Genomic DNA, 71,112 nt, shown 5'->3' with positions numbered 1-71,112 from the left:
GTACTTATCCAGACTTCGATAACTGTGTTTAACCGACGTATTGAAAATTGGAGTCGTCGGTTAAACCGGTGTATAGACTTTGTTCTGATTTTGTCTTTTCTGATTTGAGTCTTGAATGAAATCCAAATATTCTTGAGATATAAGTTGAAAACCATTTATTTGAACTTCTAGGAACTTGAGTGACCAAAGTGTGCATCCATTTTTAATTGACCATGTCCATGCTCAAGTTACTTAGCCTTAACCCCTCTTAATAGTGCGACCTCTACAAAACTATAAAACCTATACTAATCTAAGTGTCCTTCTCAACCTTGTGACACTTAGAACTAGAAAGATCCTTAGTCTTGTTATATACTTGAGTTGAATACCGAGATCGCCTTTTTGAATAATGAAATTGAGGGGCCTCTTTAACATATGATCCAATGAGCGATAATATTTCATTAAGCTGCACAAACTCATTAGTCACAATAATGGTTGTCATTAATCACTGAAACAAACCTAGAGGGCCAAGATGCTTACAGCGGCTGCTGCGGGCGCCTCCCTCCTTCCAGCGCGCGGGCCTAGTATTGCGGCGGCGGGACCAGAAAGGGAAAGGAAATGTCTGACCTGGGGATTGCGTGCTGGTGGAAAGGGGCGGGCGCGGGGGGTCGCGCGGTCCCAAAGCGCGCGACAGGTCGCGCGATAACGCGCTCCAATCGTAATTCCATCATCCGATCGAAGGATGCATGAGCAGGCCGGAGAAGCATGCTCGCCTATACTCTTTTTTTTTGCGGGTGCATATACTCTATTTTTTTATATGTGCAAACCATATCTCTATTTTTTTCTTTCTTTATTTTCTTCTACTTTTTATTTCCCTTCATATTTTCTTTTTTCAAGTTCTACTCCCTCCGTTCCAAATTGTAAGTTGTTTGACTTTTTCTACTTCACGTTTAACCACCTATTTTATTTAAATTTTGTGTAAAATATCACTTCTTTTATTGTGGCTTACTTTATCAATACAAGTTCTTCAAAAAAAATTAAATTTAACTATGTTTGCTCAAATTTTTGAATAAAACAAGTGGTCACACTTGAGGTTAAAAAAGTCAAATGACTTATAATTTGGAACAGAGAGAATACTAGAGATGTTCCTTCTCTGCTTAAAACTGTATTCCTTTTTCACTGTCCTAATCATTCTTCTTTTTTTAGTTCTACTATGGATATTCCTTTTTCTCTTCTTTTTTTATGTTTTATTTTTCTTTTCTATCTATTTTCTATTTCTCTTTGTTTCTCGTGTTGTTTTATTCTCTTTCACATTCCTTTCCTTTGAATTTTATCTTTCTTTACTCATTTTCTTACTAATCCATTGTATCTGTTTAATTTATTCATTTATTCTCTTTTTATTTTATGTTTTTATTTTCTATTTACTTTCTTATTATGATTATTTCTCTTTCCTATTTCCCCGTTCCATTTTTAATTTCCTTTCTTTTTTAATCCTTTCGTATCAATTTATTTATTCTCTCTCTTTCTTTCTTTTCTAAATATATAACTCTTGTACAGAATCTTTATTTCAGTTTATAATTTAGTATTTTGATAATTTATATATTGCAGTGGCGAGATATATTGCAGACTGTTCCGATCCCTAGCCTTTGAGTGAAGGGGCTTCTCCTTGTTCCGGGAGCCAAAGCTTAGAGGCTTCCGAGGACTTTGTCTATAGTTTCTCTTTTCTCTATGGGCCTCTATGTCAGTTGGTTGGGCCGTCTGCATGTGCTCTGCATATGTATTGTATTTGTTCTTGTTAGTACTTTTTTTCTTACTTCTTTGATAAATGTACAATGTTGATAAAAAAAAAAGAACACCTATATTTACATGATGCATCTGCTTCCTAGCTAATATATATATATATATATATATATATATATATATATATATATATATATATATATATATATATATATATATATATATATATATATATATATATATATATATATACTGAAATCGTAGAACACCTGCTTGCCCGAGAGCTTGCTCAAAACTAGTCCTGATTAGGATATACCATCATTCCATATATACTTTGGTCTTGATACAGGGCACATACCTATATGGTTGGTGGTACCATCTATGTAATCACACAGCTACCACCCACCACATTATATTGTATCAACTCGCTAAATTTTGTACCATGTTAGTTGCTAAATTAGGGGGGTGGGTATAGAAGGTTTGAAGAGAAAGGAAAGGATTTGCACATATACTAAGTCTTGTTTTTCAACCGCAACAAAATCAATCGCGGTTAGTTATTGCTGGAACCTAGCTGACGCCACCGGTGGCCAGCTGTTTCGGTGAGTGTGATTCAGGGACGCATTGTTGAAACTTGAAAGGATAATTTTTTGGTGTTTTCATAGAATATGGGTTCGTTGCCGATTGCTTCATTTTGAATGGGAGAAGAATTATCCCCCACATGGCCGCCAGCAGCGCCCATTATTTTTGGAGCGATCGCCTCAGCGAGTCCAGGAGCACGTAATGCATCTTGCGTCATGATCCAGTTGGCTACTTGTAGTGAATAGGAAAAAAAAACATCATGTCGTCATTGACATGCATGGATTGCCGGCCGGTTGGTCATTATGCTCTTTAAGACTTCAAGAGGAGCGTGGACAAGGCTGTGCTTCTTCTGCCGGGCTCTGCTGTAAGTCCTCTCTCTCCTAGTATGTGTAATGTGTTTCTCTCATAACAGCGCAGTCTTGATATCATTTGCTAGCAGCAAGTAGTCTCTCTGCGATCAATTTAATTGCAGCACTCTTTTCGGTCCTCATTTCCGGTTCTGATATTTTACTGTACTTCTTACAGACAATACTTTTCAGCTGTCTGATTGGAGCATATGGAATCAGCAGAAGCAGCGTGGGTACCTTGGGATTCTCAGTTGACCCAATGGAACATGCTGGAACTAAGTGACTGCTTTCAGATGGCCAACAGGACCGTGGAACCAGCAGCAGTATGCACTCCCGGCCTCCCTGTGGAATACTATCAGTATATGGCCACTGAGATATTTGGTAGCTTCCTCCAAACATCTAACCCTACCATCTCTAGTAGCGGAGGGCAGATGATTCAGTATGCAGCAGGCACACAAAATGTTCCGATTGAGAAAGCCGCAGCACAAGAGTTCGAGGAAGCGGCACGGGAGTTCAAGGTCGATATGGACTTGATGAGAGTGAGGATCCACAGGTACCCTCCAAGCCTTCGAGCGTTCGACGAATGGTACACCGTCCCGAGGATGGTGGCCATCGGCCCCTACCACCACGTTCGGCTCCGAGACCAGCCCAAGCAGGTGGAGAAGGCGAAGCATGTGGCTGCCCATCACTGCATCAGAGAATCGGGCCACTCAATTCAGGAGGTGTACGGTGCGGTCGTCTCTGCCGCGCACGATGCCCGCCGCCTCTACGACAAGGACGTGATGGCAGGTATCGGCGACGGCGACTTCCTACCCATGATGTTCTACGATGCCTGCTTCTTGGTGCAGTACATGCTCTGGTGCACCCATGGCATCGTCGACATGGATGCGTCGTTGCGCAGCTTCTTCGACTTCAACCGCAAGGTCCTCCGCCATGACCTCATGCTGTTTGAGAACCAGCTCCCCTGGAGGGTGGTCGAGACCGTCATGAGGTTCAGGCCCGTGAACTTGGTAGACTTCATTGCTGATTGGAGATACTATCTGCAAGACCGCAAGGTTCTCCAAGAGAAACCTGTCGTCTTGGATGATAGCTTCGAGCCGCCACATCTCCTTGGCCTGCTCCGCTTCTACATGGTCGGAAGAAGCAGGTCCAAGCGACGCACTGGAGCAAAGCTAGAATCGATATCAGTTTCTGCTAGTGCCGTCGAGCTTGCCGAGATCGGCATCACACTCACTGCAGCCAAGGACACCATAGAGCTCATTCACATGGGCGTCAACATGAGAGGGAATGAGGGATCCTCTCCGCCGAGCTCTCCCTGGTGCCACTATCCCTGGACGATGAGCGTGCGAGCTTCCTCCTCAACATGGTGGCCCTCGAGCTCTGCACGACCTCAAATTTCCTAGCTGCTGAAGATGAAGACTCTGCCGTGTGCTCGTACCTCCTCCTCCTCTCCATGCTGGTGCACAGGGAGGAGGACGTGGAAGAGCTGCGAACGAGGCATCTCCTGCAAGGAGGAGCAGGGCTCATCAACAAGGACGCGCTTGACTTCTTCACCATGTTTCAGAGCCTGCCCCTGCGTGGATCCTGCTACGTCCGGGTCATGGTGGAAATCGAGAAGTACAAGATCAACATGCGGATGTGGACCAAGGTGCACACGTTCTTCTACAGGAACAAGAAAACCATCCTCACCGTCTTCTCCATCATTGGTGTACTTGTTAGCATCTTAGGGACGCTCATGTCTCTCAAGTCCCGTTCTAAGCTTTAACTGCCACTAGCTGCTCTTGTGATGCATGCATGTCAAATGTTTGTTCCAAATTCTAACTTATTCTTCGTATATATTCTCTAGAGTTTTGTGATGAGTTGTGACATTATTATTGCCTATCTGTCTCTCTTGCTCGTGGAATTGCAGACTACGGGGTCGATTTGTTACTCGATCGGTTTCAAGCCCCTGGTGGTATAACGTGATGGAATGTAGTACCACACCGAGGCACCAACCAGATGAGTACGCATAAGCTAATTTGCAAACATTAGATACTAGTAATTTGGCACAGCAGAGTAGGTGGATCGAGTGAGACAGATCACTTCTGCAGAAATACAAGTCCTTGCCGCCCATCCATACTGTTAGAAAAAAAAAACAGTACGAATAAAATGTCCTGCAAGTAGTATATATGTTCATATACAGATAACTTCATATGAGTCTAGTGTGAGGCCAAAAAACAGGCAAATATACAAGGAATGTTCGGATAGATGCATATATATGCCCAGCCTGGCCATGTACCACTAAGAGCATCTTCAAAAGCCTTAGCCCAATCGAACTAGCTAATAAATTCCCATTTAGCTATCCATTTAGCTAAAATTTCCTCTCTATATTGTGATACTCTCCAACAGACTGGCTATCCATTTGTCCATTTAGCAGCAGCAGCAGCTCGCATGACCACGAGGAAGAACGCAGCGGCAACATTTGTCGACATGGCCACCAGCGCCCGCTGTGGCAACTTCGCGTTCCTCGTCAAACGAGCTGCGAAAGCAGAGAGTTAGCGAGAGCACCATGATCCACGCGACGACAGGGTTGCATGTTGGTAGTTTGTGGGCTTTGGTTCAAAGTTGGGAAGGGGCTCCCCGGAGAGATCGAGGTCGGTTGTTTTGGGCAACCATGTTGCGGATTCATCGGATTGGGTAGAGGATTGAGGAAGGAGGCCATGGAGCTGCTATCGCCACGAGGAATTGGATTAATTGGGCCTAGTATACCACGTTGCGGATATAGCCATGGCGCTCGTAGTGAACCTGTTGAATTGTTTAATCTAGGCCTGTTCCGGGCGAACGTGCCACATTTACGTCCAAGCACCGGGTCATACTAGGATGTGTCGTGGCCGGAGGAATTGGATTAATTTTTTTCTTCTCATTTTATTTTATGCTCGTGATGTCCAATTTTTGTTTGCAAATATTACCAATTTCATATGTCATTTTTAAATTTTTGTTTGTGAAAAATAATCATTTATTCTTTTTTTTCAAGTATTTTGTTCTCAGTGGTCAAAATTAATCTTCTTAATAAAAAAATGTTTTTAAAAAGTATTACAAATACAGTCAAGTGTGATCTTATCGTGACAAACATAATGGATCTTGGTTTGAACTATATTGAAATCTCAGAACACCAGCTGCCCGAGAGGTTGCTCAAAACTAGTCCAAATTGGTCTATTTTAATTTGTGTTAATACATATGCACGTACCCACATGGTTTGGTGGTGCCATCTATAGCTCTGTACACTAGATGTAGAGGTACACCAACCACGTTGTATCATACGTATCAACTCATATTACAACTTGCACAAGTTGTTGTTTAATTGGGTGGGTGTGGGAAGGGAAAGATTTTCAGGCGAGAGCAGTTGTACCTATGCATTAGGCTGATGGACATGGAGGTAACCAATCTTGTGTATATACGGGTAGCTTGCAAACGGCAACACAGTTGCCAGAACAAGCCATAGAGAATCAGAAGGTTAAGATGGATCCACATTACATTTTGCTGCCAATGGCATTCAGAGAATAATTGTAAGAAAAAGTCCAATTTACTCCCTTCAAGTATACCTAAAGTCTAAATAATCCTCTAAACTATAACTTGGTTCAATTTACCCCCTATGTCATTTAGTTCATTTTACTAACATGTTTACCTTTTTTTTAAAAAAAATATGATGTATTTTTTTATAACATCTGTTATAGTGTGTACTATCATCTCGTAAAATTTCAACTTAAAACTTCACCTATGCAGAGAGAAATGAAAAGGACAAATTGTATTAGAGAGTAATTTGAACAAAAGAGCATAGTCTGGGGTAAAATGAACCAAACATAGTTAGGGAGTTATCCGGACATTGACTATAGTTGGGGGAATAATTTAGAATTTTTGCTAATTAATTGTAGTTACCGAGGGAAGTAACAGTTGGAAGTAACTAACATAGTAAAAACTCAAATACATGCAGTAGATGATCAATGGACAACCTTGAGCGACTTGAGCGTCCCAGCGATACCTACAACTGCAGCAATGGCGGAAATGGCGGCGACGATCGTTTTCAAGTTCCTGTAAACGAAGGCGTGCACTTTGGTCCTCGTCCTCCGCTCCGACTTGTAGCTCTCGATCTCCTCCATGGTGCGCACGTAGCGCGACCCGAGGCGCAGCCCCTGCAGGCTGGCCAGGAACTCGAGCGCCTCCCTGTTGGTGAGCCCTCCTCCTCCCTGCAGGATCCGCCGCCGCCGGAGCTCGTGCACGTCCTCCTCCCTGTCCACGATCATGCCCAGCAGCAGCAGGTACGAGCACACGGCGGAGTCCTCGTCGTCGGCGTCGTGGAAGCTCGGCGTCGTGCGCAGCTCGAGCGCCGCCATGTTGACGAGCAGGCTCGCGCGCGTGTCGTCCAGCGACAGCGGCGCCAGCGAGAGCTCCGCGAAGAGGCTCCCCTTCTCCCTGACGCCCATGTGGATGAGCTGGGTGGTCCTGCTGGGCGCGAGCGCGACGCCGATCTCGGCGAGCTCGATGGTGCTGACGGAGAACGAGATCGCCTCGATTTCCGGCAGCGCCGGCAGCTTGGCGTGGCTCCTCCCGACGATGTAGAACCGGAGGAGGCCGAGGAGGTGCGGCGGCTCGCCGTAGCCGCCCTCGTCCAGGACGAACGGCTCCTCGCCGGAGTCGTCCACCTTGCGGTCCTGCAGGCAGCCTCGCAGCGACGCGACGAACTCCGCCACGGGGACCGGCCGGAACATCATGACGGCCTCGACCACCCGCCATGGGAGCTGATTCTCGAGCTGCGTGATGTCGCGGAACACGTCGTTGTCGTTGGCGTCGAAGAAGCTCCGCAGCGCCGGGTCCATCTGCGCGGGGCCGGCGCGGGTGCAGGTGAGCATGTACTGGACCAGGAAGCAGGCGTCGTAGAACATCATGGGGAGGAGGTCGCCGTCGCCGACGCCGGCCACCGCGTCCGCGTCGTAGAGGCCCCGGGTGCCGCAGGCGGCGTGGGCCACCGCGTCGTACATCTCCTGGACCGGGCGGCCGGACTCCCGGATGCAGTGGTAGGCGGCGACGTGCTTCACCTTCTCCGCCGGCGTGAGGTGGGCGCGGCCGTGGTGGTAGGGGCCGATGGCCACCGTCGTCGGGACGGTGTAGCGCTCGCCGAGAGCTCGGATGGTCGCCGGGTACCTGTGGATCTTGAGCCGCATCAAGTCCACGCCAGCCTTGTAGTCGGACGCTGCTTTCTCGAAGGCATGGATCGGATCGACATGGATCTTCAGGACCATGTTCTGCAGATCAACCTCAAGCTGATCTTGTGCTGCTGCTTCTTTCTCGATCGGATCAGGATCATTCAGCTGTGTGTCTGCTGCTGCTGCTGTATGATCAACCAGGTGCCCTCCGGTGGAGCTAGCAGGGACAAATGTTTGGAGGCAGCAGCTGGATATCTCAGTGGCCGGATACTGATACTCCACAGGGAGGCCATGAGTCCATACTAGTGCTTGTTCCATGCTCCAATTGGCAGCCAGCTGAGAGTCCCAAGGTAGCCATGATGCATCTGGCTCCATGATCCAATAGGACAGCTGAAACTAACTGATGCAGGAAGAACTATTACTGTAAAAACACATGACACGAAAAAAAAGTAAGACCTTAAAGAAAAACACAAGAAATGAAGAGAGTGAGAAATTGAAGAGCTAGAAATAGATCAAATTAAAGTAATGGCTATTGGCTTGTAGTGCGTGAGACCGAAGATAGAAGAGACAGGAGAGGAAGACATACATCTGGACAGAAGAGAAGCACGACGGCCTTGCCTTGGCGACGCTCCTCTCATAGAGCGCACTTCTTTCTATTCACTCTAAGCAAATTGCCACGTAAGCATGTGCGTTAAGCATACTAAACCCAGTCGCACACTATATATAGGATGAACCATGTGTCTGAGCTGTCAAAAATTGGTATATATCTCAAGCCATGTTAGTTGGGATCTCAAAAATTGTGTACTACAAGTCTACAACAAACCAATGTATAAAAACCTATTGGTATCATCGGTTTCTTTATACCATCTTCTCCACAACTGACGTTACTGAACCTTACTATTTTTACGTTTGCTTGAGTATCGTTGGTTCCAAGTCAACCAAACCCAAATAATTTTATTCAGATCAACCCACATAAAGACAACAAGACAGATGTGACCTTATAACTCCAAAAGATTAAGAGCAACATACTTTCACTCAACTCCCGGAGCACGTTGTGCGTTTCCTGTTGCGCTTAACAGAGGATGCATCTCACATGCCCAAAGATAGGCTATCCCTTGAGCTCAATATCAAAAAATGGTTACATGCCCTGTCAAGCTTGTGCATCCACATAATTTCTGTATCATCAAGATCATCATCAATCTATCATTACTGGTGCGCACACAACGCACAATATTATCCAAAACACCTTAAGAATGCACTATTTAGCCTTTTGCAATAATATCCCATACTGATCCGCTGGGAAAGCCAGCAAGCTGACCATACAGGTATCACCAAGAAACTCTGACAGAAACAGTAATAGGAAAACCAGATACATAACAAGCGAACCCAAACATATAAAGCTGGAGGCTGACGATTCGACCTACTTTTCACCATCTATTCTTACAATGTTCATTCAAAGCCAGGTTTGGCTGATATGAGAAACCGTTCATCTATGTTGCGATTAAACAAACAAGTAGCAAAAGGACTAACTAGTAGTGACTACAGATATAGGTTGAGGTGTAATATTTATCCGTCGTATTCCCCATTGGCAAACTTGTCCTCCGCATAGCAGACCGCAACAACTGGGTTCCCACCGAATTTCCTTCCATGCAATGCCGTCTTTGCTTTGGTAGCGCCATCGATATCTGCATATTCCAAGAACACCTGCAACAGAAAGCTTCATTCATCAACCACTAAAAAAACTTCATTCATCAAAGATAAATCAATAGGATGGAGATGTTTCTGCAAAGTTTTGAGAAGATCGCAAGTCATAGCACAAAACAAGGCTCACCTTTCCAACTCCAGCGACTGGCTGGCCACTGGGGTCAGGACGTGGGATGACAACTTTCACCAAATTACCTGGGAAAGAAATTATTTGTCAGTAGTAACTAGGCAGTCAACAAAAGGAGCAAGAACATGTTGAATCAGCTAACAGGTACAAAATTTGAGTCCTAATCCCAATGAAATTAAAGGAATAAATAAAATTACAGGATTTCAAAATGGAATGTTTGAGAGACTACAGTTAAGGCAAGCAGATCAGCAGGTGATCAGTAGCCTGAATTACAGAACCCATAATACGATAAGTAGTGCCGAGGTAAATGAAATATACCATATTTGCCTGCTTCTAGCCTCATGTCTTCCATAATGTCCTCATACTCTTCATCATCTTTCAATTCATCAGCACTTACAACCTGGGTGAGGCAAACAACCTTTGTAGGGAACGCTCCAACTTGATACACAAGTTTCTGTTCATAAAGGGCATACATCAGGGACAGAATCCAAGAGCAATGGAAAATATACAACCTAATGGGGATAAGAGAATAAGTAGTTTCCATGGATGACAACCAGTAGTTGGTAATATACCTGTAGTTGCACCTGTTGCTGTGCCTGCAATAGGATATTTTCCTGCTCTGGTCTGGGCTGAGATCCCCCCTGGTTTGCTCGTCTGACAGTAAGGGTTTTGTCTCCCATCTTGATACCATTTAGAGCAGCACAAGCAATGTCAGTGACAGTGAGATCCTGGTACACACAGAATGCATAGCCCTTTGAGTTACCAGTTTCCCTATCCTTCACAAGATCAAATCCTCGGAGAGGTCCGAATGACTCAAGCAACTCCCTAACTTGCGCTTCAGTGAAGTAATAGGGAAGGCCACCCACAAAAATACGGTCTGGACCTTCTAAACCCCCAGCAGATCCTGCTGTTAGGCCAACGGCAGCAAGATTCAGATTGGGGCTTGGCTGGCTTGGGCCCAGGGCAGCTGCCAGGGAAGGGTTATAATCTGTTGGCCTTCTAACCTTCACTGGCGCCCCTTCAAACAAAATGCCATCCAGGGCCATAGCATTGCTTGCTTCCTCAACAGATCTCATTTCCACAAAAGCAAATTTCTTGTCATGATTTATGTAGACATTAAGAACAGCATCACCTGGACCAGCAGTGTTTCCTCCAATAGCAGCCATGACTTGATTGAAGTAAACTGCCACTGTCTGTAGGGGGAAAAGCAATTGAACCGAAATTTGCAAATTATATGCACAAGTGTTGTAAATTGACCGACTTCAAGTACAGACCTGTTCGTTAGCAGAGGGAGGGAGCCCACCGACATAAACACGCCGAGCGTGACGAGTAGCCTGAGAGAAAATGATGTTGGCACATTGTCTATTGATACCTGCGGAACGTTATTAACTAAAGAGCCATACCTGTTGAGTCATTGCTTGTGGCTGGATGACAAGGGGGTTGAACTGATTCAAACAAAAATGCACTTGGTTACAAAGCAGCAAACAATCCAGTCCAGGCAAAAAATCATACAAAAAAGAGTAAAGAATTAATGAAAATAAAGAAAGGAATTACCTGCCCAGCAACACCAAAAGGTAGCATGTTTGGAAACATGCCACCAATGCTGGGAAGAGAAGAACCCGGTAACTGGCCTGCAAGAAATCAATAAATTTCTAGTAGGAGGCATAATCAATTAGCAACTAATGTATTTGCTTCTAAAAAACCTTGAGATACAGAACCAGCTATACAGTATTCCATGTCAAAGAATTAGTAACATATGTGCAAGGACAGATATAAATATTTTATTAATCATGAAGCTAGCAACCATAGTACTAGCTACTTGGAGATGAACAGGACGATATCAAACCGGCGAACTGATTCCTCCTCCGTACATTAAAGCTACAGTAGGCAGCTCATTCCACTGGCAGCAGTGGGGCAAGTGACCCAAGATTGCCTTGTTACCATACATGGTTGCCTTCTTAACATACACATACACAAAACAGACAAACAACAAAGAACAAAAGCAGAAAATTTTGCTTAGTTCTCAGTTATTATTGAATAATGATAAACGAAAATTTAAAACTTATTTGCACCAGAAGACATTATGACACATACAAGACGATCTCCAGTGGATGCTTAAGGGCCGCCTATACAGACAAAGAAATCACATCTGGGCACTTTTTATCTAAATTTATGTCATTACACACGAGTGTCTCGCAAAGCAACTACGAAAAGTTATATCTACAGGTCTACAACAAATAGTCTCTTTTACTATCTGTTTGTCCTTACAGTGTTTTAGGTGGACCCCACTAGGCATCTTTTAACACTGCTGTATAACTGTATTGGTGTTAGCGGGTGCAAGTTAGGTGCTTGGAGATATGGCAACTAGAAGGAGATGTGCACAGAAACCATTGGAGATATCACGGAATACAAGTTTTATATTGCCAACATTATTCAGTATTCACTTATACTAAATAACAAATTAGTAGGGGATGGTGATATGGCAGGAATTATAGTCATGGAGGTGGTTGTGACTACAGTATAGCATCATGAAGGAAACGAATTGTTAGGAAGTCACAACTACAAATAATCTAAGACAAAATTGCAAACATGAAAATATTAAATATTTAACTGAGATGATGAAAGCATACTTGGCGTTGGAATAACTGGAAATGCTGAACCCATTGCTTGTGGGGGTGGTGCATCAAATCCACTAACTCTCTTGCTGCTTAAACACAATTGGTATCAATTTCTAGTGAGAAACTGAAGTATAAAATGGAAAACTGAATACCGCATGAGGGAAGTGATCATATATAAATAGAAATAGATGCAACCTCTTAAATCTTCAATTTTAAATCTTCAATTAGCTTATTCAGATATGCATTGAACATGGCTCAAATGAGTTTTAAAAGGGATAAGGGTCCACACATAAATGAAGAAAAATATAAACATTAACACACATGACAAATATGATTTGAACTTTCAGCACTCATGACCCTGAGCAACTTCAATATGGTAACACTAATAACCAGACAAGAAGGAGACCAGGTGGGTGAATTTATATGGCTATCATATCTGAACAACATAAACAATGGATGGCCGAGGACCTTGACTATCATACCTTCTTGAACGTGATCTCCGATCTCTGCCCCTTGAACGAGACCGTGAGCGAGAGCGATGCCTGCGGTGCCCATCTCTATCACGATCTCTTCTCCTGCTTGTTATATATACCAGCGTTCAAGAAAATTACGTGTTTACCTCAAACTAAAAATCTGACATGTCTGGAATATGATCGGATAACTTCTGATGCATCTACAAGAATCAAAGTGGTGGTATTGCAAACACAACAGGCATACCTTTCAGAATCACGGCCTCTGTGATCATCCGGACGGTCTCTCTGTTCCCTTCTTTCACGGTGATGCCTACTTTGGCGATCCCGATCTCTGTCTCTGTCTCGATCCCTGTCCTTGTCCCTATCCCGATCCCTGTCTCTCCCTCGGTCTCTGTCACGGTCCCTGCGACGATCCCTGTCCTTGTCCTTTTCTCTATCTTTGTCCCTGTCCTTGGATTTTGACGAGCCATCATCACGCGGAAGCGTGTCTCCCTAGAGATAAAGAGTATAGGACAATGTCACAATGTAATAAGCTTGCACTTATCAGCACAGAAACCAGGCTAAAAAGAAAGCAGCTTCCCTTTGAATAGCAAAGCAAGACAGAATAAATCCATGAAAAAAAAGGTCCAACACTGTCCATGTAAATCTGCGTTGTGATGAGATATTAAAAGGGAAAAGATCTGCATCGGCATGTCCACACATACAGGTTCCTACAGATGGCTGCCTCAAGTGGGCAGCTGAAACTCTGGATATGTAAGTTTAACATCTACAGCAAAGTCACACTTCCTGATCTGAATTGGAGCTCCACAGCTCAAAAGCAAAGCTTTAAATCGGACGCGAAATCCAGTTTCGACAGGGAACATCATCATCAGTATACTATATAATCAGCACATCATAAGCCGGGGAAAAAAACCAAACTAATCGAAGCCTCCTCGCTAGTAAACAACTAACTGCCCGCTGCTAATCTGCACCGGGCGGATCTACCAGCACCACGTAACCCCCCCTGCCCCGCCCATAAGCTCCCCAGCAGCGGCCACAGCACGCAGCCGAATCGGGCCACCCCAGTTACGGGCACAGATTCCCCGACCAGGCCCCGCCGCGCTCGTCCGCGGCAACCGAGGATCGGATTCCGCCCCTCGCCCGGACACCACGCTACGGCATCCGCAACCGAAACCGAACTAGGTGCGGGGCGCCGGCACCCGCGCGGGCGGATCGGGGCGAGCCGAGCCGAGCCGAGCCAGGCCCGGCTCGAGACGGGGGGGGGGGGGGGGGGCGGAAGGCCGGCGCGGGCACAGATCGGGTCACCCACCCCGCAGCAAGGAGGAAGGGGAGAGCCGGGGACGCTCACCTCGGCGCGGACGACGACGTCCTCGACGCGGTCCCCGGCGGCGGCGGTGGGGTCGTCGGCCATCTCGTCGCGCCGGCGCCGCTGCTGCTGCTGCTGCTGCTCGGTGGGGGTGCGAGGGTTTGAGGGGCTTTCGCCGCGTTCGTCGCGAGGCGCCTTCTCTTCTTTCTTTCTTCTGAAACCCTCGCACGTGATGGGCCAGGACGTGCTGTTGGGCCGCAAGTTGGAGCCGGAGAAATATTGTTGGGCCCTAGAGGGTTTGTTTGGGCCACAATGACCTAACGCCAACGAGAGCGGTTTTTTCTTTTTTATATTTAAAAAAAATTAAAATTTCAAAAATATATGTCTGTTTTGGAAAATTTCAAAAATATACCCCGGTCGCCCTCCCATAGGGCGACAGGCCCAAAGTGTAATTTTTTTTCTCCAAATTTGCAACGAAATCCCTGGAGAAAAAAAAGAGGGGCCTGTCGCCCCCCCCAACGGGCGACAGGGGGGCCTGTCGCCCCCCTCGGGCGACCAATGGGCCCAGCCCACGAGCGCGGCAGGGGGGTCTGTCGCCCCCCCCTCGGGCGACCGGGGTATTCCCTCCTATATAACCTCCAACCCTCCCCTTCCCTCCTCATTTGAGTCCGAAAATTCCACCAAAAATCCAGAAAAAAAGAGAGGAGTGAGGAGAAGGAAAGCGGCGAAGCCCTGTCGGATTCAGCACTTGTGATCTGCAGGTTAGTACATTTAGTTTATATATTTTTATATTTAAGTAATACGTATTTAAGTAGGAGTAATTTAAGTATGGGTGAGTAATTTAATTTAATTAGTGGTATAGTAGAACCATTTAAGTAGGAGTTTAATGACACTTTAGTTTGTAGTTACGTAGTAGTAAATTAGTTTAGAAAATTAGTACTACGCATTTATTATTACAATTGCAGTACTATTAGAGACGTGTTTATAAATTAATTATGATTTAGAATAGAATTTGGCATATGCAGTATAGAATTTGAGTGTCATCACGTAGTTATGAATACTTATACGTTGTAGTTGAATTTCATACTTAGTTTTTATGTATTATTGAATAAGGTAGTGAAGTAAAGAGTATAACTCGATAAGTATTATGTGATATACAGATATGTCGAGCAAGATGCAGTTTCAAGTATTTTATGGTGAATACAATGTTATGTATGGGCCAAATGGAGTAGATCTTTCTGCCTTTAAGTGCACATCTAGCGGCATAGATAAACCTCTGGAAAGGAGTTTTGGTTCCATATGTAAGTGGCTGCAGCGTGGGTTCCGTGTTGATCCGTTGACACATGTGATCACTGTCCAGTCTCTTGTTAATTGGGAGGTAGAAAGTGAATTATGGGAATTGATGATGACACACAGCACTGATGACTGGCAGAAGTACATGCAAGCAGCTCTAGAGCGTGGGTGGCCTCTGGCCATTCTTGTTCAAATCCGGGAGAAGACACAAAATGAAATACAACATTGTGCAAATCAAGGAACTCCGAGTATTCGAAGAGAGACCAATTATGTTGAGCAAGATGAGTCAGAAGAGACAGAGAACCAAAACATGGGACCACAGGGCCTTGCTGATGAGGGAGAGAGGATACATAGCATTGTGAACGAGATAGAGGCAGAAGACCAAACCGCAATAGAGATGGAAGAATATGAGGGCTCATCTGATGACGAGCAGTACTCATTGCCAAAAGAGTGGAAGGAGCATGGTTTTGGCAGTCATGTCGCAGAAGATGTACGAAATCAAGAGTGGGAGTACAGAGGGAATGAGGTAGTGCAAGGTGCAACATATCCAAACATTGAAGCTGTAAAAGATGCTGTGAGACTATGGGCAATCTCATTGAAACGAGAATTCAGAGTCGTAAAGTCTGGCAGTAAAGAATATGAGGTGAAGTGTGTGAATGCTGGATGTCCATGGTGAGTACATGCATTCAAAGGAAAATGGAAGTCAAACTGGAAATGTTCCATTGTTACAGAGCACACTTGTTTGCTGTCAGAAGTTGTTCCCTCGCATCGCAATATATCATGCGACTTTGTTGCAAAGCAAATGTATGGGTTTATTATGGACAACCTAAATTATGAGCTAAAAATGATTGTTCGACACATTGAGCAGACTTACCAGTACACCATCAGTTATTTGAAGGCATGGCGGGTTAAACAAAGGGTGTTGGAGATGCGGTTCGGCACATACGAGGCATCATATGATAACCTACCTCGTATGTTATCCCAGGTTGCTGCTAGAAATCCTGGAAGCTTTTATGACACATACCTTGTACCAGCCTTGACTATGGGACAAAGAATTATGCAACGAGCCTTCTTTTGCATAGGTGCTTGTGCTAGAGCATTTCAGTTTTGTCTTCCGGTGATCTGCATTGATGGCACATTTTTGACTGGAAGGTATAAAGGTCAGATACTCACCGCAATCGGTGTAGATTGCAACAACCAAATAGTTCCGCTCGCATTTGCATTTGTTGAGAATGAGAACATAGACAGTTGGTATTGGTTTCTTGAACGAGTGAAGATTCGTGTTGTTGCTGCACGTCCAGATGTGTGCCTTATTAGTGATAGGCATGCAGGTATCCTGCAATCAATACTGAAATTGCAACGTGGAACTGTGACAACGCCTCCATTATGGCCCGATGTCCAAAAGAGGTGGTGCATTAGGCATATGGGTGCAAACTTCTATGAACACTTCAAGAACAAGGATCTTAAGAACCTGTTTAAGAGGTTGTGCACCCAAAATCAACAGAGAAAATTCAATGCATTATGGCAGATGCTTGATCAGTTGACTGCAGAGCTAGTGAAGGTAAGGGCATCAGGAGCAGGCACGAGTCAGGCTGCAGAGTCTAGGGATTCAATTGAGAAGCCATTTTCACACTGGATTCGAGGTGCACCTAAGGAGAAATGGTCATTCCTTTATGATACCAACGGAATACGGTATGGTATTCAGACAACGAACCATGCAGAATGTTTCAATATGGTTATGCATTCTTGTCGTGCCTTTCCACTTGTGGGAATTGTTGAGTTCATCATGTATGGGTGCATGAAGTATTTCAGAGAGCGTTACACGGCTGCAAGCATAAACATCAGCAACCCCCAAATTCAGTTTTGCAAAAGAGTGACACAATATATGCAAGAGAAGATTGAAAAGGCCAAACTGCACCGCGTCATATCCACAGGTACAATGGAGCATAGATTTGAGGTTCTATGCAAGGATAGAAGTGGTCGTGGTATCCGTAGAGATAGGGTGGTACAGGAGAGTTTGATTACAGTTGATGGCAAAGCCTTCTGCTCCTGCATGAAACCTAAGTTATTGCATGTGCCATGCTCCCATCTCATTGCGGCATGTGCAGAGTCTGCGTTGCAGCCAGGACTATTTGTTTCACCGTACTTCAGCAAGGAAGCAGCTGTATCCACATGGGGACATGAGGTATACGGGATTGGAATTGTGGGGTCTTTCACTCAGGATAATGAGAATAAGATGTTTATTCCTGATCCAGCCACTAAGAAAGGCAAAGGCCGCCGCCAGACACGTCGTATTCGGAATGGTATGGACGAGTCGGAAGCAAGCAAGGCAGAAAAGCGTTGCAGCCAATGTGGAGCATTGGGTCACAACTACAAGAAGTGTCCTCAGAATGCACTTCACGATGCTGCTGACGTCGGTCCTTCCGGAAATCCCAGAGATGGAGCACCTCCTACGTTCAGACGACCATCGGCGAGAATTGCTCGTGGAAGGCATTCGGTGTCATGATCCACAATTGTATTTCATTATTTGTAATATGTAGTAATGAAATATTGCAGGTATGTAATGAAATATTATTGTATTTATGTGTCTAGTTTGTATGAAATATATATTTACCTATGTGTTCTCATATATTTTTGAATGCAGGTATGGAGATGGACTCCTTGCTAGACCCAGTGATCGACTCGAGCCACAGGTCTTACTTTGCAGCTGTTGAGCACCGAGCCCTAGAGGTGATACGTCCTCGTCCACCCGGCGAGGCGATCTCTATACACCACGATTGGTGTGACCGGTATATAATGAAATATTATTGTTTATCACTTATGTATTCGCCGGTATTCCTTTGTTTTGACATTTTTTGTTTTTTTTGCAGGTTACGTGAGGCCGGACTACTGACTCTGAGCCGTCTTGTCGAGGTTGGGCCTATTCAGCTCGACCGATCCCTCTTGACGGCGCTCGTTGACAGATGGAGGCCGGAGACACACACGTTCCTTCCATATGCACGGGAGATTGCGGATGGGGACGAGGACGTACCGCCCTACAGCTGGGGTGAGGCGGTACTTGCAGCCACTTACCGTGGACTCTGTGACGGCTGCATGAAGACACATGGGAACGCTATCATGGCAGGGTGCCCACTACTGCTACAGCTTTGGTCGTACGAGAGGCTAGCCATTGGTCGGCCCTTGGTCAGCCACGAGCCTTACCACGGTGGCATGTACGGCGACGAGGAGGACGAGAGGCCCACTATGGGAACTATCTGGATCTGGCGTCAGGTACGTTCGCAATAAATCTAATTTTGTTATTCATTGTTACATGATGTATTAGCGCACTTTTAATTTTACTTATTCGGAATGCAGAGATCCTGGGCCCATGCGTGGGTTAGACGCGCATATCCTGAGTTTGTTTCGGAGCTCGACATGCTGACGCCCGAGGACGTTGTCTGGGAGCCTTACAGCCCAGAGGCTGTGGCTACCCGTGCACCAGCAGGCCTGTCTTCGCACTGCTCCGCGAATGCGAGCCTGTGGCTTACTAGCGCCGTCCTGGTTTATGACATCGCGGTTGAGGCATATTGCCCCTGGAGAGTCATGAGACAGTTTGGGCAGCGTCAGGAGTTTCAGGTGCTCACCGCGTTGGAGCGTGTCAGTCGCCAGGACCACAGGTAATTATGAATGAACTTGGGTTGTATATTCGTGTCAAATCTCACGATTCTTCGTGGTCCACTTTTGTAGGTTGTCAAGGAGTGGCTTGTCGTGCTCTGATGATTGGCTCACCAAGATGCAGCCGTGGGTGGACCAATGGGAACAGGCAGACGAGCACTTGGTCCCTCCAACAGGACCACACACAGACAGCTCCTTTAGGGCTTACCTCACCTGGTACTTACCCCGGACTCGGGCTCGTCTGGTTTATGTTGACACTCACCCGCAGCCACACCAGGCGAGGCCTCAGGATGGCTATGCCCGGCACCACGTGGAGGCACTAGCTGGCGCGGTGAGTCTCTTGATCATATTTGCATATATATATATATATATATATATATATATATATATATATATATATATATATATATATATATTCATATTCGTAAGATAATTCATGTGTTTCTAACTTTACCTTTACTGAATGGATGCAGTTTCGCCTTTGCAACATGATGGAGACGGACTGCTCGACTTACCTGACGAGGGTACGTGCCGGATCCCCAATGACCCAGTTTGAGCAGACAGAGGCATGGTTGAGGCAGCGTGATCAGTTGCGTCAGGTAGTGCACAACTTGGGAAGCCGTGTGCGGTACGAAGACAGCCACGGGTCGTCCCAGGCCTCGTCGTCGTTCCCGTGTCCGTCGACCGTGCGCGGGCCGACGTCGCAGTTCTTCCCAAGTGCAGGTAACGTACATATCTCTTTATAATTAGATTAAGTATTCCTATATATTTACTAATATCACATAAAGGATACGATCCAGCTACTACGTTCGGCCATACTGGAATGTTTAGAGGGACAGCACCAGTTGGCGGACCGTATCCAGGGATGGTACCCGGGCCACAGATACCGGTCTACACAGGTTAGTTTATGTTTCATATTTCGGTTTCTACATGTCATTACAAAATATACGAGCGTACGCTAACATCCACATTTTTTGCGTAGGATTCTACCCCGATGCGGGCGCCGGACCTTCTTCTTCCTCCTTTCGACCAGATAACGAGACCTTCACCTTAGACGACTTCGACAGCTTGTCTCTAGAAGAGCCTGCCGCGCAAGGTGACCCCGATGTTTTGGGTATTCACAGCTAGGAGGAGCACCATTTGGGATCTCTCAGCAGCAGACACCGCAGCCCCTTGCGCGTCCTGAGCGATAGGTGAGGTCTCCGGATGTTCTCACCTACTCCGAGGGCCATGTCCGTGCCCAACAGAGGGCTAAGAGGGCCCGACGCACTAGGGGTGATTAGATATATCTGATGTTTATTTGTAATGAGATAGCTGTGGACCGCTTATTTGTATCCGATGTTTATGATTGTCCTAGTTTACTTGTCATTTGTTTCTATAGATACTATTGATGTGAACTTGTTATGTTTGGGGGTTCCATAATGCTCGTGAAATAAGGGAAGTTCTTGCGATTTTTTTCCGTGATTTAATGAAGGACAAGTTAGGTGCAGTAGGAGTTAGAGGCCGAGATCCTGCCGACAATGAGGACGACTACACGCTCGAATATCGCATTCTATAGATACTATTGATGTGAACTTGTTATGTTCCGGCGATCACGGGTTTCCCAAATATCGCATTCTTTGCCCAGACATATGTGACCAAATAGCAGTGCCCTTCCACCATTTCAAAAAGATGTGACAACACGGCAACCACTCCAGTTTTTTTCATAAATTTTAAGGCTCAAATGACAAAGGGAATGGCGGCTAGGGCTGGTTTTTTTTCTGAATTTTTAGGCTCAAATCACAAAGGGAATGGCGGCATACGGCGGCGGAGGGGCCCCTGTCGCCCCCTCAACGGGCGACAGGCCCCTGTCGCCCGTTGGGGGGGCGACAGGCCCCCTTTTTTTTCTCCAGAGACTTCGTTGCAAATTTGGAGAAAAAAAATTACACTTTGGGCCTGTCGCCCTATGGGAGGGTGACCGGGGTATATTTTTGAAATTTTCCAAAACGGACATATATTTTTGAAATTTTAATTTTTTAAATATAAAAAAGAAAAAACCGCCAACGAGCTGAGATGACCAACGTTGTTGTCACAATTTCTCTTGTGCCCAGCTTGATCATGATTATTATGCCTTGTTGGTTGTTGTACAGGCAGGGGCAAAGAGGAGCAGAATCAAGCTATTGAAGCAGAGGCCAGATAAATGTATTGCAGTCCCCCACTCATACAAAAAACCAAACAAAGTTTCTCTTACAAGCACAGCACACCAATTAATGCAGATTACAAATATCAGATACATAGCTACGAGCACATTGCATTCTCGGCAGGCAGCATTGTATTAGCTATTACAGTACAGTTGGGATCACAGTAATAACACAAGGTAGAGTATATATGTATGCGCGTACAGGAAGCAAGCAAAGCACACACAGGAAAACAAGCTAGAATATGTCACGGACCGGGTGCAGCATAGCATTCCCTCCCCTCCACGGCCTGGCCTGGTCTCCCGATGTCACGTACAGATGGATTCGCAAACGTAAGGAGGGGTCAGTTAATAATGTGTCATTATAATTTTGGTTATGTATGCATGCATCCTCGCAGTGTATTAGCTGCTAGAAAGGGAAGGCGACCGAGAGGCTTACCGTCTGAGCTCAGCTGTCGCTGGTACGGGGGGTAAATTAAAGAAATGGCTTCGTCCTTCATGGAAAAATGACCTTCTCTGGAATGTGCTGGATCTTATGCCAATTCTCGTGCCCCTCTTCTCTACAGGTTGTACTGAGCGCGTCGCATGAATGGATTACAATCTCCCGAAGAGACTGGGGCAGCGTCGGAAGGAGCTCCATCTTATTGCATCGGAAAATATACAAAATCTGGAGCGACACGAGGCGCTCCATATTTTCTGGCAAGCGGTCCCAGTTGCAATAGTTAATGACGAGCTCACGCACATGAGTGGAGAGCTCGCTATCTTCAGGAATATATGCCAATAATGGGCTGCACTTAAAGAGCGCAAGTTTTTGCAGGCGCTTTGGGGCGTCTGGTTCCTGCCGACTCAACATCCAGCTAGGATACCTTGAACCCTGTAGTCGTAGATATCGAGCTCTACAAGATCGTTCGGGGGGCAAAGGCCCTCAAGTATCTCTGCTTCCACATCTGGGTCGTTGAAGGTATTATTATTACCGAAAAACAGCCGCAGTTTTGTGAGTCGCTCCTTGCGGGCTAGGTGAGCTTCGAGAGCTTTCTCTTTGCTTCTGACAATCCCAAGACCATATATCTCCAGGGCGCCCCGAAGCTTGTTTAGGTGCTTCAGCTCGTACCCTTGTTCCTTCTTTACTGTGAACGATGGCAGCGTTTGGAGTGACGTCAGCCTGCCAATGTTGGGGAAATCCAGCCTACCACTGACGATGTGCCGCAAACGGAGGAGATTAGCCATATTTTCAGGCAAACATATCGACATGTAGCGAGCATCTATGGTCTGCATATGGTAAAGCTTGCTAAATGTGCTTGGCAAAATCAACTTCATAGCGAAAATGTCAAAACCAAGATAACGTAGATGCTTCATCCGATCAACAGATGCTGGGACTGACATCACTTCTGTCCTCTGTTGTAGTTCAACGATCAGCACCCGCAGTTCCCTCATCCTCATGAACAAACAATCAAAGACTTCTTCCAACTCATCCATGGGCTGTTTTCTATCCGTACCTACTTTCCAGTGCTCCTTAATGATCAGGGTGCGCAATTTTCCCAAGTCCTGATTTTTCTCCGCCAAGACCTTTGCTCCATTGTTGGTCTCGATGAAAACATGGCGAACCCCTGCCGGAATATCTTTCGGCGAGCCATTCAGATCAATTCTGAGGAAATCACTTCCAGCAACCGTCTCTGCCAACTCGTGAAGCAGGTCATGAATTGTGAATGTCTCGGAGCCAAAGATTATTGTTCTTCGCACTTGAAGAAATGAGAATTCCAGTAACTCATCAAAGTAGCGATTGCCTACATCTTCCATTTCCTCTGTTGCATTACCCCCGGTGTTTACAAACCCTTGTGCTATCCAGATACGAACTAACTCATCTCGTTTTAACTTGTATCCTCTGGGGAAAGTGCTGCAGTATGCAAAGCAACGCCTGATGTCAGCACCAAGCTGCTGATAGCTCCACCACAGAGCTCCCATGGTCTCGTTCAGTACGACATCGTTCGCTGTTGTTTCCCAAAAACTGATCCTTGTATTCTTCCGAAGCTGCTCTCCTACTGTTACTGCTGCAATAGGTGAGCGGTGTAGCTTGTTGGCAATCTTGGTTCCAATCCTTTTATATTCGATTGTGCCTGGTCGTGCATGATGCATGAATAATTTTAAATAATCATTCTCTTCCAAGTCAGGTATTAAAATTTGCTTCTGAGCACCTAGAGCTGCAGCTGCATCTTCTCTTTGAGCTGTCACTAGGATTATGCTTCCACTTTGCCCAGCGTCAAGTGCATCAAGGAGAATATCCCGACCCTTCCGATTCTCATTATTGACCCAGAGATCATCCAGTACCAACAAGAAACGTTTTCCTTCCAAGTTTTTCTTCAGCTCATTATGTAGAGCTGTAACACCGTTGCTGTCAGATTGCTGGCCCTTCTTGATCTCGCTCAACATGTCACGAAATATCTTGTCTAGTCTGAAAGTCTTTGAGACATGAATGAACATGACAGTGTCAAAATGCTTGTCTTGGGCCTTCTTCTCGTGATCACAAACATATTGAGCCAGGGTAGTCTTCCCGAATCCTGTAATGCCATGTATGCCAAACACAGAATAAGGTTTACTGCTACTGGAGGTTGGTCCGTCAGCATCTGATCCCTTCCGAAGCATACTACATATATGCTCACGCTCCTTGTCACGACCGAATACCTCCCATTTAATGCTTCTGTGCATGTCGTCAGTCTCCTCCTTGTTAGTATCCTCTGCTACAATTTTGCTACTGCTGCTGCTATCCTGATTGAGCAGATGTGATTTCTTCAAGTCATTGAAAATATTTTCTATGTCCTCTATTCTTTTCCACAAGCTTTTTCCATCAATAGTAAGGAAGAAAAGATCTACTGCAATGTCATCCTCCTGCAAGGAACAAGCTAGTGTCAAATGATTATCCATGCGACATATTCCTCCAATGCTCCTAATTTATTAGAGAAAAGTCAAATTTAATCCCTCGAGCTATCACAAAAGTTCAATTTTCAACCTTCAACTATAAAATAGGATCATCAAACTATCGAAACCCGACAAGTTTTTGACCTTTCGGTGGTTTCAAAGCTGGTTTAGTATTTTTTTAAAAGAAATAAAAAATTATGGTAAGATCTAAAAATTAAAACTAATAAAAAAATAATGAAACTAATACCAAAATTTTCTAAAAATGTAATCTATCTATTATTGCTCTGATTGAATATTATTTACTTAAAAATGATAGGCATAACTACAAGCCAAAAAATATTAGGAATATTAAAAAAATGGATCAGAATAATTACAATTAGTAACGAGTAGAATGCCAATAGATAGGCTACATATTTAGAAAAATGTGTTGACACATGTTCTATTTAAAATGAATTTGTTATTTTAAACTTGGATATTTTAATTTCTACAAAATGAAAGACCACCTTTGAAACCACTCAAATGGCTTAATTTGTCCGGTTTTGACAATTGGAAGGCCTCCATCATTCCGTTTTGTAGTTGAAGGTTCAATATCGAACTTTTATGATAGTTTGAGGGTTTAAACTAAATTATTCCCTATTTATTATTACTACCCCATGCTAAGAATATTTGCCATCTTCTAGAATTTATGTACTCAAAGTTTTTACAAAATTACAAGTACTGTATTAAAATAAGTGTGTTCATATTGATTTGAAGAGCATGTAATAGTTTACTCGATAGCATTGCATTACGTGTCTATACTAAAAGGCACATCAATCAAAGAAAATTACTCCAAACTCGCATTTACATGAGCAAAAGGAGCATTCAGATCACTCTTCTTAGGTTTCATAAACTAAAGGTTAGGATTAAGTTCACCTTGATAGAGCCAGCACATCTACTCTCATTATATCATCATTATTTTGTCAGGGATATATTTTTTCCTATCCATCGTGTCACTTGCATTAAGTTTACTCTATAATGTACATACATGATCTGTATCCTACTAATGTAGAACAATTGCACCCGACTGAATGCAAAGGAAAAAATAAATCAATCTCTTTGACATAACATTGCAAGCAGCTACTTCACGCGACAAAAAAGAACTCGACGCCAAAATATTCCAAGCTACCTAACATTTTTTACAACATTGAAGAAGGGTTAGGACCTGTGGGTAATATAATAATCTTCTACAGTATTGATGTTGTTGTACTAGTACTCCCTCCGTTTCAAATTACAGTTCGTTTGGTTTTTTTGACCCCAAGTTTGACCACTCATCTTATTCAATTGTGGAAAATATCACTTCTTTTGTTTTGACTTGATTTATCAATTTAAGTTTTTCAAAAATAACTTAAATTTGACTATATTTGCAAAAAAAAATTGAATAAGATGAGTGGTCAAATTTGGGATAAAAAAAATAAACGAACTATAATTTGGAACGGAGGGGGTACCTTGAACTATAATAGCATAAGTGGGTAATTTATATGAAGATTAGGGGGTTACTTTAGTCTATTTTTATAATGGCAAAAGTGAATAATTTATTAGAAAAAAATAACAGATTCAATAGCTATTACGATTAGAGTTGCCGAATTAATGGCCGGATGTTTTTGATTTTTGTGAGAATTTATAAAATTTCTCTATTTATTTAGACTGTCTACCTAGGATCGTAGGTGATGTCATCTAGAGGCTTCAAAAGGAGCCTCCAATTAGTAATAGTAAGTAAAAAAGAGCATTCCGATCACTCTTGCATAAACGTTTTTTTGAAAGAACTCTTCCATAAACTAAAGATTAGGGTTAAGTTCACTTTGATGGAGTTAGCACATCTACTCTCATAAAAAAATGATGCCACTTTTTCTTAACACAAGTCTTTTGCAGATCAAATGGAGAACAAGAAAATTTCCACCAAGATCACGGTGCAAGCATGAATTGAGCTCGAGGATCAGATGGTACCTTGTTTGTTTTGTTGATGCCAACGACTTCATATGACCAGTCCCGGTAATGACAAGCAGCCACATACTTTTCGGCTAACCACTTCTGCATGGATTGACAGAGGGCCTTGATGTCGAGGGATTGTGACCAAGCACGGAGCCTCTGCATCACGGGATTGGAGTTGGAGGACCTTTGGGAAATTGGTATTTGCTCACCAGATCTGCATAGGGTGGCGCCCAGCCAGCAGAATCCCTTGCAGCGGGTGATGCAAGCGCCAACAGCCCTTGAGATCCAGCTGGGGCCGTCGTCCCCCTTGACTTTCTTCTCGATCCGGTGATAATCGACGAGATCCAGTGTGTCTTCGGCTTCGTACAGGATGGATTTGAGATCATTTTCTATTTTCTTGAGTGTCACGAGATTAGATTCAGATCCCTTGCCTTTCACTGCTCCCACCATCCTCTGCTCCTCCACTTTTGTCAGCGTCTCCTTGAGGCTTGGGATAGTGTCGATCTCCAGCTTCCGAAGCTTTCTTGATATGTCAAGGGAGAGATTGGTAAAGAACTTGTTCACAAGGAAGCTGAGTATGGGTGACAGCATCCAGCCCATGACCACGAAGCCCCAGTCCCCTGCTGCAATTTGCAATGGACTTGCCATGGATTGGAATGCTAAGCTCTCATGGAGAAGGACAGGGGAAGAGGCTGGAAGAAGATGACGGACGGGGCGAATGGTAGTGACACACACTAAACAACTAGCTAGATAGGCATAATGATGAGAACACACCACTGCTCTTTTTCAGAGAGAGAGATGTTAGATTTAATTAATCATAAATAGGATTTTAGCTTAGTCTAATCATGATCACTAATTACTTAATGCGGAATTAATTAGATTAAATTAACCAGAGCTTCTTGAATCCATGAACGCCTCTGAAATTGTAGTAGTAGGGCCGATGACTGATGCAGATAAAATAGACTTAATCTTCACTATTGGAGAGATTTAGATCTCTCTGTTGATGAAGTTCTTGACGAGCAGCAACTCCTCCTTGTGCATACCACGAAGTAGATGAGGAACAGCAACTCCTTGTGCCTGCCACGAAGTAGATGAGGAAGTCGCGCTTCCAGCCCCTCCAGCGCTCTAATTGATTGGTGTTTCGCTAATCGCGAGATTAACTGATTAGGGTTAGAGAGGGTTCCCCTCTACCTCATATTTATATACAGCACTGTGGGACCGGGGCCGACTTATAGATGGAAACGTTAGGTGTACCTGCCAATCACGGTACATGACTTATTTGGTATGTTATCTCTAATTTGGGGAAATTATTTGCCATGCAGATCTAGGTTGTTATCCTGAGATCACAAATTTCCAACATTCTCCCACTTGATCGAATGGTTAACAACTTAGGTTCGCTTTAAACTTATGTTCACACTCAGTACAACAGTAAGACCGGACCAATGCGTCGTCAGTAGTATTTAATTCACTACCGGGACTCCATTACCCACAGTTCACTGCAATACCTCGATAGAACGCTTATTACTTATTTGGGAATGATCATGTATCCAGAATCAGGTCCAAGACCGTTCACAAATCCCATACTTAATTTCGCGAAAAATTAAATGGGATGAGTGACAAGTCTTGAATAATATTTGCTAGCATAAACTCAACTTATTTCTTTAACTTTAATAAGTTGATCCTGGGACCTTTCTTTCACAACATAATATTTAGTCATCAGTAGTTTAGACAACATCAATAATTATGTTGTTACTCGAATGAATACCGCAATCATAGCAGTATCAATTTGCTGTCCATAAACTTAACACCGGAATATAATTCTAAAGCTTGATAACTTAAAACATGCCTTATGCAATCTCAATTTTTCATTATGCCATGTTTGCTTAGAGCTCTCAATATTATTGCTCTTTTCTGCAAGAATGAAGGACATAATCTAATGTGCACTTTTACATCCATACACTCTTACAGAACTCTTAGCTAAATAATTTATAATAAACAAGCATGCTATGGTGTCTTGTACATTATCCAATGGACCTCTTTTGGATAATATTAAACACATAAGGATTTCCGGCTTACAAATGAAAAGTCAATCACTTAGAGACTCATGCATAACCTTCAAAAGATTGAAGCATAAGGAACGTCTTCCTTAACTTTATCTCAACTTTATTCTTAGGGTATTAGACATAATTTGCTAATAGAACAGCATATCTTAATATTTATTCTTATTGTATCACTTTAGACAACTCACATCTCAAGTGATGATCCTAACACTTTCTTGGTCCAATCTTAGTGTACATTGATGCCCAAAACATAAGAGGCTTTCACCAAGATTACTTTAAATTTAATTTAATGATGATAGGAAATCTCACAATATTAGTAGCATATTCTAATCGCCACTTTACTTAGTAGAGCATCATCCACTTAAGTATTAGGATAGTAACTTTTCCACCTTAATCTCAGTACATACCTTTATCCATGAACATTTAATCATGGTAAGCTATAAGCTTAGTATTTTTAATTTTCTTTCGGAATCATGATCATGGCAAGATACTAATTTGATTCCATCATAAATTTATACTAAAGCTCATAGACTCAATTTATGGCCTCCTTTATAGTGACCTTCAAAACGAATGAGGTCATTCTTTTATGCCAACATCAACCGTTATTATATATCACATATTCATGTTGGGATTAATCAACTTATGAGAATCCTCAACAAAATATATGGTAGCTTAAGATGGAGGTTTACTTAACTAATGGCATGAGTTAAATATTATGAGATTCTGCTACTTGAATCATCGATGCGGGGTAACTAAGCCCACATCTCTCCAAATCATCTCTTCCTCCTTTGTGAGCTCCCACTGACTCCCACTAATCTCTGCATTCTTTTAAGAACACAACAGTTGAAACAACAACTGATCTTTGCATTCCTTTAGAAACACAATAGTTGAGACAATTATAGTGGTAGAAATGGTACCCCTCAGACTTATTAGGATATCCATAAATGGTAGCTCATCATGACATAAGTTCTTTATCTTTAGTATACCATTGATCAATTTCCTTTACTAATCAAGCTCACACCAGCGATGGCTAGAAATGAACAAGAGCAGCAAAGTTTATGGTCAAATATTTACCAAACAGCGATGGCCAGAAATGATAAATATAAGCCATACTTCAAAAGTCTCGAGCTTCATTGAACTAGTCAAATAGCGATGGCTAAAATGAACTAGAGCAACAAAACTTTGTGAACATGTATCCATTAATCAGCGATGGCCAGAATAATGAATAAAGTCACACTTAATTTTATTTGAGACAATTGGCTTTATGGAGTAATTCTCCTGTCACAATGGGTTTTTTTTTAGCGTTCTCCATCATATTCACCCATTATATGAGCCGATTTTCTAATTCAACCTTTTGAATATCAATCTTTATGGGCAAATAAAATATGGTGATAACTCTTTATAGTCTTACATCTAATGACTGGAGTATCTCTCATTCTTATGAGACATTACAACTGGAGTATCTCTTATACTTGATGAGACATTCCAATTCTCCCCTTCGAAATGTGATTTAACTAATAATATCACAATTTCGACAAGGTCTCATCAACAACTTATTGAAGCATTACACAATATGCAAGAAATAAATAAAATAATTCCTTGACAAGATAGCAAAATCAACAATGATGATATACTTATTATCTCAAAACTTAACAATTGTTCAGAATCACTTATTACTGAAAAACAAATATGGCTAAATATATAAAACTAATGCGAAGCATTTAACATCTTCTTCATCATCATCATCATTAAATTTTGCTCCCCTTGAACTCCCCTGATCTTATGGGTTAGACTTAATGACCTACTGGGAATGCATCTCAATCAATCCACCAAAATTTAGGGGAAACTTTAACTTAAAAGAGCTTATGAGACAACTTTATTATCCTTCCTTTGCACTTGATGATGTGACTCACATAACTTATATCTTACTGGAGTATCCACATTTTGAGCACGCTTATTATAATTTTACTCCACATTTTGAGCACGCTTATTATAATTCTCTAGTAGAGAAGCCATAAGATATGACACCAGCAAATCATCAGAGATGAACCTGCCAAGTGCTTTCAACTCAGCAGCCATATTGTACATGCTCTTAATGTGTGTACTTAGTCCATTGTGCCCATCATAACGCGAGGTAGACAGCTTATTTATGAGGAAATTGGAATAATTAACTTTAAAACTTTCCTCAATGGTGTTCATAAACTCCTTCACACTTAGTTCACTATCACCCTTCATATAAGGAAATGCTCCCCTTATGGCATGTGAGATCGAATGTTTTATAACTAATTTTGCCAATTCGTTGGATTTTTGTCATTTCTCCAACTTGGAGTTGTACTCCCTTAATTGCTCATTATGATTCTCAGTACTTATAGAAGGATTAACAGTTTTATCCTCATAAAGTGCGTAATCAAGGTCCAGAACCTTGAGAACAGCATGCACCTCTTTATTCCGCTTGGGAAAATTGGTGCCATCAAAGGGCTCAATGGTGCTTAGCAAGCGCTCATAATTCACTGAAAAATCATAAAATTGAAGTCTCAATAATCTTATACAATAAGATGCACATAAAAGCACAAGATTAACCCTACGATGGTCTGATTAAAATCATGCCATAAGTTTCAATTTGCATCACCGATGGGGAAAACAAACGAAACTTATCATTAACTCATAATTAAAACAACGATGGTCAGAATTAATTACAAGTGTACTCTAATCAAACTTCTCGATGGTTCGATTTGATTAGAGAGCATCTTAATTGTACATGGTGGAAAATATATAATTTTTCAGCTTAAACAATGCGAACTAATGCAATGTTCATCAGTAAAGCATAATGGAAACATTAAGGCAAATACACTTATTTTGGAATTTTAAACTCAAATTTAAACAGTGAAATAACACATAAATCATGAAGAGATCAAATTTCACTGTAAATATAAAGCTCATAAACCTTAAACTTTGCTTTATATAATTAGTGCATAAAACATCAATAAATTTAATTGCACTAAAATGATAAGGCTCATTAATCTATAGATATAAGGCTCATCAATCTATATATTCTTTCTCATTTAACAAGCACATCTGACATTATGAAATTAATTGTGCTTGAAAAAACAAGACTCATTAATAGCCCAAAATTGAACTCTTTATTAGTGATAATTTCCCACAATTATTCTTAAATTAATCTTATAATATTAAAATTATGGGAAATAACACTATTCATATTTGAAATGTCTATTGTTTATAATTTCACGAATAAAATACTTATGAGCATTAAATAAACATAAGACTAGTAATTATAAGTGCAACAGTAATTAATGAAAGCCTTAAATATAAACAGTGAGGAAATAAAACTTAAATCCTTAAAACAGTAAATACAAAGGTTTTAAAACTTAAATTGGGCTAAAAGCTTATGAAACAAGTCCAAAAATCCCTTTTCGCATGCAGCCCAGTAGAACCTCGGCCCAGTTCGGCCCAGACACCGCAAACTGTAACTGCGGAGCAATCTCAGTCGTCCGTCAGATCCGAGGGTCACAAACTGATCTGACCTCGCATAAAACGGAAGATGCTGGTCTGAACCCTAATCCCAGCGTCACTCCTTCCCTGCTTCTGAGCACAAGCCGCCGCTCCTCATGGATCCAGCGCCGAGCACTATCTGCTCATAGGGCCGGCCGCCAGCGCCCCTCATGCGCTGCTGCCTGACGCGCGCGCGGGCCCCGCAGCAGAGGTCCGGCCGGCGCTGCCCCTGATCCAGCTCATCTAGGTGGGTCTCGGCGCTCTGTCCCCGGCCGCAAGCGCCGCGCCACGCTGGGGTCCGGCCGCTGCTGTTCCTCATGCAGCACGCCGCACGTCCCTTGCTGGCTGGGCCCGCAGCCCGAGACGACCACCGCCTGGAGCGCCTGCGCAGCCTCCTGATGGCCGTGTGCTTCGCACGGGCCCAGCGCCGCCTCATGCGCGGTACTGTGCTGGCCGCCGCCGTTCTGCGGCTCGGGCCGGCCGGCCGCCTCGCGGGCCCCGCAGGCCGCTGCAGGCGCGGGATCCTGAGGCCGTCGCCTGGTGAGTGCGTGCCCCCCATGCTGCTCATGCGCCGAGTGCCGCTCATGCGGGTCCCAAGGGCCGCGCCTCCTGATGCGCCGTCGCGGGTCCTCCCGCCAGCGCCGCGTGCGACCGAGTCGCGCGCGGCACCGTCGGGGCGTTCTGCGGTGGTGCTCGCTCATAATCTGCGGACCAACTTATGGCCGCCACCAAGGTAAGATCTTAATCTTAGGGTTAGGGTTAGGGTTCATGAGGATTTTGGGGATTTCACTTATGCGATCTGAAATTTCGCTTTCCCCTTCCTTCTCAATTGCTTACTGATGCAATCAATTGCATGGTTTTGGAGTCTAATTTTGCGGAATAAACATGATCAGGGGCATAATTTAGGGGAAAAATCATTAGCCAAAACCCTAATAACATAATTACTTAATTTAATCATAAATTAAACTTAATCTAATGCATTACTTAGGCATGATTTATCTAATCCGAGACACTTACCATGAGCAGATCAAGATTCAACTTAAACTTGACCTAAACCGAATTAGATTAAATCTAATTTCGTAATCAAAAACATAATTAACCATGGTTTAGATCTAATCATGGATGATTAATACATAAAGCTTTTCTGCAGCGACTAATTGCATCTAAAACTTAATTCAATATTAACTGTGCCATAAGATTTAATCTGCACAGTCATATGCATCTTAAACTGACAACAACAGAGGCATGAACATGGCTTTTGAAGAAGGTAGATCGTACATGAACAGATCCAATCAGAATATTAGGATCATGAGATAACTAAGATGGCTGTGATACCGATTGTTAGATTTAATTAATCATAAATAGGATCTTAGCTTAGTCTAATCATGATCACTAATTACTTAATGCGGAATTAATTAGATTAAACTGACCAGAGCTTCTTGAATCCATGAACGCCTCTGAAATTGTAGTAGTAGGGCCGATGACTGATGCAGATAAAATAGACTTAATCTTCACCATTGGAGAGATTTAGATCTCTCTGTTGATGAAGTTCTTGACGAGCAGCAACTCCTTGTGCATGCCACGAAGTAGATGAGGAACAGCAACTCCTTGTGCCTGCCACGAAGTAGATGAGGAAGTCGCGCTTCCAGCCCCTCCAGCGCTCTAATTGATTGGTGTTTCGCTAATCGCGAGATTAACTGATTAGGGTTAGAGAGGGTTCCCCTCTACCTCATATTTATATACAGCACTGTGGGACCGGGGCCGACTTATAGATGGAAATGTTAGGTGTACCTGCCAATCACGGTACATGACTTATTTGGTATGTTATCTCTAATTTAGAGAAATTATTTGCCATGCAAATCTAGATTGTTATCCTGAGATCACAAATTTCCAACAAGAGAGAGAGACGTGAACGGTGTTGGCCGCCATTATTGAATGACCACTGCTTCGACCAAGAGTCCACCAAGAGATGCGCGCCGTCTGAGCGCTTTTCAGCTATGTATTCTCTTTTTTTTTGAAAGACTTGTGTAGCGAAAATGGCCTCTCATGCCATATTTCAATATAATGTTTTGGCGATTGATGACACATGCAACACTTGAACTAATGTGGAGAACATATGGATGGAACCAACCTATTTGGGTGCCCAAGGATATTATTCATACCATGGATGGCTCTCAAAAGGTTTGGGTTCCTAAGACTTAGGCACCAAACAAGTGCATCGGGGGATTTGGATGCTTAGCTTACAAGTTAAAAGTGAAGGTCCAAGCCAAAACAAGCTAAGCTCACAACTTGGACATTTGTTGCCCAAGTCCCCCATAAGGTAATAGTAGCTAGATTTCAATTCAAGCATCATGTAGCTCCATTGCTTTTGCTAGGATGTTTGCTTGTTTTGCATCTCCTAGTGTTATATTTGGTGGGTTGCTTGTGTCATGACTCTAACCCATGAGCAACCTACATGGTTTGATAAGTGTGTAGAAAGCTACACAAGGTTACCTTTCATGGTACACGGACTTCATGAGGTATGTATTTCTTATGTGTACTATGAACACAAGCTATAGGGTAAACTTCCCAATTGTGTAAAAATCAATGTGCATACATTTGCTTGGTGATTCAAACACTAAATGCACACATTTAGGGGGAGTTCACTTTATAGCTTGTGATTTTGAGACTAACATGTTTGCTAGCTTATCTTTTGTAGTCTCACGTGAAGTTAACACTCTAAGAGAATGTTTCTCACAATCAATGTGAACAAACAACTCTATAAGAGTGGTTAGAAAAATTGTGCCTTCATGCATATTGAGCCATGCTTTATTGAACTTAAATGCTCATATCTAAGTTCATAGGCTATGTGCTCATACACTTGCTCAACCTTGGTGTACCAAGTACTCTTCCTTCAAAGACTTTCAATTGGTTGCAAGTCACTTTCAATTTGGTACATGCAAGGTAAACTAAGTTGTTTCCCCCGGAGGTATGCTAGGTTCTAAACTCATTCAATTGGTATAATTGTCAATTTCTTATCCTTTTTAGAGCTACCTCCGTGCATGATATGATCTAAGCTTTCTAGTTATAATATCTAGTTGTGCACTTGATTTTCACATTATCACTTTATGCACATACTTGTGGAAAGCTTAGCTCATGTCATGCTAGTTTCGTGATTTTGTGATCCACCATAGTAAATTCCCAATTGGTATCTTCATTGATATCATACAACTGGATCATGAGTCATGGAGCTAACTCCCTAGGATACTAATCTTCTTTTGAGCTATATTATTTTGCAAGACCTTTTAGAAGCAAGACCTTTTAAGTAATTTGATTCCAAAGAGGGACAAATGTGGATCAAATCAAGGTATTTTCTCAAGGAGAGGAAGCATATCCCGAAGGGGGAGAAATACCTAAGTGAATCAAGTCATGAGGGAGAATCAAAGGGGGAATCAATGTTTTAGAGGGAGGCCAAGTCATCATTATATGGTGGCAAGCATCCAAGCTACGGGGAATTTGGAGGCTTGACAAGGTTTGGGATGCATAAGTAGGGATGCATCATGCAAAGATGAAGTAAAGCCGAGTTGTGGATTAAAGATTAGTAACCCAAATTCCCCTCCCCTACATATGAGGTAATGAGCAAGGTAAAAGGATAATCTCAAATTTCATTTGATATCCTTCATGCATCATTGTAGCTCAATGCCTCTCTAGGAATGCATGATCTTATCTTTACAATTAGTATTTACTTTTGGCATCTTTTATTTGATATGCTTTCCTAGAAATATCATATGGTAGGTTGTTTTGGTACTAATTTCTTATCTAGTGCAACCTACATGGGCGAAAAACCGTTGCTTCTCCATGACACATATTTTCGAAAGAAAATACCAAAGTCTACAATCGGTATCAATCCTATTTTTGGTATTCATTTGGTGTCATGTTATTCAAGTTATAGAGTTTGATCCCCATTATGTGAATTACAAGTGCATACATTTGATTAAGTGATTCAAACACTATTGCACACATTTAGGGGGAGCTAACTCTATAGCTTGTGCTTTTGTGACTAACATACTTTCAAAGTGATATTTGTTGTAGTCACACTCCTTTTGTCCATATGGTAATACACTCAATCCTTCGATATCAAGAATAATGCACATTGCAATTAACCTTACTTTTGGTATCAATGGATCAAGAAAGACTGGACAAAGGAAGAAGACCAAGCCAAAACTCCCAAAGGTTAAAGAGATAAATGATATAGGGAGGCATGGCTAGTCACCTAGAGCTATCTCCATGAGTTCAATTTCTTTTGAACACTACCCCTACAAGTCACAATTGGTATTACAATGGATGTTAAGATAGGAGGTGCCACAAGCTTTGAAAAAGGGGGAGCTTGTTCAAACAATGGGAGATATGCCTAATCTAGTTGGTATAACACTCTATCACTAGTGAATTTCTTTTGCTACTAATGATCCTTGTTGCTAGTGGTTATGAAGCTTTTAGGTGTTTAATGACAAAGGGGGAGAAATGTACCCTAAAAGCAAGCAAGTGATGCCATTAGCAAGGGGGAGGAATGGAATATGCAATGCAAAAGGATGCATGGTGATAGGGGGAGGTACTTAGTCAATGTGGGGGAGAAGTGCAATTTGATGATCCCATGGACTAAGGTACAAATTTTTCATTGCTCATATGGTTCAAACCACACACAAGCCTTTGTTCTACAATTCTTTCTACAATTGGTATCAAGGGCTTTTTAAAATGAGCATTGAAATGTCATCCAAGCAAGCTAAGTAGTTTCTAACTTTTCAAATTTGTATCAATTTCATATTCTTGCAATTTATCTTGCTTGCTTTGGTTGTGTTGTCATCAATCACCAAAAAGGGGGAGATTGTAGCGAAAATGGCCTCTCATGCCATATTTCAATATAATGTTCTGGCGATTGATGACACATGCAACACTTGAACTAATGTGTTTGCTTAGATGATATACTCAGGCTTTTAGGTTCAAGTGATGACAAAGAGAAGAGAGGCGAAGCTAGGCCCGAAGGGCCGCCCCTACGGGGGTTCCGCTACCCGGTTAGCGGACGGGGGTCGAGGGGGAGCCGCCCCTCGCGGGTCTCAGGGCAGCGCCCTGAAACCTAAAAGAAATCAAGTCACCGGTTGAACCGACGCCAAGCAAATTACACACGTCGGTGCATTGACTTGAGCACGTTTGGGAGTTTTAGTATCACCGGTTAAACCGACGTAAGGCAAAATGTACTCATCGGTGCAATGACAGAGATGGCCTGCGGGCTAGGGTTTGGCACCGGATGAACCGACGATAGGAAGTTTGAATACGTCGGTGCAATGGCAGAAGCAGACCAAGAAAAATGCATACATCGGATGAACCGATGATGCACCGGTTAATGGCGTCGGTGCAGTTGTCCAGAGAGTTTGTTTTTCAAGGATCAGAGGACAGTTGCACTCACCGGTTAAACCGACGCTAATATTACATACACCGGTCGATTGCGTCGGTTGATTGCCCGTACACATAACGGCTAGTTTTCAGTGGGCAGTTTAGTATCACCGGTTAAACCGACGATGGCAATTTGGGGAGCATCGGATTAACCGGTGTTAAGCACATTTCTGGCAGCTTTTCTCCAACGGCTATATTTGCTTATGCTGCCTATATATACCCCCAAGGCCGCACCATTTGAGTGTGCTGGAGTTCAAGGAAGTATACAAGAGCTAAAGATCATCTCCAACCACCATAGAGCTTCATTGTACATCATATAGGCTTAAGCACACTTGTGAGAGTGCTTAGTGCTTGTTTAGACTTAGTTCTTGAGAGAACTAGCTTGAGAGAAAGTCTTGCTGCGGCAAGCAACTTGTGTACTCGTCGTGTGACCCTCCGACTTGGTGTGGAGTGGCAACGACACTTTGTGCGGGGAAGGAGGCCCCTACTTGGTGTTAAAGCTCCAAGATAGTGAAGACGGTGCCGTGGTGACGCTTCGAGATAGACGGTGGCGGTGACCTCGTCTTTGTGACTTGGCGTCACTTAGCCTTTGCTTGTCGGGAGCCTTGGAGGCGTGGCAAGACGGTGATCAAGCGAAGAGACTCGACATCACACTTGTTCTTTGTGAGCAAGTGGCCGTGGACGTAGGGAGGGACTTTGGTGTCCTAACCGAACCACGTTAAATCGTGTGTCTTGGTGTCTTCACGGGAGTTTGCATATCCTCTCCCTTACCGCTTTACTTACCGCATTACGTTTCCGCATTTACTCTTTCTTGCTTACCTTTACTTTCCTAGTTAGTTTGATTAGGATTGGCTATAGGTTGCAAGTCTTTTGGGGTAAGTAGAGGGTAGCATAGATAAACCTTAGTCATAACTAGCATGTGTAGGACGTGTTAGGTTTATCTTATGCAATTAGATTGAGCCCTAGGATAGAAAAGCGATTAGCGACCCTATTCACCCCCTCCCCCTCTAGGGTCGGACACCCCGGTGATCCTTACAACTTGAGCTACGGATTCTCGTCAACATGTACACACGAGCATATACATGCAATGCATGGGAGTTAATACTAGCGTGCTTCTTTTTTTTTTTAGCTCTACGTGCTTCTTCTTTATTTAACAGCATATACATATAAGGAGCTTTAATTACACGAAGGGGTTTCAACAAAATCTCATGCATCAAACACAATCATTTGTGAGTCCGTCGATCACATATTACTAAACTTTAGACCGTTGTAGCTAGAAAGCAATACTAAATTTTAGCATATGGAGCGACTATTTTGCTAGATTGTTTCTCTCACCTCTCTTTCTCCACATTACCTTAAATTCTACTATGGCATTTTTTTCACTTGAGACAACTGATGAGATGGCTATTTGTGGATAATTTTGTCGTCTTCACTGTTTTGATGTATGCACATTACCAAAAATTCATTGGAAGATTTGCAGTAGCAATTTGCACATGCAAGGTCATTTGCTAAGTGATAGGCTTATACTCATGGAATGGTTACATCAATATTTAATTTGTTCTTTTCAGTGGCTTCTGGCTGTTTCAAATCAAAGAAAACCCACTTTTGAGAATCCTGCTTCAAAAATTCACCTGTTCGTTTTGGAAAATGAGAAAAAAGTTGAAATGGTTTTATTCAACATGTAAAAAAATTCAATCATCGATAGAGGTGTGCAGAGGTGCAATAATCGGTGCCTAGCACAGTTGGCTTTGAGCCCCGCCATGACACATTTGACAAAATAAATCACATTGTATTATAAGGAAATCTTTACCTATTTTTACTATATGCGAATCGGACCAGTCCTCCATCCACGACTTGATCACCTAGACCCTTACAAATTAAGGCATGAGCAACTACCTATTCTATTAGTATAGTTTGTCCGTACCAACGTACGGATATATTTTCCTAGCCTAAGTACTTAGGGTTAGGAAAGACTTATCCAACCATCTCCAACTTGCTTCTTTAGCAGGTTCCATCATGCGCCATCTCCAACCATCTCATGCTTGTAGTTTTGGTTTCTTAAGCAGTATATGTACTATATCATTCATCAGGATCAACCCTAAACCCTAGACTTCTTCGGTCTCATGCATGTGTTTGTGTAATATTCTTTCCGTCCCTAAAAGAATACAACTCTCGCTTTCTGAGAAGTCAAACTATTTCAAATTTGATCAAATTTATACAAAATTTTACTAACATTTATATCTCAAAATAGATTTAGTATGAAAGTATGTTACATGATTAATATAATAATATTTATTTTGTAATATAAATATTAATAATATTTTATATAAATATGGTCAAATTTAAAATTATTTAACTCCTCCGAAGGGAGAGTTGTATTATTTTTAGGACAGAGAGTACCAGCTAGCTGCAGCAGCTCTGCAGCTGCGTCCATCTTTGCGGCGACACAATGCAAGACACCGGCCTGCAAGGCAATAAAGCGCGGTCCAATAAGCAACCGGTGATTTTTCAAAATGTCAGAATGGGGCCTCGATCACCGGCGCTAGGAATCTCGAGGAACGTCTGTCGGCAAACGTTACAGGCTGCTCTTAGAGCGAGCGTCCTCTCCTGGTAGTGGTGGGGTTGTCTCTGCTGTTGGCTCAGCGTCGACTTGACTTGACCGAGCCCGGCGCACACGGCACAACACATGACACACCCAAAGGCATTTGCAACAATGCTCTGCTAGCTAGAATGCTAGCCTGCACTTGAAAATCATCCATATATTAGTCGTTTTTTACTTTTTTTTTCTTGCCTTGCACAGATACAGAAAAACATTTCCACTTGTGTTTTTCAGACTGCCGGCGGCTCATTAGTCAAATAAATCTACTGGTGGTGAATTGTGCGTCCGTTGAGATGATTTCTACTGCTTACGGTTGCTAGAGAGGCCCGTCAATAGACCCCTAGGCCTTATTGATTTCGATGCTTCACATGTCAGACACACCAGTGAAGATGCTTTCTTGATTTTGGGTTTGTGCTGCAGTGGAGAATCTGTTTACAGGACGAAGGAATACACAGCCCATTCATTTTTTTTTTGCGAAAGGAAGGATGGCATTAAAACAAAACGCAAAGTACATGCCCCATTTACAAAGAAGACCTCCAGAAAAACAAAAATTACAATGAAGTCCGTCGTCTTCCTTGCCTTTGCCTTGATGGAACACCGACGACCGCCGGCACCGACGAAGCTGGAGATGTTCGTCTCCCCGCCGAGGAGCTCCAAGGCATGGTTACGCTGCAAGATCCAGCGCTACGGAGCACCATCCATGACGCATCTACTTCCACTGTGGCACATCAGTAGCTCGCACATCGGAGAAGACGAAGCAACGCCCAAAATCCCACCTTCCTCTGATCTTTTCACCCACCACCACAGATCCAGCACCACCGGCGACGATGGCCCGGAAATAGCATCCCATGGGGACAGCCAGATCATCCCCCCTTCGCAAAAGAGAAGGAGACCACTAACCTTCCGTCGCAGTCGAAGAGGAGTTCCGAACCGCGTCGGAGGAGCATCAGCCACAGAAAGCCCAGCGCTGATGCCACCATCGAAGACCGGATGACAGCGCCCTCACCGACCTCCCGGCACACCGAAGAGGTACCTCTTATTTGCCGGAGAGAGGGCGCCGATGCAGGGCCCCCACCCGGACGCAGCAGCTCCGCCGCCAAACGCAACGGCGAGCAAAACCTAAGTCTAGATCTAAGCAAACCTAGCCTATACAATCTCACCGGCAGATCCACAAAAGGAACCGTCAGGAGCAAAAGAAGCCGCCATGGAGACAAGCTCGCCGTCGTAGCCGCCGTCCAAAGATGACCCGATACGCCGACGACCCACTCCACCAGCAAACCCAAGCAAACTAGCACACACTACAAGAAAAAACTCCATTAGTACCGGGGGCATGCCGCCGTTAGTACCGGCTGCCCCAGCCGGTACCGGCTGGCCGGTACTAAATGGACAACCGTTTAGTACCGGTCGCAGCGTCCGGTACTAAATTTACCATCCTTTAGAAAAAATATATTCGGATAACTGTGCGTGCACCGGGGTTCGAACTTGTGATCTGTGGCCTCGCGTGTAGTCTCCTCAACCATCCCACCCACACAACACATGTGAGTGGATAGAAGATGTTATCCTTTTGATGTAAATAGGACGAACCATTTAGTACCGGGCCATGACCATTTAGTACCGGGCCATAACACCACCCGGTACTGAATGCACTGAATGCCACCATTCAGTACCGGGTGGTGTTATGGCCCGGTACTAAATGGTTGGGGGGGCCCGGGAGCCATTTAGTACCGGGCCATAACACCACCCGGTACTAAATGATAGCATTTAGTACCGGGTGGTGTTATGGCCCGGTACTAAATGGCTCCGGAGGGCACTGTGTTATAGAACCGGTATTAAATTGGCATTAGTACCGGATTTAATGCAACCGGTACTAATCGAAGGTGGACGAATGACTCTTTTTCTATCAGTGACAAACCTAAGCTATACTAGAGCTACAACTACGCCGAACGTCGATCCGACCGATTCCCCTCCCCCTCCGCCGCCGGAGCGGACGCCGGAGGTGGAAAATCGGGCGGATCGATGCCGGAGAGCGGCGTCGCCCCTGTTTCGCCCCTAGAGTACTGTGGAAGGGGAAAGAAGGAGCTAGAACGGAGAATACACAGCCCATTCAGATTGGGCTAAGATGAATCATGGTAGTTTTCTGATTTCTGATGGGCCTTGACGGACCAAATTTGTTGTCTCACTGACGTGTGAGGCTCACATGAGTCAATGACATGTGAGTCATGATGGTATGTATTTAACTTTGAAATCTTTTAACGGTACATATCTAATTTTTCCAATTCAAATCACTGAACTGCCTCCAGTTTAATTTCTTCTTCCAAATCACTGAACCCGCCGCGGCCCTCCACCTGTTCGACGAGATGCCGCACCGGACGGCTTCCTGCTGATACACCGCCGTCTCCGGCTGCGTGTTCGCCCTGCTGCGGGGCATGCGGGAGCGTGACGCGCCCCTCAGTGGCATCGCGCTCGCCAGCCTCGTCACGGCCTGCGAGTGCCGGGGCTGGGAGGAGGCCGCGGCGTGCGGCGCCCCGCCATCCACGGGAGTAAATTGGATGATCACCTCGGGAGGGTGCACGGTAATGCCGGGCCTGCTCCAATTTTCTTCATGATTATGCGGTGGCTTCAACTGGTATACTCCTATGCAGGATATTTTTTTCTCTTGTGTCCAGCTCACGAGCAGTCTGAAATCATCAAATGACTGCTGGTACAGGGGATACATCATAGGTTGGCGCATATTGGTAGTATATATAGTGTGCTGTACAATTCAGTGTTTTTATTTTTTTGGGGAAACAGTGTCTTTATCTATGATGCATAGTAGCTGTGCGAGCCCGCAAGGCATTCTGGGAATGAATCAGATGGAAGGAATTGTTATGCTGGAAACCGTATTTTGCCATGTCTCTGCTCTGAACATTACTTGTGGATTAAAAAATGATATTTTTGACCGTTATACGTCAGCCTTTTTTTTGGTTGCTGTTGTGGCGGCCCATGCACGTGATGAGCGTCAAACGTAAGCAATTTGTGATAATAAGCTTGCATGAGCCTAGACGGGCCTGTTTGCATGGACTTCCTAAATACTACTAGTATTCTAGTAATGAGCAAGAGTTGCAGAGCCTGACGACAAATGAGGTATGCAAGCACCGAAACTCAGAGACTCTGCAGAATAAGTGTGCGCAGAGTTGGACGCAGCGCAAAGGCCAAAAGTTGAGTGAGGCTGGATGGAGCCACGGAGGCAGGGCAAAGAGAAGCAGAATCAAGCTATCGAAGCACATCAAAGAAGCAGAGGCCAGATAGATATATTGCAGGCTGCCGTCAACGCAATCCCCCACTCACACAAAAAACCAAACAAAGTTTCTCTTACAAGCACCAACGCAGATTACAAATATAGTTGTTCGTTTAAGTCATCAGATAGCTAGTTTGCATTCTCGGCAGCCAGTATTATTCAGCCAACAGTTGGGATCACAGTAAACAAGCCCGATTATGCGCATATATACAGGAAGGAAGCAAGCAAAGCACAAACCCACGGTAGTTGGGAACACATGAGTAGAGCATTATCAGTTTCGGTCACGGATCACAGTAATAAACAAGCTAGAATATATACGCGCACACAGGAAACAAGCTACAATATGTCACGGACCGGGCGGAGCATTCGTTCCCACGACTGGCTGGTCTCCCGATGTGTGCTCTGCTTGACAGATGGATTCACAAACGATATGAGATGACCAACGTTGTTGTCACAATTTCTCTTGTGCCCAGCTTGATCATGATTATTGTGCCTTGTTGTCCAGGCAGGGGCAAAGAGGAGCAGAATCAAGCTATTGAAGCAGAGGCCAGATAAATGTATTGCAGTCCCCCACTCATACAAAAAACCAAACAAAGTTTCTCTTACAAGCACAGCACACCAATTAATGCAGATTACAAGTATCAGATACATAGCTACGAGCACATTGCATTCTCGGCAGGCAGCATCGTATTAGCTATTACAGTACAGTTGGGATCACAGTAATAACACAAGGTAGAGTATATATGTATGCGCGTACAGGAAGCAAGCAAAGCACACACAGGAAAACAAGCTAGAATATGTCACGGACCGGGCGCGGCATAGCATTCCCTCCCCTCCACGGCCTGGCCTGCTCTCCCGATGTCCGCTCTGCTAGAAAGGGAAGGCGACCGAGAGGCTTACCGTCTGAGCTCAGCTGTCGCTGGTACGGGGGGTAAATTAAAGAAATGGCTTCGTCCTTCATGGATTAATGTACTTCTCTGGAATGTGCTGGATCTTATGCCAATTCTCGTGCCCCTCTTCTTCGCAGGTTGTACTGAGCAAGCCGCACGAATGGATTCGAATCTTCCGAAGAGACTGGGGCAGCGTCGGAAGGAGCTCCATCTTTTTGCATCCATCAATAAACAAATTCTGGAGCAACACGAGGCGCTCCATATTTTCTGGCAAGCGGTCCCAGTCGCAGTACATAATGTGGAGCTCACGCAGATGAGTGAAGAGCTCGCTATCTTCAGGAATAGATGCCAATCGGCTGCAATTAAAACGGAGCACAAGTTTTTGCAGGCGCTTTGGGGCGTCTGGTTGCTGCCGACTCAACATCCAGCTAGGATACCTTGAACCATAGTACGACCATATATCAAGCTCTACAAGATCCTTCGGGGGGCGAAGACCCTCAAGTACCTCTGCTGCAACATCTGGGTTGCAGCTAACATAACCAAAATCCAGGTCCAGTTGTGTGACTCGCTCCTTGCGGGCTAGCTGAGCTTCGAGAGCTTCCTCTTTGCTTCCGACAATCCCAAGTCCACATATCCGCAGAGCGCCCCGAAGCTTGTTTAGGTGCTTCAGCTGCTTCAGCTCGTACCCTTGTTCCTTCTTTACTGTGAACGATGGCAGCGTTTGGAGTGACGTCAGCCTGCCAACGTTGGGGAAAGGCAGGCAATAATGAGTGACGGTGACGATGTGCCGCAAACGGAGGAGATTAGCCATATTTTCAGGCGAACATATCGACATGTAGGGAGCATCTATGGTCTGCATATGGTAAAGCTTGCTAAATGTGCTTGGCAAAATCAACCTCGTGAAACCGAAAAAACGAAAGCCAAGACAACGTAGATGCTTCATCCGATCAACAGATGCTGGGACTGACATCACTTCTGTCTTCTGTAGTAGTTCAACGATCAGCACCCGCAGTTCCCTCATCCTCATGAACAAACAATCAAAGACTTCTTCCAACTCATCCATGGGCTGTTTTCTATCCGTACCTTCTTTCCAGTGCTCCTTAATGATCAGGGTGCGCAATTTTCCCAAGTCCTGATTTTTCTCCGCCAAGACCTTTGCTCCATTGTTGGTCTCGATGAAAACATGGCGAACCCCTGCCGGAATATCTTTCGGCGAGCCATTCAGATCAATTCTCAGGAAATCACTTCCAGCAACCGTCTCTGCCAACTCGTGTAGAAGGTCATGAATTGTGATTACTTCAGTGCCATTGAGTGTTCTTCCTTGCACTTGAAGAAATGAGAATTCCAGTAACTCATCAAAGTAGCGATTGCCTACATCTTCCATTTCCTCTGTTGCATTACCCCCGGTGCTTACAAACCCCTGTGCTATCCAGATGCGAACCAACTCATCTCGTTTTAGCTCATATCCTCTTGGAAAAGTGCTGCAGTATGCAAAGCAACGCCTGATGTCAGCACCAAGCTGCTGATAGCTCCACCACAGAGCTCCCATGGTCTCGTTCAGTACGACATCGTTCGCTGTTGTTTCCCAAAAACTGATACTTCTATTCAGAAGCTGCCCTCCTACTGTTACTGCTGCAATAGGTGAGCGGTGTAGCTTGTTGGCAATCTTGGTTCCAATCCTTTTATATTCTCCGTCATCTTCGATTGTGCCTGGTCGTGCATGATGCATGAATAATTCTAAGTAATCATTCTCTTCCAAGTTACGTATTGAAATTGGCTTCTGAGCACCTAGAGCTGCAGCTGCATCTGCTCTTTGAGCTGTCACTAGGATTATGCTTCCACTTTGCCCAGCGTCAAGTGCATCAAGGAGAATATCCCGACCCTTCCGATTCTCATTATTGACCCAGAGATCATCCAGTACCAACAAGAAACGTTTTCCTTCCAAGTTTTTCTTCAGCTCATTATGTAGAGCTGTAACACCGTTGCTGTCAGATTGCTGGCCCTTCTTGATCTCGCTCAACATGTCACGAAATATCTTGTCTAGTCTGAAAGTCTTTGAGACATGAATGAACATGACAGTGTCAAAATGCTTGTCTTGGGCCTTCTTCTCGTGATCACAAACATATTGAGCCAGGGTAGTCTTCCCGAATCCTGTAATGCCATGTATGCCAAACACAGAATAAGGTTTACTGCTACTGGAGGTTGATCCGTCAGCATCTGATCCCTTCCGAAGCATACTACATATACGCTCAAGCTCCTCATCTCGACCGAATACCTTCCGTTCAATTCTTCTGTGCATGTCGTCAGTCTCCTCCTTGTTAGTATCCTCTGCGACAATTTTGCTACTGCTGCTGCTATCCTGATTGAGCAGATGTGATTTCTTCAAGTCATTCAGAATATTTTCTATGTCCTCTATTCTTTTCCACAAGCTTTTTCCATCAATAGTAAGGAAGAAAAGATCTACTGCAATGTCATCCTCCTGCAAGGAACAAGCTAGTGTCAAATGATTAACCATGCGACATATTCCTCCAGTGCTCCTAATTTATTAGAGAAAAGTCAAATTTAATCCCTCGAGCTATCACAAAAGTTCAATTTTCAACCTTCAACTATAAAATAGAATCATCAAACTATCGAAACCCGACAAGTTTTTGACCTTTCGGTGGTTTCAAAGGTGGTTTAGTATTTTTTTAAAAGAAATAAAAAATTCTGGTAAGATCTAAAAATTAAAACTAATAAAAAATTAATGAAACTAATACCAAAATTTTCTAAAAATGTAATCTATCTATTGTTGCTCTGATTGAATATTATTTACTTAAAAATGATAGGCATAACTACAAGCCAAAAAATAGTAGGAATATTAAAAAATGGATCAGAATAATTACAATTAGTAACGAGTAGAATGCCAATAGATAGGCTACATATTTAGAAAAATGTGTTGACACATGTTCTATTTAAAATGAATTTGTTATTTTAAACTTGGATATTTTAATTTCTACAAAATGAAAGACCACCTTTGAAACCACCCAAAGAGCTTAATTTGTCCGATTTTGACAATTGGATGGCCTCCATCATTCCGTTTTGAAGGTTCAATATCGAACTTTTATAATAGTTTGAGGGTTTAAACTAAATTATTCCCTATTTATTATTACTACCCCATGCTAAGAATATTTGCCATCTTCTAGAATTTATGTACTCAAAGTTTTTACAAAATTACAAGTACTGTATTAAAATAAGTGTGTTCAGATTGATATTAAGAGCATGTAATAGTTTACTCGATAGCATTGCATTACGTGTCTATACTAAAAGGCACATCAATCAAAGAAAATTACTCCAAACTCAGCATTTACATGAGCAAAAGGAGCATTCTGATCACTCTTCTTAAGTTTCATAAACTAAAGGTTAGGATTAAGTTCACCTTGATAGAGCCAGCACATCTACTCTCATTATATCATCATTATCTTGTCAGGGATATTTTTTTCCTATCCATCGTGTCACTTGCATTAAGTTTACTCTATAATGTACATACATGATCTGTATCCTACTAATGTAGAACAATTGCACCCGACTGAATGCAAAGGAAAAAATAAATCAATCTCTTTGACATAACATTGCAAGCAGCTACTTCACGCGACAAAAAAGAACTCGACGCCAAAATATTCCAAGCTACCTAACATTTTTTACAACATTGAAGAAGGGTTAGGACCTGTGGGTAATATAATAATCTTCTACAGTATTGATGTTGTTGTACTAGTACTCACTCCGTTTCAAATTACAGTTTGTTTGGTTTTTTTGACCCCAAGTTTGACCACTCATCTTATTCAATTGTGGAAAATATCACTTCTTTTGTTTTGACTTGATTTATCAATTTAAGTTTTTCAAAAATAACTTAAATTTGACTATATTTGCAAAAAAAATTGAATAAGATGAGTGGTCAAATTTGGGATAAAAAAATAAACGAACTATAATTTGGAACGGAGGGGGTACCTTGAACTATAATAGCATAAGTGGGTAATTTACATGAAGATTAGGGGGTTACTTTAGTCTATTTTTATAATGGCAAAAGTGGATAATTTATTAGAAAAAAATAACAGATTCAATGGCTATTACGATTAGAGTTGCCGAATTAATGGCCGGATGTTTTTGATTTTTATGAGAATTTATAAAATTTCTTTATTTATTTAGACTGTCTACCTAGGATCGTAGGTGATGTCATCGAGAGGCTTCAAAAGGAGCCTCCAATTAGTATAATTAGTAATAGTAAGTAAAAAAGAGCATTCTGATCACTCTTGCATAAACGTTTTTTGAAAGAACTCTTCCATAAACTAAAGATTAGGGTTAAGTTCACTTTGATGGAGTTAGCACATCTACTCTCATAAAAAAATGATGCCACTTTTTCTTAACACGAGTCTTTTGCAGATCAAATGGAGAACAAGAAAATTTCCACCAAGATCACGGTGCAAGCATGAATTGAGCTCGAGGATCAGATGGTACCTTGTTTGTTTTGTTGATGCCAACGACTTCATATGACCAGTCCCGGTAATGACAAGCAGCCACATACGTTTCGGCTAACCAATTCTGCATGGATTGACAGAGGGCCTTGATGTCGAGGGATTGTGACCAAGCACGGAGCCTCTGCACCACGGGATTGGAGTTGGAGGGCTCTTGGGAAATTGGTATTTGCTCACCAGATCTGCATAGGGTGGCGGCCAGCCAGCTGAATCCCTTAGCGCACTGACATAGTGCAGGTCGAATGCCCTCAATGCATCTCCGGAACAACCAGGTCCCCTTGCAGCGGGTGATGCAAGCGCCAACAGCCCTTGAGATCCAGCTGGGGCCGTCCCCCTTGACTTTCTTCTCGATCCGGTGATAATCGACGAGATCTAGTATGTCTTCGGCTTCGTACAGGACGGATTTGAGATCATTTTCTATCTTCTGGAGTGCCACGAGATTAGATTCAGATCCCTTGCCTTTCACTGCTTCCACCATCCTCTGCTCCTCCACTTTTGTCAGCGTCTCCTTGAGGCTTGGGATAGTGTCGATCTCCAGCTTCCGAAGCTTTCTTGATATGTCAAGGGAGAGATTGGTAAAGAACTTGTTCACAAGGAAGCTGAGTATGGGTGACAGCATCCAGCCCATGACCACGAAGCCCCAGCCCCCTGCTGCAATTTGCAATGGACTTGCCATGGATTGGAATGCTAAGCTCTCATGGAGAAGGACAGGGGAAGAGGCTGGAAGAAGATGACGGACGGGGCGAATGGTAGTGACACACACTAAACAACTAGCTAGATAGGCATAATGATGAGAACACACCACAGCTCTTTTTCAGAGAGAGAGAGAGGGACGTGAACGGTGTTGGCCGCCATTATTGAATGACCACTGCATCGACCAAGAGTCCACCAAGAGATGCGCGCCGTCTGAGCGCTTTTCAGCTATGTATTCTCTTTTTTTTTTTGAAAGACTTGAGCTACGGATTCTCGTCAACATGTACACACGAGCATATACATGCAATGCATCAGAGTTATTAAAACCTACCCCTGTTTGAGCTGCTCTCCGCGTCCCACGGGGAAAACAGGACGCGTGTCGATCTCCCACAGTGTTCGGCATTTTTTTCAAAAAAGTCCTCCAATTTTATAAAAATCATAACTAGACTCAGATTAGCCAGCCCACACAGCAACCGCGTTTGTAAATTTTTCACATAAAACCTTAAACTAACGTTTATTTCCACCTGAAGAAGGAGAAATTCGATAATGCCGTCGTATTTGCAAAAAAACCCCACGGGCAATTTTCCATTAACCCCCTCCCGCACCTGCGAACCCTAAACCCCCTCGCTCGCTCTCCTCCCCGAGTCCCGGCTCCCCGCCGCCCTTCTCCCTCCCTCCTGCTCCCCGCCGCCGCCTCACTCTCTCTCCCTCTCTGCTCTCTGCCTCCCCGCCGCCGCCTCCCCCCTCCCGAAATCCCCGTCCCATCCATCCACACCCTAGCTGCCAGTCTTCGCATCTCTCTCATCGGCGGCGGCGTCCCCTCCCTTCCTCTCCTCCCCGCAAGATCCGGTGTGCAGCACCATGGATGCCGGCGTGAGGAGCAGAGGGATCTGGCGTGGTGGGGCCGCCGTGGCCTCGGCCGTCCGGCCATGGGTGCTTGACCCTGTGGCCGCCGCCGCCGCTTCCGGGTTCCGGATGGAGGCGTTCCTCCGACGGCGCCATGGGGAAGACCTACATGCTCATCTGCTGCCCCTGCAAGTTCCCCACGGTTAGGGTGCTAATACTGACTCCCCATCCACTCCATTTTACTCCAATCTTCGATTCTTTATCTGCGCCCCTTTATTCCTGCATTTTGATTCCTCTTGATATGATTTGGATTTGGGTAGCTCTGGTTTCAAGAAAATGGAATGCAGATTCAGTACCAGTCTTGATTGGATTTGCATGAGCAAAGGTGGCGTTGGATTTACTACATTCCCATTCTTTTACTTCTGTTGTTGATAGTCAGATTGCTTGTTTTGTTTCGGTTTTCAGAATCCATCTGATTATTTTCATCAAGAGCATGCTGTAACAATGTTGAGTTAACCAATTGCCAATTTATTTCTTTATCTCTCTTGCTGCACGGGAATGGGATGGATAACATGTCCTCGATGGTATATCTATGCAAGAATGATAGCTGATTTCAACAAACTAATCAAATAACTATGCTCATGTTTCTGCAGAACAAAGAATCCTTGCCATTAATCAAGATATGTAACTACCTGAAGCTCATCAGAAAGCACTTTGTTTTGATGATAGAAGGAAAACAGAGACGGAGAAGAAGAGAAAATGAACTACTGTGCTTAGCTAAGGTAACCATGTTATCTGAAAAAAATGAATTTTCTTTTTTCCTCAAGCAGTAACTTTTTCAAGCAAAAATACCATGCATTTGATACTTAATGAATTATATCTGTCGACTCTTAATTTTGAGGTATAATAGATAATTTGTAGGGCACAAACTCAGTGCTACACGCAGTTGTGCTCAATAACTGTGTTTTGCATGTCATAGAAGCATAAAAGATTGATATATCAAAGAAACAGTGTAAAAAAACTGAGATGACCAGTGGATCAATTTCACGTGTCCTCTTGCATCTTCTTTTTTTCTACTATTAACGTTAACCTATGCTTTGTTTAGGTGGTTATATATATGGACAGAGCTCACAGCTTCAGCTTACCTAAGTAGATTGACCGTGACCACAAATCCTAACTTTAATCCTAAGAGCTACACAATCTAAAAAACGAGGTATAGTTTTCTGGACTATCTTTTGTTACATACATATACACAGCCTGCGCTTTGCCTTTGTGTATTTGATCAGGTTTACTCAATCAATGTTCCTACCACGCATCGCCTCTACTATTATTGTCTCGACCTTGGTTCTATCACAATGGACAAAATAAAATTGGTGTTAATCAAATACATGCTATATCAACCACTGCTACACTAGATACATAATGCAAGCATAATGGATGTATTTGAAAATTTGTAGCTAAGCTGATCAACATTTCTCAAGAGTTGAAAAGCTTCAGTTGCATGATCAACATTTCCCAGGTTGACAGTGCTCCCTCGATGAAGGGCGTGTGGTTTTCTATGTGCTTTTGCAGGATTACATCCCCACTGTCTTCAGTGCCAATGTCTCGGTGGATGGGAGCACTGTCAACTCGGGCCTCTGGGACACAGCAGGTGAGCGTGATCAGGTTACAGCAGATTGAGGCAGTTCAGTGATGCTGATAACAACCCAAGTATTTTTTTTCTCTTTCTTCTGCGAATCATTGATTCAGCTTGACCTTGTATGCATGTCAGGAGGATCACAACAGATTGAGGCCTCTTTGCTACAGGGGTGTGGATTTTATTTATATTTAATTGCACATTTTTATTACTTCAATTTACTGATATTTGATTATTTAAATGGTAGGGCGTGCATCGCGCGCCTAATGTTCTAGTGGGAGTTCATACTAGCGTGCTTCTTTTTTTTTTTAGCTCTACGTGCTTCTTCTTTATTTAACAGCATATACATATAAGGAGCTTTAATTACACGAAGGGGTTTCAACAAAATCTCATGCATCAAACACAATCATTTATGAGTCCGTCGAACTTTAGACCGTTCTAGCTAGAAAGCAATACTAAATTTTAGCATATGGAGCGATTATTTTGCTAGATTGTTTCTCTCACCTCTCTTTCTCCACATTACCTTAAATTCTACTATGGCATTTTTTTTCACTTGAGACAACTGATGAGATGGCTATTTGTGGATAATTTTGTCGTCTTCACTGTTTTGATGTATGCACATTACCAAAAATTCATTGGAAGATTTACGGTAGCAATTTGCACAGGCAAGGTCATTTGCTAAGTGATAGGCTTATACTCATGGAATGGTTACATCAATATTTAATTTGTTCGTTTCAGTGGCTTCTGGCTGTTTCAAATCAGAGAAAACCCACTTTTGAGAATCCTGCTTCAAAAATTCACCTGTTCGTTTTGGAAAATGAGAAAAAAGTTGAAATGGTTTTATTCAACATGTAAAAAAATTCAATCATCGATAGAGGTGTGCAGAGGTGCAATAATCGGTGCCTAGCACAGTTGGCTTTGAGCCCCACCATGACGCATTTGACAAAATAAATCACATTGTATTATAAGGAAATCTTTACCTATTTTTACTATATGCGAATCGGACCAGCCCTCCATCCACGACTTGATCACCTAGACCCTTACAAATTAAGGCATGAGCAACTACCTATTCTATTAGTATAGTTTGTCCGTACCAACGTACGGATATATTTTCCTAGCCTAAGTACTTAGGGTTAGGAAAGACTTATCCAACCATCTCCAACTTGCTTCTTTAGCAGGTTCCATCATGCGCCATCTCCAACCATCTCATGCTTGTAGTTTTGGTTTCTTAAGCAGTATATGTACTATATCATTCATCAGGATCAACCCTAAACCCTAGACTTCTTCAGTCTCATGCATGTGTTTGTGTAATATTCTTTCCGTCCCTAAAAGAATACAACTCTCGCTTTCTGAGAAGTCAAACTATTTCCAATTTGATCAAATTTATACAAAATTTTACTAACATTTATATCTCAAAATAGATTTAGTATGAAAGTATGTTACATGATTAATATAATAATATTTATTTTATAATATAAATATTAATAATATTTTATATAAATATGGTCAAATTTAAAATTATTTGACTCCTCGGAAGGGAGAGTTGTATTATTTTTAGGACAGAGAGTACCAGCTAGCTGCAGCAGCTCTGCAGCTGCGTCCATCTTTGCGGCGACACAATGCAAGACACCGGCCTGCAAGGCAATAAAGCGCGGTCCAATAAGCAACCGGTTATTTTTCAAAATGTCAGAATGGGGCCTCGATCACCGGCGCTAGGAATCTCGAGGAACGTCTGTCGGCAAACGTTACAGGCTGCTCTTAGAGCGAGCGTCCTCTCCTGGTAGTGGTGGGGTTGTCTCTGCTGTTGGCTCAGCGTCGACTTGACTTGACCGAGCCCGGCGCACACGGCACAACACATGACACACCCAAAGGCATTTGCAACAATGCTCTGCTAGCTAGAATGCTAGCCTGCACTTGAAAATCATCCATATATTAGTCGTTTTTTACTTTTTTTTCTTGCCTTGCACAGATACAGAAAAACATTTCCACTTGTGTTTTTCAGACTGCCAGCGGCTCATTAGTCAAATAAATCTACTGATGGTGAATTGTGCGTCCGTTGAGATGATTTCTACTGCTTACGGTTGCTAGAGAGGCCCGTCAATAGACCCCTAGGCCTTATTGATTTCGATGCTCACATGTCAGACACACCAGTGAAGATGCTTTCTTGATTTTGGGTTTGTGCTGCAGTGGAGAATCTGTTTACAGGACGAAGGAATACACAGCCCATTCATTTTTTTTTCGAAAGGAAGGATGGCATTAAAACAAAACGCAAAGTACATGCCCCATTTACAAAGAAGACCTCCAGAAAAACAAAAATTACAATGAAGTCCGTCGTCTTCCTTGCCTTTGCCTTGACGGAACACCGACGACCGCTGGCACCGACGAGGCTGGAGATGTTCGTCTCCCCGCCGAGGAGCTCCAAGGCATGGTTACGCTGCAAGATCCAGCGCTACGGAGCACCATCCATGACGCGTCTACTTCCACTGTGGCACATCAGTAGCTCGCACACCGGAGAAGACGAAGCAACGCCCAAAATCCCACCTTCATCTGATCTTTTCGCCCACCACCACAGATCCAGCGCCACCGGCGACGATGGCCCGGAAATAGCATCCCATGGGGACAGCTAGATCATCCCCCCCTTTCGCAAAAGAGAAGGAGACCACTAACCTTCCGTCGCAGCCGAAGAGGAGTTCCGAACCGCGTCGGAGGAGCATTAGCCGCAGAAAGCCCAGCGCCGACGCCACCATCGAAGACCGGATGACAGCGCCCTCGCCGACCTCCCGGCACACCGAAGAGGTACCTCTTATTTGCTGGAGAGAGGGCGCCGATGCAGGGCCCCCACCAGGACGCAGCAGCTCCGCCGCCAAACGCAACGGTGAGCAAAACCTAAGTCTAGATCTAAGCAAACCTAACCTATACAATCTCACCAGTAGATCCACAAAAGGAACCGTCAGGAGCAAAAGAAGCCGCCATGGAGACAAGCTCGCCGTCGTAGCCGCCGTCCAAAGATGACCCGAGACGCCGATGACCCACTCCACCAGCAAACCCAAGCAAACTAGCACACACTACACCGCCTTGTGAGCTAGATGGGCGTCCTCCTGTATGATAGCCCCATTGACCAGCTCACTAAAACTGTCAAACTTGACCATCGCCAAGCGATCCTGGAGCTTACTGCTGAGCCCCTGCCTGAAACAAGCCTGCTTCTTCTCATCTGTGTCCACGTGGTAGCCCGCATACTGCGATAAATTGTTGAAGGCCTGGGCATACTGTAGGACACTGTTGTTACCCTGTTTCAGGGCCAAGAACTCTGTGAGCTTCCTGCGAATGACCCCTGCAGGGATGTGATGTGCTCTAAAGGCGTTCTTGAACTCCGCCCAGGTGAATCGGGTGTCCGCGGGGAATATTGCCACATGATTCTCCCACCATGTGCGCGCGAGACCCCTCAGCTGCTGGGCTGCCAATCCTGCTTTATCCCCATCATTGTACGGATGCAGGGTGAATTTGGACTCGATGGTCCGAAGCCAGCCGTCTGCTTCTTGTGGTTCATCCGCCTTATGGAAGAGCGGTGGCTGAGTGGCCAAAAACTCCAGATATCCAGGAGCAGGTGGCTGGTGGTGATGTTCAGGCCGCGTCGCTCTGCCCTGCGCCACAAGCTCACGGAGGAGTGCCGTCTGCTCATCGCGCCCAGTGAGCATGGCTGCAATGGCCTGAGCCAATTCAGGAGGGTTTGGTGGTTCTCCCATTCTGCATTCAACCACGATTGGATTAGTTACATTTTTCTGATTACATAAAAATAATAGTGACATCAACTAATATCCGAATCATGGAAGAAATCGTAGAAAATAACTCATTTAAACACAATGTTAGGGTCTCTGTCTGCGCTTGACCGGTCAGACCGGTGCAACCGACCGGTCAGACCGGTCTCCATGATCTGCATGGCACTATGATTACTCGACGTAGATCGACCGATCGGACCGTTAGCCTAGACCGGTCAGACCGGTATGCGCCCAGAATAAAATTCCTGAGCTAAGGCTGTGTGTTAAACCCCCCCCCCCCTCAAACCAAATCCTCAATACAATTTAAAAGTTAATACATGCCATGATGCACAATGCAATGCATGAGCTCCTATGAAAACTTTCAAATGCAACCGAAAAATTCAATGACATGATGCATGAGCGCCTTACGTCCTCCTCTTAACGAAAACCAAACACCTAAATACTAGCATAAACCGTATATAGGGCTTACTACGAATAAACCCACTCTTATTAGGAAACCAATCTCATCCTAAGTCAGAAATTCATTTTTTTTAGTTTCTAATATTCAAAAATTAATCATGCTCGTACCATCCCTAGTGCGTTTCGGCTCTGATACCAGCTGTGACGGAACCGCCAAATTAAAACTCTAATTAAGCGTAATGGCCGTCATTTGAACACATCGGGCGCATTAGCTTAACGGCTTAATTTGGCGATCCTTTTTCAACCCACGGCCCGATCGAAACAACATCAGTAGGCTCACGCGAAGGTGGGCGCAGATGGTACAAGCACGACACAATACTTAAAAATACATGAGCGAACACGATACAAACATTAAGTTTTACAAACCGAGCTCCAATATATATATATATATATATATAAATACAAATAATTTACAAAACTTTACAATAGATGGGACTGAAATTTTAAATAGGAAAGATCCTACAACTATTCTATCTGTCATCAGATCTGATCCTCCACGACCGGTCGGACCGGTTCACCCAACCGGTCGGACCGGTCGGCACCACGCTGCCGACTCCACCGGTTAGACCGGTCCTACGGACCGGTCAGACCGGTCTGCGCAAAACAGAAAGGCTGCACACACAGCCCTCCAGCGTACAACTCGACAATGCCCTAACCTAAGGGTCTCGCTCCAACACCTCCCACCCCTCTGCATCCCGGCAGATGAACTTGACACAGCAGGGGCAGAAGTCGACGTCCGGGTGCCCTGAAACGATAATTGTGGCAACAAACCCTGAGTATACTAATACTCAGAAAGGCTTACTCGACCAGGGGGTATAACTTAGCCCACATATCTAGACATGCAAAACTTTCTTGCTGGTGGTTATTTTGCATAAAAAGCTTCTAAAATGAGTCCTTATTTTTCTACTTTTAGCTCCAAATTCTATATACTAGCCTCATCAACTAGAATTTGCACCTGCTAAGCAATCATAACAAACATAGAATAATATCTCATGATAGTCACTTCCAATCATTACTAAAATTCCAAATAGCATTACTATGATGCGGTGCTGAGATCAAGGTGCTCATATCCGAGAGCGACTGACGGCGAATCGATCCGATTTAACCTTGCAAGGTGGACCTAACCAACACGGCACGTAAAAGCTCCGTCGGACCACACGCACCAACCCTTCCCCTCCCCACCTCGAACTACAGAACCACCCCACCTTCATATAGTCAGCCGAGCTCAACGTGAGACCACCAAAAGTAAACATATGCATCCCGTTTCTCCGCGACTACTCGACTCGCCCTACGGGGTGGTGATGCAGTTCTGTACTTTCGAAGCAAGGCAGTACTAGGCTTACCGGTTTCGACTACCTCCTACTCCCGGCATGCGGTTAGTACAATTCAAACTCGATCACAGGGCCAGACAATGAACGGTCCTTAACCGACACAGACGGGGCTAACCTCTCCCCGCCCGGTCTCCAACTTCTTTTCCTTTCTTACCTAATTCAACATTCCATAAATTTAAATTAACTAAATGCCCTATATCTCGCGAGTGACCCGAAATCACTCGACTTCTACCGAGTTCTATTAAGCATAGCATTTATATCGTCTTCTATATACTAGTATAACTCGAGGAAACCTAGGGATCATGCAACTAGGGTTTCAAACAAATCCTAAACCTAATGCACAAGTAGTAGAAACATAAATATAGGTGTCATAATTTGAAATAAAAGAATGTGCACCGAGGCCTGCCTTGCGTCTGCTGCTCAACACTAGGGTGAGTTGGGCCTTGGGCCGACTCCCCACGAACCTCCTCCTGCGGGGCTTGCCCCTGCGGCTCCTGTGGCTCCACAACCACCTCGTATACGACCTCCTCCGCCGCGGCTGCTACACGTATGCATATGCGTATGACATGAGAATACATGCATGATTTTATAAAAATTACAAGTAACCCATAGCCAAATACAATTCTAACTTTTTGCATCAACTAACCCTAATTGAACCCTTCTCAGCCCTGCTATACCGGTCAGCCCAGTCCACCCGACCGGTCACACCGGTCCTACTCAACCTACCGTGACACCAGTCAGACCGGTCCCTCCGACCGGTCAGACCGGTCCTAGCCAGACCAGAACCTAGAAACCTTGGTGCGGCGAAAATCGCCCACCAATGCCAAATAACTTCTAGGATCTAGTTCAGGGGTTCATGATGATGCTTTTGACCAGAGGAAACCACCTAAAACCTTCTAGAAAAGGAGATCGATTCATATCAAGCAAAATACCTTGAGAGAAGCTTTCCCCCGTGGAGAGCTTGAATCCACAGCACCCAAGGGAAGGAATCGAAGAGATGAAGCTTCCCCACGCCGATTTGATCCGTTCTAGGCCTTGGAATCAAATGGAGGGGGAGGTTTTGGGCTCTAGGGTTTGGGAGAGAACATGGGAGGGGGAGAGCTCGGGAGGGCAAGCTGAGAGAGCTGGAAAGGGTGAATGGGTCGTTGGGAGTGAGAGAGAGAGATTTAAATGCTGTAGGCCCAAAACGGTTGACATCGGGCAGACCGGTCAGACCGGTTTCCGCGACTGGTCAGACCGGTCCGGCCCCGGCTGACAGGAGATGTTTAAGTTTTGTGCTTTGCCGTGTGAGTTTTAAACTAATGACTTTAATTAACTTAATTACCATAGATTAACACCTGGGTGTTACAAGGAGCTCCATATATATTATTGCATCCACCAATAGCCAAATACTGGAGCGACACGAGGCGCTCCATATTTTCTGGCAAGCGGTCCCAGTCGCACTCCACAAAGTGGAGCTTACGTAGGTGAGTGAAGAGCTCGCTATCTACAGGAATAGATGCCAATCGGCTGCAATTAAAACAGAGCTTAAGTTTTTGCAGGCGCTTTGGGGCGTCTGGGTGCTGCCGACTCAACATCCAGCTAGGATACCTTGAACCCTTGTAGCCCTCGATAACAAGCTCTACAAGATCCTTCGGGGGGCAAAGGCCCTCAAGTACCTCTGCTGCGACGTCTGGGTTGCAGGTATTATTACCGAAGTCCAGCACCAGTTGTGTGACTCGCTTCATGTGGGCAAGCTGAGCTTCAAGAGCTTCTTCTTTGCTTCTGACAATCCCAAGACCCGATATCTGCAGAGTGCCCCGAAGCTTGTTTAGGTGCTTCAGCTGCTTCAGCTCGTACCCATGTTCCCCCTCTACTTCGAAGCGTGGCAACGTTCGGAGTGACCTCAGCCTGCCAACATTGGGGAAATACAGCAAAGGAGAGACGACGTGCCGTAAATGGACGAGATTAGCCATATGTTCAGGACAGGGTATCATCGTGTAGCGAGAACCACGACGGACATCTATGGTCTGCATATGGTAAAGCTTGCTAAATGTGCTTGGCAAAATCAACTCTGTAGCGAAACTGGGAAAATGGAAAGCAAGATAACGTAGATGCTTCATCCGATCAACAGATGCTGGGACTAACACCACTTTTGGCTCATGTTTTAGTTTAACGATCAGCACCCGCAGTCCAAACTTTTCCCAAGTCCATAACTTTTCTCCGCGACAACCTTTGCTCCAAAGGTCCTAGTCTTGATGAAAACATGGTGGACCCCTGACGGGATATCTTTTGGCGAGCCACTCAAATCAATTCTGTGGAAATCACTTCCGGCAACCCTCTCTGCCAACTCGTGGAGCAGGTCATGAATTGTGAATTCCTCAGTCTCAGTGCCAAAGATTGTTCTTTGCACTTGCAGATGCAGAAACGAGAACGTCAGTAACTCATCAATGTAGCGATTGGCTACATCTCCCAATTCCTCTGTTGCATTACGCCTTGTGCTTACAAACCCCTATGCTATCCAGAATCCAGATACGAACCAACTCATCTCGTTTTAACTTGTATCCTCTGGGGAAAGTGCTGCAGCATGCAAAGCATCGCCCGATGTCAGCACCAAGCTGCTGATAGCTCCACCACAGAGCGCCCATGGTGTTGCTCAACATGTCAAGGTTTGCTGTTGTTTCCCAGAAACCGATACTTGTGTTGCTCCGAAGCCTCAGTGCTACTGTTACTGCTGCAATAGGTGAGCTGTGTAGTTTTTTCGCAATCTTGCTCCCAATCCTTTTATATTGTCCATCAACATCATCCTTTTATATTCACCAGAGGGGGGTGAATGGGAGCCGATCAAAATTTCTTCGAAATTCGAATCGTCGGCATATATCCCAAAATTGTCCAAACCCTCAAGCGTTCTGACCAAATATTGGAGTAGCTATTGAAAAGCTAACCCAACTCAAAAGGGCTCGAACGAGCGAGCGAAACCACAAAGCAAATCGGAAGCGAATCGGGAAACTGCAGAACTGATCTGCCTGGACCGGTCTGACCGGTGCGCTCTACCGGTCTGACCGGTGCGCTGGACCGGTCTAACCGGTCGTGCCTACCGGTCTGACCGGTAGCACCAGGAAAACCCCCGAGAAATTGGATGAAAATCGGTGAAACTTGGGGGATTGCTTCGCCCCTACCGCGTGAACATATCCCCAAAAGATCTCGTCCTAAAGATCAACGATTTTTGAAAATTATGGGGGAGATCAAAAGGGATTGGGGTTTTCTCAACTACTCGAAAACTTCAAATCTGAAGAGCTCGTGATTCCAGAAGATTTGGCACGCAGCTAGTAGCACGGAAATCACTCCAAAGAGCCCTACGAACCGTCGCAATCAAGTGTATCAAAACCAACACGAAAATCCATCACAAAAAGCACAAGAGGGACGGGATTGGATTGATTCAAAAGCCCAGAGGGCACAAGGAGGATAGGGTCTCCTTTCCCAATCAAATCCAATACAAACTTTCACAAATCCATGGACAAATCTACTCTAAAGAGAGAAACAGGGGGAGGAGAACACAGGGGCGGCGGCCTGGAGAAACAGAGAGTCCACGAACAGACTACAAAAGCCGCAAATAACCTAACACAAGTGAAGGGGTATTTATACCCGCGGGACCGGTCAGACCGGTACGCTGGACCGGTCAGACCGGTTGGTTAAACCGGTCAGACCGGTGCCAGGGACCGGTCAGACCGGTTGGCCTGCAGCACCCCCTGTACAACGATCTCATCCGACGGCCGAGGTTCTTTCTTCGAAACGAAGTCTTCTCCGCGGTGCCGCCGTCTTGATGAAGATCCAGTCCGCGGTTTTGGTGGGTCCGCGAAACCCGGGTAGGTGGCCGGTTTTGAGAAAACCGCCAAAACCTCACGCGCGGGAAGATTCCCGCCTCCGCGCCGTGGCCCTAGACGCCGTTCCCGCCTCGGCCTTCTGACGGCCCTAGACGCCGCCCGACGCCCGTCACCTCCTCGCCCGCAGCGAGGCCCTAGACGCCGTCGACGCCCGTCGCCTCCGTCAGTCCCGAGACCGACGCCCGTGCCTCCACGACTTGGCGTCTTCAACCGCCGTCAGCCTCCTTGGTTTTGTGGCACAAACCAAGAAACCCGCCTTCCGTCGCCGCTTGCGCCCTCGATCCAGGAGTGGACGCCACAGCTGCCGCCCGGTCCGAGCTCCGGTCCCGGCTGCCCTTTACCGCCGTCCACCGTACGGTCCATCGGCCACAGCACCTCCACGGCAGCTCCCCGTCGACACTCGACGCCCGTGTACCTGCAATCCAAAGACCAAGCGCACGATCACACCGCACGGTTGACAATTCACTCATCACAAGCAGGATAGAGTACTCAACATTCCTCAATCTCCCCCTTGATGAGTGCATTGTCAACACACCACAAACGAACCAAGAGAAGTGTAACCAAAGAAGAACAAAGAAGCACGAAAGAGAAGAACTCAAGCAAGTGACAAAAAACTCAGAAAAGCAAGAGCAGTCACTTACTCAAGCAAAGATCGATCCCCTAAGACAAGGGCAACGGCTCGACGCAATCGATCAAAAGCCAAAACATGACTCCTCAAAGACAGAGGTAACGCTCGACGCAGTCATGCAAGAAGCAGAGTGAGAACGAGGAAACCAGAAGCCAAACCAAAGCAGAAACTCCTCAAACAAAATTTTTACCCCTCACAAGTGCAACTCTCCCAAAATGATGCACTCTCAAAGCCCTGTGCACAACAAGTTTTTCAAAAATCAAACAAGTCTCCCCCTTGTTCGATCACTTCTCTCAAAATTCTCCCTCTTGTTGGCACATGCACACATCAAGGCTACAAAGACCTAAAGCTCCCCCTGAAGCTGAGACTCCCCCTAAACGGATGCTATGCAATGAATGCAATGCAGGAGGTGTAAGTGAAAGCATTCAGGGATACAAAGATATGAGCAACATCTAGTCTCAAGCATGTGTGCATCCATAAACAAGACCTGCATCTAGCTCAACAGGGTATATCAAATCAGTCTAGAGCTAGGCAAGTTCAGTTTAGGAGAAATAAAAGCATCACCCATGATCTAGCACTAACAAGTAGGGAATGAAAAGCAGTGCTACTCAAACTCATACATGTGAGCCAAACCAGCCAAAACATGTTGCGAACATTCATTTTCAATTAAATTTGTATCAAGCAATTCTTAATGCCAGGGGTTGAAAGCTTGTCATGCTTTACTTAGCAACGAGGCCAAACCTATGCCAAAAGACAATCAGAAGCTTAAAGCACTCGTTTCAGTCATGCACAGCCTTGCCCGGGTTCTCACAAGTGCAAAGTGAGCCGTCCCGAAAGCTCGATCAGTGCGACAAGCAATCCCACCTGGATCTTTTCAATCCATTTCATGAGCAGTTCAAGCAATTTTATCAGATTTAGATCATTTCAAGTATGAATTGCTGAACGAAAAGGCACACTAGCATGAATAAGATAGCAAAGCACATCAACACGCCCTAACATACTAGTAGCCAAGACAGGGTGATCATGTTTTCAGATTTTCAAATCAAAATAGCTTAACTCAGATGATGTCATATACACAGTGGAGCAAGCTATACATGATCAAATTTATCAACTCACACTAGCAGGCACTAGAAGATCATAGCAAGGTATACAAGAATGCTAGTGCAAGTGAGACAATGCAAAAATGCAAAAATGTACAATGCATATGCACAATGCAACTACCAAACCTAGAAAACAAAGAGAAGCAAAACAAAGACCTACCAAGCTAATCAAAACAAAAGTCAGCAATCAAAAGGGGTAACAAACCCCAAGCTCCCCTCGCAAGCGAGCAAAGGTGTCCTGCTCTAGCGGTTTGGTGAGGATATCTGCGGTTTGCCTCTCTGAAGGGACATGGATCAGGTCTATGTGTCCTCTTTCATGGTTATCTCGCAGGAAGTGGAATCGGATATCTATGTGTTTGGTTCTGGAGTGTAGGACAGGGTTCTTTGCAATGCTAATGGCTGACATGTTGTCTATAAAGATGGGAACCCTACCAAAACTCAAACCATAATCCTGCATGGTTTGTTTCATCCAAAGTATCTGGGAGCAGCAGCTAGCAGCGGCAACATACTCGGCTTCTGTGGAAGAAAGCGCTACGCTAGCCTGCTTGCGAGAGGACCAAGACACCAAAGATGTACCGAGAAAATGACAAGTGCCGGATGTCGACTTGCGATCCAACCGACACCCACCGAAATCGGCATCAGAAAAGCCCACCAAAACCAGAGAAGAATCCGCAGAATACCAAAGACCAAATTCAGGGGTGAATTTCAGATACCTGAAGATGCGTTTCACCACCTGCCTGTGGGAGGTGCGCGGCGAAGCCTGATACCGTGCGCAGAGGCAGACGCCGAACTAGATGTCCGGTCGCGTCGCCGTCAGGTACAGGAGCGAGCCGATCATGCTCCTGTACTCCTTCTGGTCCACCGCCTCACCATCCAAGTCCTCATCAAGCGCCGTAGATGTGCCGATCGGAGTCGGCTGAGGAGACAAGTCACTCATGTCGAACTTCCGCAGCAAGTCTCTAGTGTACTTGGCTTGATGGACAAAAGTGCCCTGAGGAGTTTGCTTGATCTGCAGCCCGAGGAAGAACTGCAACTCACCCATCATGCTCATCTCGAACTCCCTGGACATCTGCTCAGAAAACTTGGACACAAGAGCATGAGAAGAGCCACCAAAGATAATATCATCCACGTATATCTGAACCAAAAGGAAATCAGTGCCAGATCGCATGAGGAACAAAGTTTTATCAACACATCCCATTTAAAAGCCCTGAGCCAGCAAAAAGGTTTTCAATCTATCATACCAAGCTCTAGGTGCCTGTTTCAAACCGTAAAGAGCTTTCTGGAGTTTATAAACACGGTTTGGAAACTTGGGATTTTCGAAACCAGGGGGTTGCTTTACATAAACCTCTTCTTCGATAAAACCATTCAAGAAGGCAGATTTAACATCCATTTGGAAAACCTTAAAACCTTTGGAAGCAGCAAATGCAAGAAAGATTCGAATAGCCTCCAAACGAGCAATAGGAGCAAAGGTTTCCTCAAAATCAATACCCTCTTTTTGGCAAAACCCCTAGGCAACAAGACGAGCCTTGTTTCGAACAACCAAACCATCCTCACCCTGCTTGTTTTTGAAAACCCACTTCGTTCCGATGGGATTACAAGCAGGTGGAGGCTCGACTAAAACCCAAACTTGGTTTCTTTCAAAATTTTCAAGTTCCTCATGCATGGCATTGACCCAATTAGAATCAGAAAGAGCGTGTCCAATATCTTTGGGCTCAAAAGAGGCAACAAATGCTGAATGAGCAAAGCCAGCGATACTTGTTACCTTGGACCTGGTGACTCGCTCGTTGAGATCACCTAGCATCTGTTGAGGTGGATGGCGACGCTGAATATGTCGCGGTGCTTCCCGTGTCGAAGTCGCCTCCTCCTCAACCAAAGCTGGTGTCTCCTCAGGATCAGCTGGTGTAGCCTGAGTCACCTCCTCGAACAACCCCCGTGAAGTAGACGTAGTCGGATCGGGGCCATCTTCATCGTCCGAGCTCGTAGCAGAGATAGCTGGGTCCACAGCACGCGTGGTAGCCTCAGCCTCGCCATCTGCAGCTTCTTCCTCCTCATCTTCAAAGATGGAGGTGCCGAGCTCATCATCTCCTGCAACTTCAAAGACAGAAGTATTGCACGGTGCAGTCTCGTCTAAAGTGACTTCACAAGTCTCTCTGACGATGTTAGTATCAATAATCAGCACACGGTACGCTCTAGAGTGAGAAGCATAACCGAGAAAAATACCGTCAGACGAGCGAGACTCAAATTTATCAAGATTTCCATCTTTCAGCACAAAGCACCGGCAACCGAAAACTCTGAGATGGTCAACACAGGGCTGGCGTCCAAACCGTAACCATAAGAAGTCCTGTGCATGAAAGCACGCAAGAAAATGCGGTTGGACACGTAACAAGCGGTGTTAACCGCCTCAGCCCAGGATTTGCGAGGAGTCCTATGCTCATCGAGCATCGTCCTCGCCATCTCAACCAGCGTCCGATTCTTCCGCTCTACAACTCCATTCTGCTGTGGAGTGTAGGGAGAAGAATACTGGTGTTCAAGCCCTTGATCACTGCAAAAGGCGTCAAAACGAGCATTTTTGAATTCTGTGCCATTATCACTGCGAATCGCTCGCATGGACTGGGGTAGCTCGTTTTTCAACCTCAAGATCAAGTCTCGAACAAACTCGAAAGCCTCATCCTTGGTTCTCATGAAAAAGACCCAAGAATAGCGAGAAAAGTCGTCCACGATCACAAGAACGTACCACTTCCCACCAACAGACATCACCCTGGAAGGACCAACAGTGTCCATGTGTAGCAACTCTCCAGGGTGAGAAGTCATCACCTGATTAACAGGCGGATGAGAAGCGGCAATCATTTTCCCGTGGCGACACGGATGGCAAACAAGGTTCTTCTCAAACTTCAGTTTGGGCAATCCTCGGATCAGGCCAAGTGAGCTCAATCTCGACAACAAATAGAAGCTCAAATGTCCTAGTCTCCTATGCCACTTCCACAAATCAGAAGAAGGACCAGCCATCAAGCAATGAGAAGGGCCAAAAGGAGTTCTAGAGAAGTCAACCAAGAAAACTCGATCGCGAGGTGTAATCCGGCATACCAAATCTCCCCTGGAATCCAAAACACGCGAACATCCCTCCTTGAAGCGAACCTCAAACCCCTCATCAAGAAGTTGCGAAACAGAGAGCAAATTAAAACCAAGATTCGAAACCAAAGCAACTTCTCTCAGGGTAAAGCGATCAGAAACTCGAACAGCGCCAAGTCCACGTACCTTTCCTCTTCCATTATCCCAGAACACAATGTACTCCTTTGAGCGCATCGGGGTGAGGCTGGAGAACCATTTGTCATTTCCGGTCATGTGGCGCGAACAACCGGAGTCCATGATCCACCTGTTCTCCAAGCCTCCGACCTGCACATCAGTAGTGAGACAAAGGGTGAGCAAATGTCTCAACACTGGGGTTAGCAAAGTGAGAAGCAAACCAGTGTCGAGCCATTTGCTCTACAGAAGGGTTAGCAAAACCAGACATAGCGTATCCCCCGTCCTGTCTACCGCGTGACTGACGAACACCACCGCGAGTAAAGCGTGGAGCCTCAAAACCTCCTCCAAAGCCTCGGTCTCGTGGTCCATAGCCGTACTGAAAACGACCAGGAGCACGGCCGGCAAAGCGACCACCCGCTGGAGCACGGTAACCACCACTGTCTCCCTGACCTCCACCTACACGGCGCGCCCTAGCATCTCGCCTATCACCACACCGAGAAGGACCATGCACCCGAGCAGAGTACATGTCCGCGTTCCGTCTCTCCTGCTCTCTCCTCACAGCCCGCTTCCTCCTGAAGCAAAACTCCTCCAGGTGACCTTCCCTGTCACAGAACTCGCAGTGGTACCTCACCTCACGCTTGGGAGGTGGAGGCCTAGCCTGCGGACGGGGAGGAGCAGCCCTCTTCTTCTGGGCAACCTGGGCTGTGGCAGCAGGGAACGTGTCGAGGGGGTTCCTCAGCGCATTGGGCTTTGGAACCCAAACCTGCTTCTGCGGAGTGCTTTCGGTGGTTCTTTAAGCACACCATCCGCGGGGTCAACAAGCGAAGGCTGCGTGCTCGTGCTAGCAGTGTTTCTAGCAGCCTTGCCAATCTTACCATACAACCTGTCAAAGTCTGACTTCGTGTATGTGTAACCGACCCCAAACCCATCACCACACTTGAACTGCTTAATCATCATGCCCAACTGCGGCTCACTGCTAGAAACCCAACTAAGAATCGCCCTAAGATAGGTATTCTCATTCTCCAGGTTGGCTTTCTCTACCGCAAGATTATCCAAATCAGAAATCAAACCAGGGCAAACAGAGCAGTCAATAGGTGGGCTAGACTCTACGACCTTAGTCTTTCCAAAAGACTTGATCAAAGCGTTCTTCTCCTCTAGCTCCAACCTAAGCGTGGGACAAAACTTACAAGCGCCAAGCAAAACAGGCCTAGATCTAAGCTCCTCTAGTTCACAAACAACAATAGCAAATTTGGACTGCAAAGAAGCTAGATCAGACTTGAAGATAGGACACTCATCGCATTCAAGCACATCACTAACAATGGGAGCATCCTTGACAAGTTCGAGCTCATGCTTGGCCTTGGCTAGCTCGTGAGACACGTCGGAAAGCGAAATCTTAGCAACATCTAAGTCCGCGACGTTCTCATCATGCTTGGCACGGAGAGCAACAAGATCGTTCATGTGAGATATGCAGCCAGCGCACTCATCCTCACTAGACTTCTCCCTAGCACAAGCCAGCTCAGCCCTAAGCTTTCTACGCTCTCTAGCTGCTTCCTTAAGCAGCCTCTTCTGGTTGTCGAGAGCGGCATACAACTCCCTAACCTCTGTATCAAGCAGGTCAATTATGGAGTTTACCTCTGAATCGCTCTCGGATCCAGGAGAAGATCCGGAGTGCGTCGGTGTAGCGTGTCCACCTGAAGACGCACGAGTACCATCAGCTTCGCCCGCCATGGTGCAGAGGCTCTTGCGCCGACCAGCCGCCAAGCAAAGGCCGATGAAGCCGGTGGCTTCCTTGTCCCGCTTCTTCTTCTTCTTGTCGTCGTCGTCGGAGGTCGGTGAAGAAGAGCGGTCGGTGTCGGAGCTCTTGTCGAGGTCGCTGAGCTGCGCCAGGAAGGCCTTCTCCCGCTTCTTGGCCTTGTACTGGAAGCGCTTCTTGAGCGACTCCTTGTCGAAGCGTCCTCCCCGGTCACGACTGCGGTGCTTGTGGCGCCGACGCTCCTTGTTGGAGCCTCCCTCGTCGCGGTCGCGGTGGCGGTAGTAGTCGAAGGAGTTGTTCTGGCCACCGCCGGACTTCATGGGGCAATCGGCGATGAAGTGGTTCAGATCGCCGCAGTTGTAGCACCCGGGGTTCTTCTTCCTCTGCCTGTTGTTGTAGACGCGCTGGAACTTGCTGATGAGGAGGCACAAGTCGTCGTCGCCCAGCGTCTCCAGCTGCTCATCTGAAACAGAAGGCAAAGAGGCAAGAGAAAAGCCAAGAGCAGAGTTAGCGTTAGAGCTCGATCCACCTGGGCCAGTCACAAGAGCGACGCTCTTGGAAGGAGGGGCACCATTAAGCTTGGCTCGTGTCTGGTTATCCACCTCCGTGGCCTTGAGCTTGCTGAAAAGCTCATTCACCGTCAGAGTCTCATAGCCAGCAGACTCAATGATGGTGTTCACCTTGAGATCCCACACAGAGCGATCAAGTGCGTAAAGCAACTTGAGGGCCTTCTCGTGCTCTGTGTACTCAAGGGCGCCAGTAGATCTGTTCGCATTGACCTTGTTCACAATCGACTGAAAACGACTGAACATCAGGTCAATGCTCTCACCCGGCTCCTGTGTGAAGTTCTCGTACTCACGCCGGTGAGTCTCGAACAGTCTGGCCTTCACCTGAGGTGTACCCTTGTGGTAGTTCTCAAGGCACGTCCAAATCTTGTGGGCTTCCTGAAAACCCTGGACGCGTGAGAACTCCGCACGAGAAACGCCAGCGAACAAGGCATTGACGGCCTTGGCATTAGCCTCGTGCTGGGTCACCTGAAGAGGTGTGGTCTGAACAGCCAGCACCTCGTAAAGCTGGTTCTTGGTAATCTCCCAGACCTCGGCTCCCATGCTCTGTAGGAAGGCTCTCATGCGAACCTTCCAGTAGGCATAATCCTCGCCGGAAAACACCGGGATCATACCAAGACTCGCCATGGTCGCCGAGTGGTTTTCGAACCGGTTAAGGTATTGAAAACCTCAACCGAGCTCTGATACCAATTGTGGGACCGAAGCTGGCGACCAGAGGGGGGGTGAATGGGAGCCGATCAAAATTTCTTCAAAATTCGAATCGTCGGCATATATCCCAAAATTGCCCAAACCCTCAAGCGTTCTGACCAAATATTGGAGTAGCTATTGAAAAGCTAACCCAACTCAAAAGGCCTCGAACGAGCGAGCGAAACCACAAAGCAAATCGGAAGCGAATCGGGAAACTGCAGAACTGATCTGTCTGGACCGGTCTGACCGGTGCGCTCTACCGGTCTGACCAGTGCGCTGGACCGGTCTAACCGGTCGTGCCTACCGGTCTGACTGGTAGCACCCAGAAAACCCCCGAGAAATTGGATTCAAACGTTGAATCTCGAGCAAACGACTATGAAAATCGGTGAAACTTGGGGGATTGCTTCGCCCCTACCCCGTGAACATATCCCCAAAAGATCTCGTCCTAAAGATCAACGATTCTGAAAATTATGGGGGAGATCAAAAGGGATTGGGGTTTTCTCAACTACTCGAAAACTTCAAATCTGAAGAGCTCGTGATTCCAGAAGATTTGGCACGCAGCTAGTAGCACGGAAATCACTCCAAAGAGCCCTACGAACTGTCGCAATCAAGTGCATCAAAACCAACACGAAAATCCATCACAAAAAGCACAAGAGGGACAGGATTGGATTGATTCAAAAGCCCAGAGGGCACAAGGAGGATAGGGTCTCCTTTCCCAATCAAATCCAATACAAACTTTCACAAATCCATGGACAAATCTACTCTAAAGAGAGAAACAGGGGGAGGAGAACACAGGGGCGGCGACCTGGAGAAACAGAGAGTCCACGAACAGACTACAAAAGCCGCAAATAACCTAACACAAGTGAAGGGGTATTTATACCCGCGGGACCGGTCAGACCGGTACGCTGGACCGGTCAGACCGGTTGGTTAAACCGGTCAGACCGGTGCCAGGGACCGGTCAGACCGGTTGGCCTGCATCACCCCCTGTACAACGATCTCATCCGACGGCCGAGGTTCTTTCTTCGAAACGAAGTCTTCTCCGCGATGCCGCCGTCTTGATGAAGATCCAGTCCGCGGTTTTGGTGGGTCCGCGAAACCCGGGTAGGTGGCCGGTTTTGAGAAAACCGCCAAAACCTCACGCGCGGGAAGATTCCCGCCTCCGCGCCGTGGCCCTAGACGCCGTTCCCGCCTCGGCCTTCTGACAGCCCTAGACGCCGCCCGACGCCCGTCACCTCCTCGCCCGCAGCGAGGCCCTAGACGCCGTCGACGCCCGTCGCCTCCGTCAGTCCCGAGACCGACGCCCGTGCCTCCACGACTTGACGTCTTCAACCGCCGTCAGCCTCCTTGGTTTTGTGGCGCAAACCAAGAAACCCGCCTTCCGTCGCCGCTTGCGCCCTCGATCCAGGAGTGGACGCCACAGCTGCCGCCCGGTCCGAGCTCCGGTCCCGGCTGCCCTTTACCGCCGTCCACCGCACGGTCCATCGGCCACAGCACCTCCACGGCAGCTCCCCGTCGACACTCGACGCCCGTGTACCTGCAATCCAAAGACCAAGCGCACGTTCACACCGCACGGTTGACAATTCACTCATCACAAGCAGGATAGAGTACTCAACATTCCTCAATGAACAATGATAAGTACTCCTCCTCTCCCAAATCAGGTATTGAAATTTGCTCCTGAGCACCTAGGGCTGCAGCTGCACCTTTTGTTTGAGCTGTCACCAGGACTCTGCTTCCACACCGCCCAGCATTTAGTGCATCAAGTAGAACATCCCATTCTCTCTGATTCTCATCACTGACCCAGACATCATCCAGTACCAACAAGAAGCATTGACCTTACAATTTCCCCTTTAACTCTTCTTGCAGGCTTTTAAGATCTTTGGTATATTTCTCCTTTAGATCTTTGGCATTGGAGGACTGGTCTGCCTCAATCGTCTCCAGCATATCACGAAATATATCATCCAATGTGAATGTCTTGGTCACGCGAATGAACATGACAAGGTCGAAATATTTTCCTTCATCGATATGCTCTTCATAGTCACAAACATATTGGGCCAGGGTACTCTTCCCAGAACCTGTAATGCCATGTATGCCAATCACAGAATAATTTTTTACGGTACTGGAGCCTGGGCGTCCACAAGCAATTGGTTCCTTACGAAGCATTCGGCATATACGCTCACGCTCCTTATCTCGACCGAAGACCTTACGT

At 45.1% G+C, this 71,112-nt stretch overlaps 5 protein-coding genes and 1 pseudogene across 10 annotated transcripts; 1 reads left to right on the top strand and 5 right to left on the bottom strand.

The window, feature by feature from the left end:
• Window positions 1–2,838: 2,838 nt before the first annotated feature.
• On the top strand, window positions 2,839–4,429 carry LOC120646412 (annotated as a pseudogene).
• Window positions 4,430–6,419: 1,990 nt separating this feature from the next.
• Window positions 6,420–8,362, bottom strand: LOC120646411 (UPF0481 protein At3g47200-like). The gene has a single exon (XM_039922989.1). The coding sequence runs from the start codon at window positions 8,195–8,197 to the stop codon at window positions 6,620–6,622; it is 1,578 nt and encodes a 525-aa protein (XP_039778923.1). The 5' UTR covers window positions 8,198–8,362; the 3' UTR covers window positions 6,420–6,619.
• Window positions 8,363–9,055: 693 nt separating this feature from the next.
• Window positions 9,056–14,246, bottom strand: LOC120645255 (splicing factor U2af large subunit B). 3 transcript variants are annotated; one of them, XM_039922065.1, is made up of 11 exons: window positions 14,093–14,246; window positions 12,989–13,236; window positions 12,754–12,846; window positions 12,284–12,357; window positions 11,208–11,284; window positions 11,057–11,098; window positions 10,928–10,987; window positions 10,226–10,846; window positions 9,972–10,107; window positions 9,654–9,721; window positions 9,056–9,526 (listed from the first exon to the last, which is right to left on the bottom strand). In XM_039922065.1, exons 1-11 carry the CDS (start codon window positions 14,153–14,155, stop codon window positions 9,389–9,391), a joined length of 1,620 nt encoding a protein of 539 aa, XP_039777999.1. In that variant the 5' UTR covers window positions 14,156–14,246; the 3' UTR covers window positions 9,056–9,388. The 3 variants fall into 3 exon arrangements, with proteins under 3 accessions (XP_039777999.1, XP_039778001.1, XP_039778000.1); XM_039922067.1 differs by having other exon boundaries at window positions 11,208–11,607; window positions 14,093–14,229; XM_039922066.1 differs by lacking the exons at window positions 12,754–12,846; window positions 12,989–13,236; window positions 14,093–14,246 and having other exon boundaries at window positions 11,208–11,610; window positions 12,284–12,363.
• Window positions 14,247–21,669: 7,423 nt separating this feature from the next.
• On the bottom strand, window positions 21,670–26,847 carry LOC120645979 (putative disease resistance protein RGA3). Its single transcript, XM_039922680.1, has 4 exons — window positions 26,070–26,847; window positions 23,831–24,056; window positions 22,040–23,728; window positions 21,670–21,935 (listed from the first exon to the last, which is right to left on the bottom strand). Exons 1-4 carry the CDS (start codon window positions 26,700–26,702, stop codon window positions 21,670–21,672), a joined length of 2,814 nt encoding a protein of 937 aa, XP_039778614.1. The 5' UTR covers window positions 26,703–26,847.
• Window positions 26,848–43,460: 16,613 nt separating this feature from the next.
• Window positions 43,461–49,191, bottom strand: LOC120645254 (disease resistance protein RGA2-like). 4 transcript variants are annotated; one of them, XM_039922063.1, is made up of 3 exons: window positions 48,309–49,191; window positions 43,828–46,296; window positions 43,461–43,797 (listed from the first exon to the last, which is right to left on the bottom strand). In XM_039922063.1, exons 1-2 carry the CDS (start codon window positions 48,999–49,001, stop codon window positions 43,885–43,887), a joined length of 3,105 nt encoding a protein of 1,034 aa, XP_039777997.1. In that variant the 5' UTR covers window positions 49,002–49,191; the 3' UTR covers window positions 43,461–43,797; window positions 43,828–43,884. The 4 variants fall into 4 exon arrangements, with proteins under 4 accessions (XP_039777997.1, XP_039777995.1, XP_039777996.1 ...); XM_039922061.1 differs by having other exon boundaries at window positions 43,461–43,794; XM_039922062.1 differs by having other exon boundaries at window positions 43,461–43,774.
• A 9,191-nt stretch (window positions 49,192–58,382) lies between these two features.
• On the bottom strand, window positions 58,383–59,231 carry LOC120645978 (putative disease resistance protein RGA4). The gene has a single exon (XM_039922678.1). The coding sequence runs from the start codon at window positions 59,166–59,168 to the stop codon at window positions 58,383–58,385; it is 786 nt and encodes a 261-aa protein (XP_039778612.1). The 5' UTR covers window positions 59,169–59,231.
• Between the last annotated feature and the right edge of the window lie 11,881 nt (window positions 59,232–71,112).

This window comes from Panicum virgatum, chromosome 8K, assembly GCF_016808335.1.
Source record: "Panicum virgatum strain AP13 chromosome 8K, P.virgatum_v5, whole genome shotgun sequence".
Classification (NCBI taxonomy): domain Eukaryota; kingdom Viridiplantae; phylum Streptophyta; class Magnoliopsida; order Poales; family Poaceae; genus Panicum; species Panicum virgatum.
Note: the sequence above shows the minus strand (reverse complement) of the source record. Positions and strands in the feature narration are given on the sequence as shown.

Excerpts from the sequence above, each read along its gene's own strand:
- LOC120645979 (XM_039922680.1), bottom strand. The coding sequence starts at position 26,702 with ATGGCAAGTCCATTGCAAATTGCAGCAGGGGACTGGGGCTTCGTGGTC. Across the intron at positions 24,057-26,069 it reads GCATCAACAAAACAAACAAG|GAGGATGACATTGCAGTAGA; the intron begins GTACCATCTGAT and ends TGTTCCTTGCAG. Across the intron at positions 21,936-22,039 it reads CTACGACTACAGGGTTCAAG|ATAGCGAGCTCTCCACTCAT; the intron begins GTATCCTAGCTG and ends ATATTCCTGAAG.
- LOC120646411 (XM_039922989.1), bottom strand. The coding sequence starts at position 8,197 with ATGGAGCCAGATGCATCATGGCTACCTTGGGACTCTCAGCTGGCTGCC.
- LOC120645255 (XM_039922065.1), bottom strand. The coding sequence starts at position 14,155 with ATGGCCGACGACCCCACCGCCGCCGCCGGGGACCGCGTCGAGGACGTC. Across the intron at positions 11,285-12,283 it reads TCCAGTTATTCCAACGCCAA|GCCAGTTACCGGGTTCTTCT; the intron begins GTATGCTTTCAT and ends GATTTCTTGCAG. Across the intron at positions 10,988-11,056 it reads CACAAGCAATGACTCAACAG|GCTACTCGTCACGCTCGGCG; the intron begins GTATGGCTCTTT and ends ATTTTCTCTCAG.
- LOC120645254 (XM_039922063.1), bottom strand. The coding sequence starts at position 49,001 with ATGGCAAGTCCATTGCAAATTGCAGCAGGGGGCTGGGGCTTCGTGGTC. Across the intron at positions 46,297-48,308 it reads GCATCAACAAAACAAACAAG|GAGGATGACATTGCAGTAGA; the intron begins GTACCATCTGAT and ends TGTTCCTTGCAG.
- LOC120645978 (XM_039922678.1), bottom strand. The coding sequence starts at position 59,168 with ATGAAGCATCTACGTTATCTTGCTTTCCATTTTCCCAGTTTCGCTACA.